A 63,583-nucleotide genomic window follows, 5' to 3' on the forward strand; every position below is an offset into this window, starting at 1 on the left:
CCGTGGTCTTGAAGTTTTGTTTCCTAACGTTTAGCCAGCACCTGTGACCCAGCACCTGTGACCGGCATCTTCAGAGTGCAGGAGCACAGACAGGAGCAGTTCTCTCTGCCCAGGGGGATGTGACCCTTCTGTGGGTATTTATAGAGATCTGGGGGGGGGGAAGGAAGGGGGGGAGATTGGGGGTGTGTGGGTGGGGTTGGGTTACTGAGTGGCTGCTTGTTTTGGTGTCAGCATCTGTGTGTATCTTCCTGGGGATTAGGCAGGTTTTTTTCTTCTATTGAATTGTTAATGAGGGGCTGCTGGGGGTGATTAGCAAGTTCATTGCTTGTGAACAGAGAGAACTGCTCCTGTCTGTACTCCTGCACTCTGAAGATGCCGGTCACAGGTGCTGGCGAAACATTAGGAAACAAAACTTCAAGACCACGGCCACACAGCCCGGAAGACTCACACCAGCCATCGGGACAGTTTCCTCACTTGGTTTCAGCCAGGCCCAGGGCAGTACTCCAGGGGAACCCAAAGCAAAATGGGGCTAGGCTCCTCTGCTTTAAAGCTTGTCTGAGGAGGAATCTTCCCACTCCCTGACTGGTTTATTTCATTTTCATTTATTTACAAAAAGGCATAAGCTTTTCCTTTTAATAAAGTGTGTTAGAAAAAGTGCTACCAGACCCCTCCTGATTTTTTGCTACCAGCTAGGTAGCAAAGGCCTTTATTTCTGGGCATCTGAAGCTCTTGGGCTCAGATTTCCTCCCATTCACTCTACAAGCAAAATAAATGCAAGGCCCGTATTATGAATTGATTTGGAGTTGGGCGGTGTCTAAGTCACCTTATTTGTTTCTGAAATTCTGGAATGGTTCAATAACTCTTTCTATACTCTATCCATCAATTCACGTCACCTAACGGAATTTGTCCCTCTGATTGTAGCCACTCAGAACGTTCCACAATTTTCCCCAAACCTTTTATTTAGTTCTTTCATTATCACCATCCACTGGAGTATATCCACAACAGCATAGATGATATCAGTTTGTACTTTCTGATACATGTTTTAGTCCTTTCATAATTAAACCTACACCTTCACTTCCATGCATGTTTTCATCAGTGTCACTCCACCAGATCTTCAGATCTAGTACATCCTTTGTTTCTCTGAGTTTCCAGAGATACAACGTATCACTGGCCTTCCCTTCATTTCATGTTACTTCATGCTCTCTGCCACATACAAAGATGCAACCTCCCATATGCCACGGGAGCTAACAGACCCTCCACTGCCCACTGTGGCTTTGGTCAGCCAAGGCTTTTGCATCATGGTTTTTAGTAAAATAAAAGTTACCCATGCATCATTTCCCACCAGCAGTAAGGAAACAATGTTTCAGCACGCTTCAGCCAGGCTGCCCCAAGTGCAACCAAAGCCCATTTTCACCTTAAGCATTCTCGTGCTACTCCAGGCAAGCTAGGATCAACACGCTCAAAACCACCTGGGACAGCAACATATCAAGAATCTGGCGATTGGGAGCAGGAGCACCAGGCGCTGTAGCATCTCAGCTACAGAAGGTAGCTTGGGACCAGTCCCTCACTCTCTGCCCAGCTTACCTCAAAAGGTTGTTTTTGTGGGGGGAAAATAGGAGTGAGCGTTACCTATGCTGTCTTGAGCTCCTCTGCAAAGAGGGAACATAAATCTAACCAATCAATATAGATGCCACCTAGCACTAACCCTCAGAAGGCCCAGCTTCAATCGAATTGGTGAAATTCACTTCCTCTACCAAAAGCCTCTATGCAGGGGAGATCTCCTGGATTCTAAAATTCAATTATTTGAAGCTGAAATTGCAGAAAATTGATTCAAGACTCCAGATCCTTCTTCAGGTAAAACGTTAGAAAAACTAGAGGGAAGGACAGAAAAAAGGCTGACAGTGTTTTTCAAGTCAACTTGCTTATTCGTGGTTTACTGAACAAACCATGTGTGGCTGGCCCACACTATACACTGGGCTGTAAAGCGCAGGCGCAATTCACAAACAAGTTAATCATCCCCTATCAAGCAAGCCAAATGTTGGCTTAGCGTTGGTGCTGAATCCGGCTTATTGTCTCTAAAGAAGAGCCGGGAGCCTAGCCTGCTCCCGTCGCGGCGCCCGCGGTTATTCAGAGAAGGCCGCTCCGCAAACGACCGAGCGCAGAGCTTCCGACGGGCTTCTGCCTTCCATTCCAACGGAGCGAGGTGTCTCCGGGTGGTGACGGAACCAAGATGTTTGGCTCCTCTCCTGTTCACCCCGGAGGTCGCGGCGGGCGGGTTGCGCGGCGCTTTGCACGCTTTCCTGTAAAGCTCCCGGCTGCTTTCCAAGCCAGAACAAGAGCCCTTTTTTTCGCCCGCTGCCCCTCCCCCGTACTTAAGGGGCGCCCCCTCCCGTCTCGCGCAGCCAGAGACCATTCGCGAGGCTCCCGCTCCGGCCACAGGCAGCCGAGGGAGAGCGGTGCGCTCGAGGCGGCGGCGGCGGCGGCAACTACTCTTCCCATCTTTCCCCGCGCGCGCCCCCTCCCCACTGGCTGAAGACGGGGGCCAGGCCTGGTCAGCTGGGTGGGCGGCCGGGGAAGGGGGGCGCGGGGCGGGCGGGCAGGACCGGCCTGGCCCTCGAACGGTCCGTCGGGCGAAGGAGGCGGCGGCGGCGAGCGGTAAGGGAAGTGCCCTCTGCCCTCCGCGGAGACCCGGCCATCGGGTCCCCACCCCACCCCGGCGTCCATGCCTCCTTCCCCTAAGAGCTGGATTGGCGGATGTCCAGCCTCCCCTGGTGAATGGCTGTCTGCCGCCGAGCCAAGGAGAAGTTATTGCCGCTCCCCCCGCCGCCGATGCGGGACCCTCTGCTGGCGGGGGCGGGCTTCCCCCTCACGGCCAAAGAGCGACCAAGGCGGTGGCGCTGCAAGCCTGTCCCCTGCCCCTGGCAGGGCAATGGCGCGGATGGCAGCGGGAAGGCTTGCGCTGTCCGCCGACGGGGCGTTCACCCCGCGGGGGCCCGCTGGCTGCTCGTGGCGGCGGTGGGGGGGGGCATCCGCCGAGCGACGGCGGTCCAGTCGGGCGGGCTCGGCCTTCCTCCTCTTCTCAGGGGCAGCTGGCCTGGAGCGTGGGCCCGGCGCCGCATGGATCGCCCGTCTGAGGGCCGGGCCGGGCCGGGGCACGTGCGTGGGAAGAGGGAGCTGCCCCGATCCAGGCGCCGCAGGAGCGCCTTGGCTGCTCCGCTCCTCGGTCTGCGCGGCTTTAAGGTTCGCTGCTGGGCCGCCGACGGTGGTGCGTCAGACGCGAGTGGGGGAGAGGCGGGCCGGGAAAGGCCGGCCAGAAGCGGAACCAGGGAAACCGGGGGCGTTTGCTGCGTCGCGGTTGCGGCCGCTGCGAGAAACGGAGGGCTTCGCGGAGCTTCAGGTTCCCGGTGGTCGGAGCGAAGAAGCAAGTTCTGGAGGAGCTTGTCTGTATTGTCAGCACTGGAGGATGCCAATAACACCCCCATCTCAGCCAGCTAGAAAAAATGTTACCTCTCCGTTAGAAATACACCTGTATGTGTGAATGTAGTTTGCTGCTCAAAGTTCTTGGAGAAAGTCTCAGCGTCCGGCGCTCTTTGAATGGCTGCTTGCTAAAGGTTTGTGGAGTAAAAGTAAATTGAGAGGCATGAAAAGTGGCTTCAAAGAGGCTGAAGCCCCCAGACCTGGAGGGAATTTTTTTTCTCCTGAATATAGACATTTTTTAACATTCAGAACAATCTAATAATAAAAATAAGAAAATAAACATTTTTAGGTGCACAACATGTTTCACCTCTGTTTTTCTCCAGTGATGACAATAAACATAAAATGTTAAATGGGATATGGACCCAGAAAAAAACATTAGCATATTAACAAAGCAATTCTCCTGGAACTCTAGATAATAGAGCTTAATCTTCAAGTTATATTGTGCCTAAGGGCTGTTCTTTAAATTTTAACACAAGAGCTAAGCCAGAAATGCCACAGATGAATGAAATTCTGATCAGAAGATGATACAGTTAAAGGCTTAGAAATAAATACATTGGCACTATGTACGTTTCTGTGGCTCTCTAATACTTAGAAGGCAAAAGGAACAGAATTCTGTGGGAAGAATTGAAACAGTGTTCTCCTGATTATCAGCTGATTTAGTTTCTGATCTTCCAGCATGAAATAAACTTTTGAGTTATTCTTAGCTTAAGCTACTGGTAGTGTTGTTACAAAAAGATGGAGGTAGCCTTCTGTATACTTTACAGAATTTCTTAAAGGATAGGAAGGATATAAATGGTTACCAATAGGATGGATAGATCGGACAATGCAGGTGTTGGCAAAGGCTGGTTTTAAAAAGAGATTTGATAAATTCATCAAGGACAGATCTAGCAAGCGTGGAGAGTTAATCAGCAAACAAACTTAATAAATTATTTTTATTATGATGGAGAGAGGGGAGCAGCAAAATACTCATCCCAGGTGAAGGAGTGCAGAAGAGGGGATGTCTCCACCTCTTGGTTATGAGGCATCCAGTAGTAACTTGAAATACAAAATGCTGGACCTTGGCCTGATCCTGCCCAGAGGGGATAAGCAGCAGTAGGAGAATGGGTTTCTTCTGCAGAGAAGTTAGCAGCAGGGTGGAGAAATGGAGGCAGATGGCAGCCAGAGGGCTGTGCCTTTCACTAAACATGCTTGGTCTTCAGGGGATGGGAAAGAGATTGTGAGAGGAGGCTCTGCAAGCACCATGCTAAAAATAAGGTAATTTTTGTGTTAGCTACTCAGTTATTGTGAGCAGAGCAGCATAGAAACATCAGTAATAATAAATTATTTATTAGCCTCAAGCTGTAATGTAAAGATACAAATGAATGAATCTTTGATGCCAGATAGTTCAGTTCTTACAAAGGCAAGAAGACATTTCATTAAAGGCTATGCATTCAGGTGTGTGAAATTGATTTATTTATTCTAAAACATTTGTTACTAGTTGGAAAGATATAAAAAGGCAGGGCAAAGGTGCATTTCAGAATAGCAAGAATGTAGTACAGAAATACTGGAATTCCAGTGTAAGGATTATACAATGAGCATTTGGGCATATTTATACTTTTTGGAGGAAGGAGATAGGAAGACGGTCACTGCACAATTTAACTCTTTCCCTAAACCTACAGGAGCCAAGTGCTATGAAACTATGGGAAATTTCCATTCCAGATCTTTCTGGCTAACCATTGTTCAAAGAAAACAGTGACTAAAGAGAAATACAACATGGGCTGGTGGTAAAGTGGGGCAGTGACATCTGGATGCTCTCTGAAGTTACAATAATGAGCCTTTGCCAGGATGTGTTAGAAGGCTCATTTGGAAGCATCACAAGAAAAATGTATAGCTGAACCTTAAAAATTGATCTCTAAAGGCTTATTTAAAACAATCTGTAAGATTGATGACTTATAACAGCTTGAGTTTTCTTTTAGAAAAGGTCATAAAATCATGGAATGTAGGGATTGGAAGGGATCTTGGAGATCACGTGGTCCAACTCCCTGCCCAGTGCAGAAACGAACAATCTTGATGTTCAGGAAAAAGGGATGAGAACATCTGGAGAATGCCAGGAAGTTTGAGACATGCCTGGAAAAGGAACTGAACATTGAATAAAGGAGATAACTGATGGCAAGTAGCCAAGAGAAATGGTCAGGTCTCAGGCATGCAGGGACTAAGAACCTTGAGAATGACCGGTGGAGCCAGGTGGAGAAGTCTTTCAGCCCAGGAATATTTTTGAAGTACCAGAATGTATTTGTTCTACTCACCAAACCCACTCAATGGTATCCATTGCCAAGTTTTCTTAATCTCAATAATCTAACAGTGGCATGTGGTTTTGTTGCTGTCCAAAATATTATACAAGAGGTGGAAGCACTGGAATACCTCATCCCAAGAACAAGGCAGGTCTCTAAACCAGTGCATCTATGCCAAAGTTTGAAATATACAGGAACAAGTAATTGTGTCAATATAAGGGATGCTCTCCCAAGGTGCTCCAAACAATCTGTAGAACTACAGAAAATAGGAAAGGAAACCTTAGCAGTGATGTTTGCATGTGAACAAAATGGAGAAAAACTATTTAAGCAATTGCTCGTGCAATACCTTCTAAATCCCAAAGGTGGTTACTAGGTACAGATGCCTTCATGTTGAGCTGGACTCTTGATGACTGCATGGGCACGAAGTGTGTACGAGTATGGAAATGGTTTGATATTGCCTTCTTCCAGGGTTTTGTTTAATTTGTAGAATCTTTAATTTCTGGAATTCTCTGGTGGACATCCATCCAAGTACTAACCAGACCAAACTCTGCTTCACTACAGAATGCAAACAAGGTTAGCTAGGCGCAAAAATATATCTGCATATATTGATCAGTTCAACCATGAACAATAGCGATTTCATCCTGGGTGCCTATAGACACATTTGGAGGAAACTGGTATTAACTCATAAAGATTCTATTGGCTGAGCCTTAGGACTAAAAGGGAAGGAATCTCAGTGGGAAAGGGTGGAGTTCTTTTAAACATTCTTATACCACAATGCTGAGCACCAAAGGTCATCTGGAAATTGAACAGTAGACTTAGGAAGCTGATCACTGTCTAGGCAGGGTTTGATGTAATCACGTAAACCTAATATGAAACTTTCAAAGAAAACAACTGTTTTGCTGCTGTTTTGCTGTTTTTTCTGATCCTTCAGAAAGGTCTTGGCAGAGGCTGAGAATGAACTGAGTTGGAACCCAAAGAGAGAGTGGATCCAGCACATTTTGACAAGGAAACACTGAGCTATATCTGGGGGCTGGGCCATTCATGAGTAACCAGGTCTCTTCCAGAAGCTTAGAAATCTCAGCTTTTTTTCTGCAGGAGACTCACATAATGAAAGGGGAGGCTCTCTTTTTGGTGGAGAAATATTTGATAGATTGTCACCTGGAGTAACTCAGTTCTGAAGAACTAAGTCTAGAACAAAAGCCTTAGTAGCCATTTTTGAGTTGAGTTGTGTAAGAACTACACAGATACTTCACTGTCCTCTTGGCAACATTTGTGATGTTTGCTACTAGCAATTTTATAAAGGTGTATTCCAGCTGAACTGATTTCTACTATTAAAAACCAGTTTGCAGGTATGTTTTATGCAGTTCTTGGTGGCATATCTTGCTTTCTTAAATCTTAAGTCAATTTCCTCAGGTCCTGTTCAAATTTGGTGCGGCTGAACTTGGAGAAGGGGCAGGATTATTTGAGCCTGGAGGTCTAGCTATTTCTGTTTTTTGAGCCACTGTTCCATTCTCAAGAGCTTACAGAATTATACCTGCTTGGTGGATGTGGCAAAAGAGATGATGATGTAATGAGGCTCAGCCAAAATAAAGCAAGAGCCTGAAGACTGACCAACTAGCAGGAAAGGAAACACTTTGGAGTTCAACAGTAGAAGTTGGTGGCCTGTGGCCAGCCTTCAGCTGAGTTTGTTACCTGTGCGGTCTCAGTTTCCAAACCAAAAGCCTCAGCTGCAAGTAGAGATCAAGAGGAGGAGGGGGAGATTGGGAATTGCAGCAGGCCAGGGAGTAACCTCCTCTCATTGAGAGTCTTTATTATTATCCTAAACATAATAAAGAGAGGGGGTGGGTGCTGCATTGCTCAAGCAAGGGGGGGGGGCTGGGGATAAAGGGGTGAGGAAATAAGTGCAGCTTCCTAGAGAGCAGGCAACCCTAGCTCATCCCAGAGTCTTGGTGGGGAGCCTTTGCTTGCATTCCTTTCAGAGGAAGACTGAGAGAATCTCTCATCTGCTGACATGTTTTCTGTTCTACTCTCTAAAGCACAGCCTTCCTTTTACTGGAATCTCTGCTCATTTTCTAAAATCAAGGAGAAATGAGGGAAGGACTGGGTAGTATTGGCCCTAGAGAATTCTGCTGTGACTTGAAGCAAGGACTGAAAAGCATTCTGTGGCATTTTTGAAGGGCTGATGATTTGTGATGTTGTCTTGAACATCTGGAGGAGACGCAACTTCAGAAAACACTTGCATGGTCAGACAACCAACCAAGACTCTGACTGACCCATCTTTTTTTTCCCTGCTTCTCTTCTAGGAGGTGTCTTTGGATGATTCCAGCTGGAGACCTTGGGCTATAGCTAGGTCCCTCCCATCCCATCCCTCCTCTCCTCTCCTCCCCTTCCCTCCCCTCCCCTCCCCCTCTTAAGGGTCCCCTTCCTGTACTCACTAATGACTGCGTGGATCATCCTTCCCATCAGCCTCTCTGCCTTCTCAATCACTGGAATATGGATCGTGTAAGAGCTGTTGTGATTTATGGCTGGGTCATGCATGAAAAGTGGAGCTTGCACGCTTGTGTCCTCCTATAGAGAAGCACAAGGTTCTTTTGCTACTCCCTGGGCTCCAAATGTTGCTGCAGAATTGTGTCAGCAATTCTCTTGGGCAACCTGCTGGCAGAGTTACATGCCCAAAGGTTACTTAGCAAATGTGTTGCCAAGTCATGGCCTGAATATGCTGTAATTCATGAAGGAACATGATCGTTGTGTAGCTCTCTGCATTTTGAATAGAGGCTGGAATTGAATGTGCTGGAGACCACAAGGGACCTAAAGCCAGATCATGTCCACGTCCCCTATGCAAAGGGCAGTTTGTGGCTACTTCCTCCTCCTGCCCCAGCTCACTTCAAGGTCTGGGTTAGCCAGAGCTTCACTTGCGAGGCCGCTGCTTCCATGGTTTTGTAGGCCAGCAGCAAGGAGGCCCTTGATCTTTCAGTGCCAGGTTGGGTCTAACATGGCTCACCTGGCCACATCATGGCTACATTTATCATGATGCTCTTGGGAGGATACAAATACAGTACATACTTAGAACTTACTGGCTCTCTGGCTCGAGGTCCCACACGAACAGGGCAGGCTGATCGCAAAAGGTGGTGTCGCTTGTTGCTGAACTGCAACTTTAATCTTAGTACGTGCTGCTCCTCAGGATGATTTGATTGATACGTCTAAGCCATGAGGCTTCTTCCTTGTAGCACAAACAGAGCGAGGGGTGTGGGGAGGAATAGCAGCAAGTTTGCAGTGACCAGGGGATGGCTGCACAATAGCGCCTTGTCTTTTTTCCAGAAAGAGCCCCAGACAGGGTGTGTTCTTGCCTTACCCAGCTTTTGCCACCGAGAAGACCTTTCCATCCGGCCTCAGGAAGGGGAGGAGGGAAAGACCCTTTGCAGACAGCATGGAAGTGCCTCCTCCACCAGAGCCTGCAAAGGAAGCTTTGCACTGTGCCTCCACTTGGAAGAATAGGGGGGTTATGTTTATTACAACTATTGCTCAATTGCCTTTTTGTTCCTCCAAAGCAATTTACTATTTAACATCACACAGAGCAAAATTACATTTGAAGGAGGAGAAGTTCTGGCCCCAAAGCAAAGTGTTTCCTGCAGCAACTGCAGCTTTGTTGAAAAGCGGGGGGGGGGGGGGGCCTTTTCTAAGCAACGTTGACATGGTGATTTTGATAACTAAACTGAGCAGCTCCCCAGTTGTTTATTCAGACTCAGTATAATGGTCAAGATTTATCCGTGTTGTTGGCCTGGCCCACCCCCACATTAGAGAGTGGTATGGTGCCAGAGCTGGTTGCTGGGCACACCAGTGTTTTGCTGACCTGGCCTTTGGGCCAGGAAGGCATGGAGGAGATTTCAGTTCAGGAGAAAGGACTGTGGCGGCTATCAGCCAGCCCTTGCCTCTGGACAGGCTACTCTGTCCAAAAGGTTCTCCAGGGGGAAATGCCCACCCCCTTTGGGGAGGCAGGTGAGACTTCCTGGCAAATGACAGCTTTAAACAGCCCAGGTGGGATGATTGTTTTTTAGTCGACTTTTGCATTTTGTTTATTGGTTGTGTTGTCTGGTTGTTTTTAATTATGTGAGCTGCCCAGAGTCACAAATGTAAGATGGGCAGCTATACAAATTGAACAAATAAACAAACTGGGGTTCAGGGGAAATAGCTAAAAACCAGTACTTACCCCAATACCTGGGTTTCCAAAGGGAGATATGGAGCACCCCAAAATCAACACCCTCAGACCATTCCAAAGTTTACTACCAATTGTGTATTTCCACCGTGTCTGGACATTGTATCCTTGTAGTTTGGGCAGGTGATTTTATCATTGGTGCTTGTAAACCAACTAGATTTCTAGATGGTTACCATAACTTTGAGCACACAAACATATGTATGGGTCTCATTCAACTTACCAGTTTTCAGGCATCCACAGAAAATTGGTGAAACAAAATGATGTAAGACTTAAGGACGGGTTTGCAGTGCTTACAGCAACAGGTTTTTAAGCTTTTCCTCTGGATCCCAGTTTCAAATGTCAGTACCCTTTTTATTACAGCCCCCCAAAACTTTAGTGTTCATCTTGGGCAGAAACCCAAATTTGGAGCTTTTTATTGCTATATTCTCAAAGGCAAGCTAAGCTTAAGCGCAGAGGTTGGCTGTGTGGGAAGGCAGGCAAAGGTCAGATTCTTATCTGGCCTCCTGAGGGCTGCTTTGAAAGAATTGTCCTAACTTCAGTATTATTCCCAGCTGGGCCAGTTCTCTGAGCAAACAGCAGGAACCCGTTGAGACTTAAATTTCTAGTTTTTTGGTTTGCTGGAAATTTTGTACAGCTTGTTTTTCAGGGATGGAAGTTTCCGGTCTCAGGGTAGTGTACTGGATCTTGACAATATATCCTTAGTGGGCCAGGAATTCCCCGTCTTGTCTGAAGGGTGTCACACCCTTTTTCAGTAAATGAGAGGTTGAAAGGCCCATAGGGAAAGATCAGTGAGCAATCCCTAGATGGGGAGGTGAATGAGATCCATGCCCTCATCACGGTCCTGTTCGCCTGTAATCTTCTGTCTCGCTAAACTGGCCCTTGGAAGGTGAAACTGGTTTCTTCTAAATACTTTGTGGGCCTGAGGATGAGACCCACTTGGGAGTTCTGGCTCTGACTAGGCTGAAGGAGGCCTCTGCCTGGAAATCTGCATCCTCGACCATTTCAGTGGAATTTAAAGACACAGTTTGTTCAACTGATTTGCTATTGTTGTTGCTTTGATTGGTTGAGAACTTTGAGCAATCAGCTGGAGAGCCAAGGGAGGGAGGCTAATATGGACTTCCTTAAATATTAGGGATCTGCTTGTTTTCAGACTTACTCAATTCTTGCTGTCTTAACACCCATTTTGTTCCATTTTGCTTCTTCTAGGTATGCCATGGCAGTAGTGAACCACCACGTGTGCCCTGTTGAGAACTGGTGAGTTGTGCTGGAAAGCAGGAGGACATCCTGTTAGTGGGATAGTGGAGGTCATTGTGTTTCTTCTTCCTGGAGCCTCTTATAATACCACTTACTCTCTCCAAATGGCTGCAGGTCATACAACGAGTCTTGTTCTGCTGATTCTACCAAACATGGCTACCCCAAAAGCTGCTGCACCTTGGAAGATATCCCTTTGATCAGGTGAGCTTTGCGTTGCAGAGAATGAGCCAACGGCTGCATTTGCCGTTCTAGATGTGGCGTCATAAAACAGTGCCAGGCAGTTCCAAACTGGGCAGCTTCAAAGCAAATGGGTAGAATGACTTGCTGGTTTCTAACCTGTGCTAATCCTCTTCTCTTTTCCTCTAGTAAATGTGGCACTTACCCTCCTGAGAGCTGTCTCTTCAGCCTTATTGGAAACATTGGAGCTTTCTTGGGTAAGTATTTGTTTCCCTCTCTTTTCCCAATTTCATAACCATGTTGAGAAGTTGGTGGCAGGATGCCAGTCCCAGGGTTGGCCATCTGGACTCAATCAACAGCTGCCTGAGATATGATCCCAGGCAGCAGGACTTTCCAGAGCAGGTGTTTAGCTTTCAAGATCAGTCCTCCTTTTAAAATAGGAGGTAATCAAAAGCGGCAGAGAGAGAGAGGCTGGTTAATAATGTACAGAATTAATTTTCATTTAATATACAGGAAACTTCTGATCTGCTCTAAGCATCTAAACAGGTCTCAATATCCTTCAAGCTAAACTTTTAAAATTCAACATCCATATAATCCAAACTCCCTTTGAGTGTGCCATGTGGAAGAAAGCCACGATAGAAATATTTTAAATAAATCAGTGAAGTAGTCTATAGAAAGAGATAGAGCATTCTTTCCTCCAGAAATTCTGCTAACTGAGCTTTTTTGCAAAATTTGGATCTTCACATCATGGAGGTTTGCCTTCCTCCATCCCGCCCTGGACCCCTGGCATTTGGGGTTCCAACAAGTATCACCTGTGTACATCAGAGAATAACAGATCCACCTAGAGGAAGGGTTGGAAGGGATCAAAGTCCATCCTGCTGCCCAGTGTAGGAATCCACCACTGGGGCACCCAGACAGATAGCCATCCAGCCTCTGCTTAACAGCTCCAGCATAGGAATGTCTGCCAACTCCCCTGGCAGCCTGTTCCATCGCTGAACCACATTTATGGTTAGGAAATTTCTCTCTTGCCCAACTGAAATCTCATTCCATGTATTTTAACCCATGGCTTCTGCCCTGTCTTCTACATGGCACTGTCCAGTTACTTACTTACTTACATTATTGGATTTGTAAGGCCACTTAATTGTCAAACAATTCAAGGTGGCGTACAGGACAAATGAAAAACACAGTATAATAATAAAAGATTAATCAAATAGCAAACAGCCCATGATGGGAAGAAAGAAAATTAAATTGTCTTCTCATACTAGTGGGTTAACTGGACCTGCTGGACGAGTCAGGCCTTTGCAACTTCCTGAAAGACACCGGTGTCAGGACTATGCAGGCAGCGGGGCTCTAGGGGGCAGGAACAGCAGATATCTTCTCTTCTTCAGGCAAAGCATTCCAAGCACCTCTTTCCTGGCCTGTTACCATCTTTGTTGCTGTCCTCTGGGAACACTACTGTTTGTCAAAGTCTTTGCCAAAATGCAGTGTTCAGAACTGGACACAATATGCTGGATGTGTCTGACAATGACTTCTCTTAATTTTGACACTGTATTCTGTTGATGCAGCCTACAATTGCATTTGCTCTTTTTGCAGCTGCATCACACTCTTGGCTCATGTTCAGCTTGTGATCCATCAAGATACCCAGATCCTTTTGACACATATAGCAGTCCAGTATGGTCTCCCCCATACTGGATTCATATTTTTCATGTTCTTCCTCAAATGCAGGATTTTGTATTTGTTCCTTTTGAAATTCATCTTGCTGATTTATAATCTTATACTGTATACTGATTAAATTTATATTTCCCCCTTGGGCATACATAATGGTCCTTCCCTCTATTTTCCCCACAGCAACTGGTTCAAAGTCACCCAGTGAGCTCCCATGTCTGAGGGTGAATTAGGCCTTGGTCTCCCCAGTGCTAGTCCAGCAGCTTAACTGCTACACCGGGTGGAAGGTCTCCTGGTGTGGATCCTCCTGAATCTTCATCTGGTCCTTGAATGTGTTTGCTCTTTCTTCCTAACTTTGTGTTGTCTGTTAATTTGTTAATCAGTACACCCCTCCAGTCTGATGTAAAGTCATTAACATCCAGTTTCAGTATGATTGTTTGAGCAACCCTTTATCTTCCTAATGGTGACATAGTCCAGCCCATGTTTGGCCACTTCCTACTAGAATTGGATGGGAGGCTTTACCGAAGACAAGGTACTGTATGTCCACCACATTCACATGACCATCTAAACTGGTGTATTGACTTGGCATGGTTCCTTCTTGAGAAATCCATGTTGGCTCTTGCCAAGCAATATATTCTTGTCCAAAGGCTCACAAACTTACCAGTTCCAGAAATCTGCCAGATATAAGCATCAAGCAGAGAGGCCCATGGTTGCCAGGGGCCGCTTCCCCCCCTTTCGGAAGATAGGAACGCTCCAGTCTTCTGGGGCTCTGAAATGATCCCTACAAGCTTCATCAAGATTCCTGCAGAGCCCAGTCCTGTCCCTCCCTCCTGACCATTTCTTTGCTTCACTTGAGTTGCCACTTTCTCCATTTGTCAGTTCTGTTTGATCACAGATCCCCTTTGGGGAGAAGACCAAAGCAAAGTAGGAATTGAGAAGCTCTGCCCAGTTTCTATTACCTGTTAATTGTCCATGTTCTCCTAGCTCAGGTCCACCACTTTTGAGACTGACATGGTCCCAAACGCCCTTCTCATTGCTCTTAAAGTCCCTCTAAAAGCCTGAGTTCCCTTTGTGCTTTAGCCTCTCTGAATGTCTCCCGATATTAGTTATTTGCTAATATTCTTCCTTGATTACACCCACCTTCCATTTCCTATACATGTTGCTGCCAACTCATAGCTCAAACACCCTCTTTGTGCATCCACATGCTTTTCTAAGCTCACCCCTCCCTCTCCCCCTCGCCCCCCATTTTTCTTTTCATTGGAATGTTGTGCTCACTGGAATTCATGGTCATAAAACTTAGGGTGTTATGTTTTTGCATGTCCTAGTTTGTGTTGATAAACCAGCCAGCTGGGTTCACACAACGTATTAAGGCTTAACATAGTTTGCTTAGTTTTGACTGTGCCCTGTTGTGCACGCATCTGTGGGGTTCTGTCCTTGCGAAGGTCACCCCCTGAGGTTCGGGAACTTGTTCTCTTCTGCTTTGCACGCTGAGCTTGACTTGCCTGCTCTCTCGTCTCCCTCCTAGTGGCAGTCGTCTGCTTCCTGCGCTACGGGCAACTCCTAGAGCAGAGCCAAGCATCCAGGGTGAACACGGCAGCCCTTGTCACGGGTTGCACCAACGCAGCTGGCCTTGTTGTGGTCGGGAATTTTCAGGTGGGTTGAGAGAAGGGGTTGAGTGGCAGATTTTTTCCCACACTTCAACAAAAGCAGGTAAATCATTCAGCTGGAATCAGGCAATAAATGCCACTGTAACGCTGCATTTGCTTTAAAAACCCGAGCCAGTCTGGCCCACCTCCCAAGGAAGGCCTTTGTAAATGCGGGGCTGCAAGGAAGATGCACTCTAGGAGGGGGCAGAGAACTCCTCTCTGGCCAGGCCATTCAGCGTTGCGAGGGTGGGAGCGGATATCTCCGTCACAGTTAAACCTGTGGCTGCATTTGTCACGCTAACCTGTCTCCATGACAGCTCTCCACATTGCAGGATATTTGTGTTCCCCGAGAGGCAACTGCTGCTTTCCGGTGGCGGGGGGTGGGGGGGAGGAGTTGAAGCTGTGGGGATGACAGCCTCCCACAAAGCACACTGTGGCAGTGTGTGTTGCGTTCCATTAGGGTGGGAGAGTGGATCAGGGTTCTGCCTCAGTGGCTTAATTGGAGCCAGATGTGTCCTGGGCAGGAAGCCCCCACTTTAACTGTAAGGGGGAGCCCTTTGCTTAGTTGCCCAGCTTGGCGCTGAGGCAGATCTTGCTCGTAGAAACCCAAGAGGAACCATTCTTTTTGGGCTTGCCACTGCCTTCAGGTGGATTATGCCAAGTCTCTTCACTACATTGGAGCTGGAGTTGCCTTCCCAGCGGGTCTGCTTTTCGTCTGCCTCCAGTGCTTCCTCTCCTATCACATTGCTGTCTCTTCCCTGGACTTCTGGATGGCACATCTACGTGTTTTCCTCACCACTGTGGCCTTCATCTCCCTTGTCCTCAGTATCCTTTTCTGGCAACGTGCTGGTTGGGGAGAGGCTGTGATGGGCGAGGGGCTTCGGAGAGTGCTCTCCTGCGTCGCAGAACTCTGCTTGCCGAGGGTCTCCCTGAGGCCGAGAGTCCCCTTGTCCTGTTTCTCCTCCAACTGACATCATGTATCTGCCCACCTCTTTAGCTCCTGTGCTTTCTCAGAAGCTTGTAGGCACAAATCTCCCCCATGCAGAAGAACCATGTGCTGTAAGATCCCTGGCCAAGCCCAGATTTCATTCCCACATAGAAGAGGCGCTGTTTCTGCTCTCTGAGCCACCCTGGGAACAGCACTGCCATCAGCTTCCCTGCCTGGGCACCCTGCATCCTCTGGGTGAGGGCGTCTTCTTCCCTGACCTTCCCTTGACTCTGCTACAGGTGGCATCTTCTTTATCCATGAGAGCTTCCTCCTACAGCACCTGGCTGCCATCTGTGAATGGGTCTTTGTCATTGACATCCTCGTTTTCTATGGAACCTTCACCTACGAGTTTGGTGCCGTCTCCAACGAGACCCTAGTGGCTGCTCTGCAGCACTCAAATGGCAGAGGCTGCAAGTCGCCAGGCAGCAGCAGCACCTCCACCCACCTGAACTGCCACCCAGAGAGCATTGCCATGATATGAGGGTGCCAGGAGAGAGGGCAGGTTCATCCCATCCTTTCTGCTACTGTGGCAGGCTGTCTTTGTTTCCCTGAAGGGGAAGAGGGCGTCAGCTCCGTCCTGACAATTTTTATACCAAGATTGTTTTTTAAAGAATATATTGCTGCCCACTCCCAGCCCCTCTGAGAAATGGTCCATCTTCCAAACATACAGTGGATCTCTTTGCCCAGCCTTGTGGCACTTTGCCTACCAGAGTCTGATCTCCTGATCGCTTGCCACCCTTCAGGGAGCGCCTCAGAGCCAAAAGGGTCCTCTGGCCAGCTTCAGATATTTGGGGTACCCAAGAACCCAGGCTCCTCTGGCAAAACTTGTGCCTCATGGCCACCCCTTTTTTTGGGGGGGGGAAGAGTGTTTCTTAAGCTGCAGAAGGAAATATATTATGGGGGAAGCCCCCTGTGCTAGTGGAAACATTCCTCATCTTTTTCCATGCCTTTTAAGAAAATAAATCTGAAGTGGTGGTAGGATTTGGAACTGGGCAAGGGAGAGAGTACCCCCACCCACTAAACGTTTTCATTCCTAATATACAGAGTTTTCATCTCTTCAGCCCTGGATAAAATGGTTTGGTATTTTTTAGAACTTTTTTATATCTTTATCTATATAAAATATGTATAAAAAGTTATCAGAGAAGGATTCCTGTGTGGTGCACAAGGGTGTTTTTTGTGTTAAGGATCTGTTTTGCTAAGCTGGGGGAACTTTTCCCTCGAAGCACTTCCCCAGGGCAGCAGAAGGCAAGGTGAGGTTTACCCCAAGGACCCCCCTTTGCCTTCCAGGTTCTCTGTTACCCACATCAAAGCTTGGCTCAACATCTGGTTAGCACATGGACATAACATCCCACTTGTTTCCACTCATACTTTTGCTGAGGAAAATGTTCCATCTTGGTGTCCTGGATTAACTGCAGGGTTCCTCCTGCCACCCATATCTACTTCAGAGTTGTGTGACAGAATAGTTCCTTGTTCTGCAAAGTTAAGGTGTTGATGCTATGATACAAGGGGGTCTGTAAGCTTGATAAAAATGCTACAACTTGCTGCTCCATATGACCCAGCCATAACGGTGGAGTCAGGCATCTCCAGACAAGGTGGTCACAGAAGCCAATTGTTTACTTTCATGTCAAGATAACTTGTCCTCCATCCTCTGAAGGAGATAAGTTGAAGGACTGTGCCAGTTGGCAGTTGGTCTCCCAAAAAATGCCTGGTTAATTAAATAGCCGAATCAGCATCTCTGCAATCCAGCTTAACAGAGGGAGGTCTTGGTTGGGGTTCTTCCATTTGACTTGGGCAGAGAAGGGATCTTGGCCAGAGGCTGCTAGAAGCCAGTGCCCTTCCTGGCCCTGGGGTTGTGAATGGCAGGCTGGCCTCATCTCGTCCCACTGGGACTTGTGGTCCTACATATTTTACACACATGAACCAGACACCCCAACCTTCTCCCACCCTGGAACAAAGTGTGAGGCAAAGTGATCATAAGCTGAGGTGGCCCTTCACAGCAGCTCTGCCTCCACAGCAACTTTCTAACCATACTTTGCCTCCTCTCCCCCACATCTGGCTAAGCTGGTGCAACTTTCAGTGAAAAGCAGCTGCAGAATAATTTCCAATGTGCAGCTAGTTCTATGCTGGACTTTTGCAAGTTGTAGGAATTAGCGTGGCAGGATGTGATATGAGAAGAAAAGGGAAAAAGTGGAGATAAACAACACTAATTTCCTTGCGTATGGCCTACTGGGAGGCAGTTTCCCCTCATCTCTGCCCCAGCAATTCCAGACAACCTCAGCATCAGAAAACAGGCATGTGTAATCTTTATTTATTTATTAGGTATTCAATAATACCTCTGAGCTGTGTGTGTTTGGGGACTGGCTTAGGGAAAGAAAAAGCACTTAGAATGTTTGCATGTTTACTCCTGAGGAGAAGGGGCAGAGGGTGTCCCTTCCAAGTGCTGCTTTTCTTGCCCCCCAAAGCTGCATCTGTCCCTTGCCACTGCAGAAGTCCCTGTTGTTTGCACCAGACAACGATGGCAACACTGCGGGGTCATGTGTACATCATGCCATGTAGATATTCCAGTCGTTGTGCTTGCTGCTGCCTCCGAACCTTGAAGATTAAAATAGAGGCGTTCGTCCTGTGAACCCCAAATCTCAGCACATCACCCCTCCCTAGACTTTGCGGTTTCTCATGCCACAGCACGGGGATAAGATGCCAAAATTATGAAGGCAGGAGCAACATGGTGCCTTGTGGAACAGTTGCTTTGCTTACAGGTTCCTGCCGAACCAGAATGGAAAGCAATGCAAAAGGGAGTAACCACATATATCCGTAGTCACAATGTAACACAATCACTCCTGACGCTTCCTCCTCATTTCCATGTTCTGATCTAAATGGCTCTGTCAGATCTGCCTGAAAAGGTTTTATAAATACCATAACCAAATGTGAAGTGAGGGCCTGCAACACACGGTGCAGCACGGCATCTTTCTATCCAGCGTTCCCAGCAGCAGATTACATTGTCCACCTTGCCTTTGCTCCTGTAACCCATCGGCCGGCTGTGGTCCCTGCTTGCTGGTGAGTTTCTGGATGCATGTGGGCTTCCCAGTCTTGGGGAGGGTTGAAGGAAGCCTGCTCTGGGCCCCAGGTGAACTCAGGGTCCTTCCAACCCAGGTAGAGCTGCTTAGCAGCTGGCTGCTGCTGTTTCAACCCAGCACCAGTGCCTTCCACACTCACCTTGTCCTCCTTGTACTCTTCATATTGCTCATCATCTGTGGGCAGCTCATGGCGGCACAGTGGGCATGAATTTGTCTGGACAGGAGAAAAGTGTGAGCACCTGTGTCTGGGGAGAGGCCGGGGAAACAGCTTCCCATCTCCCTCCCTGCTTCTCACCTTTCCAAGCCAGGGAAGGATACAGCCTGTGTGGAAAAGATGCTGGCAGGGCATCTTCCTCACCCCCTCCTGTTCCTCGAATTCCAGCAGGCATACAGGACACTTCAGCCCCTTATCTGGGCACCAGGCAGATCAGAGGGACAGAGAAACAACACAGCATCTACACCACCGCAAGCCTATGCTTTCAAATTCTGAGCTCAAAAATCTCCCCCAAATTGATCCCCAAGAAAACTCAGACCCTATCTTTGCAAACTCTCTCCATCTTACTTTGATGGGTGGGTTGGCCTTTTGACATTTTGTCAAAGGGGATTTGAGGGGGACTTGAAGGGGAGGGAGGCCAGGAAAATGCTGAAAGCAGGCCCCCTGGACAGCAAGCCCCCTGGATAACAAGGACCTTCACAGTCAAGGGGGTTTTGACCCGGTTCCTTGTTTTCAAGTGAGCAGCATCGCGCCACTGGGCTCCCCTTCTAATCACAAAGACCACCGCTGATCAAATGCCGAAGAACTGGAGCAGAAGGTGCTGCGCCCCGGCATCGAAGGGCAAGCGCAGGAGCTGGTCCTGTATCCCATCCAGCTCTCCTCCTACCCCCCCAGACCCCAATTCCGTCCGGCTCGCCAGCTTCGGCTCGCAGAAGTACAGCCCCACCCCCGATCCAGACTCCTAAGGCGCTGGCAGGCCTTCATCCCTCCCCCCAACCATAGGGAAAGCCAGCCCCTCTCCCACCTGCTTGCAGGGCGGTGACCCGAACCTCGGGAAGGCTCTCGACAGCCCGTCTGGCGGCTGGCGGGGGAAGCCGGTGGTCCCAGTCGCCCCCCCGCAGGGAGCCCACGTCGATCTCCAGGCCGTTGAAGAGAGACCTGGAGGCACGGGAAACCGACCCGTGAGACCGGCGCCTCCTTCCCGCCGCGGAAGCCCCGGGACAGGCGTCGGGAAGAGCCCGCCCGGCCCGGCCGGGCCGGGGCAAGCGGCCTGCAGCTCGGCGTACTTGGCGCCGCGTCACGACCGGGCCCGGACTCGGCTGGGCTGGCGCCGCCCGCGCGTGGCCGCGCGCCCCTCCCCCGAGCCCCCTCCCCCACCTGGCCAGCTCCAGCAGGGCGCGCCGAGGCAAGTCCCCCCGGGGCGCGGGGCCCGGCTCACAGTCGTGCTCCTCGAAGTACGACGCCATCGCCGGCGGAAGCGGGGCAGCCCCGCCCCGCCCCCTCATTGGGCGGGACGGGGCGGGGCGGGGCGCGGAAGGCCGGCCGGGGGCGGTTCGCCCGGCCGCTTGGGGCGGCCCGGGGCTGGCTGGGGCGGTGGCCGGGTCGCGCGCCCGGGCGCGGGGCGGGAGAGGCGGGGAGCCGCGCTCCTCTCCCCGCTTGCTCGGGGGAGCAGGGGCGGGTGGGCGGCCGGCCCCGAGGCGGAGGAGCGCCCCCGGGCGCCGCGTCCGTCCCCGCTGCGCTCGCGGGGCGCCCGAGGGGTCCCGTTTTCCGCCGGCTCCGCGCAGGCGGGCCGAGATTAACCCCCGTCAAGCTTAAGGGGCCGCGCGGAAGCAGCCGTCGCCGACCCGATCGGGCGCCGCGCTCGCGGTTCAGCAGAGTCTCCCGGGCCGGGCAGGGCCGAGGGAGGCTGGCCGGCGCAGCTTCGGCCGCGGGCGCAAACGTAAGACAAGCGGAGGGCTGGAAGCGGCCGGCCGAGGACCGCGCGCGCTCGTCGTACAGAAGAAAGCGGGCGAGTCCGCGGGTCGCAGAAGAGCGGCGCCTTGTTTATTTAGCCCCCCTCCGTTCAGGGATCGCGCTCCGGGCCGCTGAAACGAGAGCTGCAGCCGGCGGGGCTCCGGCGTTGAGAGCGCAGACGCGGGGAACGCCGGTTGCCGGCGGCGTCCCCGGCGGGACCGGCGCGCGTTTGGGCCGACCGGGTGGACGGCGCCCGCCCCGAGGCTTTGGCTCCGGAGAAGACGTCCCACAGCTGCACCTCATTGCTCAGACCTGCCTTTTCTTCCCGCTCTGCTGCCCACGTGGCTGCCGAAGCAAGAGGCCCCAAGCATCCAGGGATGTCGCACTGTCCCGGGGTGGGCAGGTTTGGGCCCCAAGATAGGCACAGCTCCCCATCTTCTGAACCGCCTGGGCTGAAAAATCAGTGGCAGTTCCCACCATTTTAAGGTGGAAAGGGCAAAACAAACCCTAAGAGGCTTAATAGTTTTTAAAAACCTCTCAGCACTTCCTAACCGGGGGGCGGGGGAGTGTGCAACAGGTTCACCCACTGTCTCCTCCACAAGTTGGTGCAGCCAAGAACCCCCCAGCCCAGATTACAGATTGCAAAGGTCAGTTGTCGTAGGGTACACCTTCCATGAAGGTGCAGACAACAGCAGGTTCCCCTTCACCAAGCACAGCTGGAGATGCAAGGCCTGGGTCTTAGGCCTTGGCTCAGATTGCTGTAGCCTCTCAAGATTGAATGAGAGCATTGGTGCACACTGCCTTGCAACTGGGAATAACATCTCTCTTGTACACATCACTCTTCAGGAACAATGGAACAGGAAGTACATATGCAAGCAGGCTGGACTCTGTCTCAATCCACCAAAGCACCGGGTCCCTGAGGTGGGGGACAATTCTCTTTCTCTTCTTCCTATTCCATAGCATTTAAAAAGAGTGCTTTGAAGAAGAGGCATTGAGGTCCTGGGCATCAAGAGGGCTGCACCCTTTGCTTCCTTTCTCTGTGGGCTTGCATGCCACTATGAGAGATGAAGTGGTCAAGGCTACTGCCAGGTCCTGCCAAAGCCCCAAATAACCTCTTGAATGCCCCGAACCCCTGGAAGGTTGGTGTTGGGGAGATGATTCCAGAGTGAACTTGATCAGCCGCTCAGTCACCACCAGCGCTGGTCTTTGCTGGTGCCACCTGGCTCCCAGATCCAGAGAGAGTGAAGGAGAGGACAATGGCTAGGATGATGAGCAGGATAGCCACCACAGCCACAGCCAGCAGGATGATCTTGAATTTCATGTTATCCCAGCGTTTCTTCTGGGCCAGTGTCTTTGCTGTCTTGGTAAAGGCAGAACTCTAAAAGAAAACCAGTCAGAGGCAGTTGCAGTCTCACTCTGGTGAATATGGGCATTTGACTCAGAAGATCTCTCAGTGGCTTCCATGGAAATTTGTTTATTTAATTTATTTATTTATTCAATTTATATAGCCACCCATCTCAGACCAGTGACTCTGGGCAGCTAACAATAATAAAAATCAAACACTTAAAACAATACAGAAAATTAAATATAAATATAAATACAGCCAAGAGATCTTAAAAAACCGTTGGTATCAGCACAACCATGAAACGGAGCCCTTCACACACTCGGGCCCCAGGCCCAGGCACAAAACCAGGTCTTCAAGGCCTTCCAAAAAGCCAAAAGGGTCAGGGTCATCCTAATCTCAGGAGGGAGGATGTTCCAGAGGGCAGGTGCCACAGCGGAAAAGGCACATCTGGTCCCCGCCAGCCGACATTACTTGGCTGACGGGACCCAGAGCATGCCCATCCTGCCAGACCGGATTGGACAGGTAGAAACAACTGGGGAAAGGCGGTCCCTCAGGCAACCCGGTCCCAAGCCATGAAGGGCTTTAAAGGTGACAACCAGCACCTTGAATTGCACCCGGAAACACACCGGCAACCAGTGCAGCTCCCAAAGCAGTGGTGTTACATGTGCCAAGTAGCCGACACTATTTACAACCTGGGCAGCTCCATTCTGTACCAGCTGAAGCTTCTGAATGCTCTTCAAGGGCAGCCCCATGTAAAGTGCATTGCAATAGTCCAAACGGGAGGTCACACGGGCATGAGTGACAGTGACTACAGCCTCCCAGTCCAGGAATGGGCGCAACTGGTGCAATTACTGATCAAGGCCCCGTGCTATGAAGGTTAGCCATCAGGCCTTCCCCACAACAGAGCCAATGCTTGAAAAGAGTTGAGGCCCAGGCAAGGTTGCACACCAGTTTCTCCCCTGGAATGGCTGGCTTTGGAATGAGTTGAGAGGCCACTGGAAAAGGGAACACTCTCCAGGCAGAGAGGGGGCTTCCGTCAAAAGATCCGGGCCCTGTGGGCTGCCCTAGGATGGGACTCTGGCTTTCTGAGGCCAACCTAAGAATACATGGCACCAATTCCACGTTTGCAGGAGAGCTGGCAGGGTGAGAGAAATGTTCAGCCCAACTGCTGTTCCCTGCAAATGCCTACCTGAAAGTTATTTTCAGCCTGCTGGCATTGCTTCTGATTTCAAAGCCTGGCTGAGAGAAACTAGACTGAAGCACTCCGTGAGGCTTCTAGCAACACCTTCCCTAGTGATAAGAGGGAAGTGGACAGAAGCTGATATAGCCAACAGCCCTGTCAATACTGGTGTGGCTTTGAAAGGGCATGTTTGATCCATTAAGGTGCTACATGTGAAACGCACACAGGGACTGCCAAATAACGCCTAAGAGCTGCTCGTGGTTGAGGGTGGGGGGGAGCCCTCCTCCCTGCAGAATTCATGGCTTCTTCCCCTGAGAAAGAAATGAGTTAGGAAAGCAAAGAAGGGGAAATTCATCATGGAAACTCAGGTTCTTAGGTAATCAGAGTGGTTTGGCACCTCTTGGAGGGGATGCAAAATCTATTTTACTAAAGACTGAGGGCCACTGAGTGGGAGTAAGACCCTACTGCTATACATTATTATGCTAGCTGATTCTGATTAATGTTATGATGACTTCGTCAGAAGTTGCTTTATGACTTGGAGCCACAGGTTCTAATCACTGAAAGGGCAGGCAGGCAGGCAAAACAAGGCAAATGCCATCAGTTTGTTGGCACTGTTTATGCTAAATCATAAGTCAGTTCATTTTTTGTGAAGCGTGTGAATGGCCTCAGATTAAAGGTTACCAGTATTTGTTTCACAGAATTGATTTCTGATGAAATTGTGTAAACCAGAGCAGTAAAAGGAAGCTTTCCAGTTCCCAGGCAGGCAGGCAAGATATAGCCATCCTCCCTAACGTTGCCCTAGATACAACCAGGCAGCCTCCTTCCTCAGCAGGTCCAGAGAACACTACTTCTGTCCTTGGGCCTGGCCCCACTGAAATCCCAACTGGCAGGAAGGCCCGGCTGGTTGTTCAGATGCCCTTGCAAAGCTCTGGACAAAGAGCTTGCCAGTCATCCTGGGGATTCAGCGTGCCTCACCCATTCCCCACATCACCTTCCATACCTGTTTACGAAGCTCATCAGCCCGCTCGTCCAGGTCACTAAGCTTGCCCTCACGGTCCAACACCTTGGTGAAGTTGTCTAGCATGATCTCTGTCACCTCCTCAGCCTCCTGCTGGCATCGCTTCAGGTGGTTCTCACCCTGCAGAAGGGGATAGGTTGGTCACAGTAGGTGGGACCAGTGGGGCTGGTGGGGGGGAGGCACTCCCTCAGCTTGGTCCAAGGAGCCATCCCTTCCTTTGGACTGAAACCCAGACTGTGTCAATTGCCTACATTCAGAAACACCACAAAACTTCCCTTTCCTGTCCCTAAAGTAGTTTCCACTGATTGGCATCTTGCTTTACCAAACCAAAATGTAGCACTGCTGATGAGTTTATTTGTCCTGCAAAGCCAGGAAGAAGCTGGGATGGGGTGGGGGGAGAGAGAGGCCATTTTTCAGGATATCAAAGCCTCTGGGAAAGCATGAAAAATATATACTAACTGCACAGTTTCACCATTTATTTATTTGTTTAATCATATAATTCACTCCAGTCCTGTCAGACTCTGGGCAGCCAACAACTGAGAAAATAGATTATGCCAACAAGATAGGTAAGAATAGAACAAGCACAATATCCTGTGATGGCAGTCAGAATCTGCTTGGGCTATAGCTGTGATGTAATTAGATCAACTGGCAAAATGCAAGGAGGGTTGGAGCCACTCCGGAGGGACAGGGATCCCCAGCAGGAGTGCCACCCTAGAAAAGGCCTGCACTTTCCTCCACACCCTGCATGTCTTGTGGGGAGGGCACATTCATCCATCCTTCTCTGGGTGTCCAGACCAGACAGGCAGATCCAGTTGCATCTCCACTGTGTAGAGCTTCCAAGGTAACAATCAGGACTTTGAATTAGATCTGGTAATGAGTGTAGCGACTTTAAAATGGGTGTTCCTCTGCACTGGCAGGCTGCCCCATCAGCAATCAGGTTGCCATATTTGGTACCGACTGCAGCTTCCAAGTCATCTCCAAGGGCAACCCCTGCGAGAGTGTATTATAGCAATCTAGACAAGTCATGGTTGGGGCATGAGTTACTGTTTTCTGGGCATGTTATAAATCAGGGGTTCCCAAAGTACGGCCTTCCTGCTGCTGAATTAGTGACCTCCAAGCTCAGGGAGGTTTCAAACCAGCAATCGCAGCCAATCCAACCCCCGCGTGGGGCTTTCCAAGGCTGCTTATTCTTGCCAGGGAAAGAACCTGGGCTGGCCGCCAGAGAACCCAGGGCTGATTCCGTGACTGAGCCTGCTCTGGAGGGAACGTTCCACAATGGATAGAAGCTGAAGTCCCTGGATGGAAAAGCTCAGGAAAGAGAGGGCCTCCTGCATCACTGAGACCTTCAACATTCCCACAAACAGAACTGAACCTTGTAGCCTCTTTCAGGCTCTTTCAGGCTACAGATTCAGCATTTACTGTGGGCATAAACCTTCACAGCTGCTTTAAAGAGTCACAGTCATGGACTACGTTCATGCTCTTGTGTGCTCAAAAGCAACTTTTTGGAATTAAATACAAAGCACTGCACACCATTCAACAGGGCACCTATTTTTTTAAAAAATATATTTAACATGATTTGTATGTTGCTCACTTGGCCAGACTTGGGTTGCCAATTTGCCTGCAGCTGCTTCCTTTGGCACCCACCAGGCCCCTTGCCATCTAGCCCCAAGGATCATCTTCATTTCAAAAAATGCATCTGGACCCCAAATGGGCACCACAGAAATCTTAGAAAATAGAAATGATGGGCACTGATGCTTCCAACCTGCCTAGAAAAAGACAGGCAAGCATCCTGGGGCAGGAGAAGCTAGAGTGTTGTGGTAAAACAAAGGTGAAATCCACTCCAAGCCCAGTCTACCTCCTGGTGATTTCATGGAAGCCTCCCTGTAATTTTCATGGATCTCAGTACAGAAGTAGTTCTCCATTGCCTTTTTCCAGAGGGCTTGTTTTCCCACTCCAATGTACAGCCCTCATATCCATAAAATCATACGGCTGGAAGGGAAATTTAGAAGTCTTCTAGTCCAACCCCCTGCCAAGAGCAGGAATCCACAGACCATCCCAGACAAATGGCTGTCCAACCTTTGCTTGAAAACCACACTAGGGTCCACCCCACAACTCCAGAAAGCAAGCTGTTCCACTGCTTAATAGCTGTCACCATCAGGAAATTCCTTATTTCAAGTTTGCTTTCTGTTAAACTATGGAGAATAAATCTACACCCTCTGCCCTGTGATAGGCCTTCATACTTTGGAAGATGGCTCTCATGTCTTCCCTTAGCCTTCTCTCTTTTAAGGCTAAATATACCGACTTCCTTTAACCACCCTTTGTAGGAACTCTTACCACCCTTGTCACTCTTCTCTGCCCTCTCTCCAGTTCCTCAGCATCCTTCTCATATTACGGTGACCAGAACTGGACACAGTATTCCAGGTGTGGTCTGCCTGGTGCAGCATCCAGCAGAATAATCACTTCCTGTGATCTTGATACTATCCCTGTTTTTTGCAGCCCCAAACTGCACTGGCTCCTTTGGCAGCTGCAGCACACTGCTGGCTCATGATTAATTCCCTGGAAGTCTGCCACCCCAGAATTAAGCAGGCCAGATCCTACTCAGCTTTTGAATGCAGACAGGTGGTCCAGTACTGCCACATACTGAAATAAAGTAAAATATCCTTCAGGTCAAGCTCAGTTCCTGGTGTACTTTTTCCAAGAGCCCAGCAATGACTCGCCCTTGTTTTAATTTCCCTGACCGGCCTACTGGCCCAGTACTTCTGGGAGTATCCCTCTGGTAAGAGGGTTGTCTCAAGTTCTGTGGCAGCCATTTTGCATCTGCCGCCCTCTGCCTTTGGCTCTCAAGGGGCCCACTGGCCAAAATGGTCTTCCAACCAAGCCCTACAAGATGATGGCTGCTCAGTGGAACAAGAATGAAGGCAATCGCAAGTGAAGCTCTATAGGTTTCTGTTCTGGATGAGTATTCTAAGAAATTATTACTGGCTTGGTCGATCTGTTTGATATTTTTGCCCACTGGAGATATTTTAGACTGAGAAATGCTTTATACAGCAAGTCTGGCTAAATAAGGTTACAGGGTTGGGCTACTAACAATGGATTTTTTATTGTATTCAGGGTAGTAACTGGACTTATTCACAGAGTCAGTAGATTTTTCATTTATGATCCTATTTTGCATCATTACACAGTTTCACCATAGCATCCAGAAAATGAACTTGTTCGGTGAACTGACATGGATTCATATTGATGGTTCCAGGCAGACATTCGTCAGGGTTTCTGGAGTCAAGGTAAGAAAAAACTCTTTCATGGGTTTCAAGTGGAGATGAGCTTTTGGGAAGAGGTGTAGATGAGGAAGCCAGGTAGATATTAGCATACACTGGATATATGGTTCTACCATCTGTTTCTCCCAAATTGATGTGAGTAAAAAATGGCAGAGCTTGGTGGACCAGTCATGCTATAGCTGTATCAGGATTTGTGTTTTCCTTTAGGAACCTGAAACCCCAACCTGAGGACCACCATGTTGCATGAAGTAGGTCAGGACACTGGCTTCCATGTGCCTGGAAGAGCAACTTCTCCGGTGCCTCTGCATTCTTCCCCCTCCCGTTGGGTTGGCTCTGTGCCCCCAATGCCACTCTTTTACACCAGCACAAAGTGGGACACATTTGCTGGTGTACCTCTGCTATAGGACCTGGCTTGCTAACATCTCTCTTTTCTTCTGCCATTAGTTAAAAAAGACAAAAGAGGTTTTGCTTTTGCTACCATTCATAATGCTTTCTTGTACGCTTACTTCAAATTAACAATTTTAAAATCCGCATATTTATTGGTGTTTTGTAATCCCATCTTGTGCTGCATAGCAGAGAATACATTTTCAAAATGCCTTACAGTGCGTGCAAGAATCCTTGCAGGAAACTTTTCAAATGTTCCCATTGGGGAAAAAGCGTCCTTGCCCTGAAGGAAGCATCAACTCAGGCCTTTTGTAAACAGGAGGGGAGAGGAAAGCCTTTGGGAGATCCTGTCCCAACACGCCAGGAAGCCAGCTGGCGGTGACTGAAATGCTGCGTTTCCTGTGGGCAGGAGGGATTATCCTGAAGCCAACCAAGATGCCTCAATTTCTTTTAGATTATTTGGACCAATGAAGCAACTGAGCAACAGGAAAGCAGCAGACCCCAGAAAGGTGCAACTCAGAGCTCAAATTCTGAAAACAGGTATTAGTGGGAGTTTCAACAAGTGAGGGGCAGGCAAATGCCAGGGAGCCTCCAGAAGCTGCTCTCTTCACTCCTTGCCTCAAGGTGCTCCCTTATCTGGAAATGAGCAGAGGCTGTTTCCACAGTGATCCAGCTCTTCCAGACTGTGACCAAGCAGTGGATACTTAAAGCTGGTATCACAGTTCCGTGGACTCCTACAATGGAAGGAATGGAAAGCATCTCGGAGATCATCTAATCCAACCCCCTGCCCAGTGCAGGAATCTACTGCGATGGCCATCCAGCCTCTCTTTAAAGGGAGAGTCCATCCTTTTCTCTCCCGCCCTTGAATGGCTCTTACTATTCTCTTACCTAATCTCCTCCAGAGACCAGGATGATGGGTCCAGGTGTGCTTCAGAAACAGCAATCTGGAGTTGCTGTTTGGAAGGCTTTTTCCACTGCCACTGCAGGCACAGTGGGGACTCAGCAAAAGCCAACCCAGAGCAAGGGCAGCCGCAGATCTCTTGACTCTATCACTAAGAAAACCCTGGGGGGAACCACATCAGCTAGTGGCCTTGACCTTTAGCACTAACACACTCTGAACACATTCAAACAAACTGAACAATTGCCTCCTCTCCCTCTACCAAGCTGAGCTCCCACTGCAGCTGAGTAAATAGTGGTGCCTGGGGCCCACAGCTGCCTTGGATTAAGATTGCAGCATTTTGGAGCAGGGCCTGGACCACCATAGTTTTCTTGCACGCGGGGCAGGAAGATTTGGCAACCTGGTGCCCACCAGATGTCTTACACTACAACTTTCATATGAGTCCCCTAATGTGACTAATTCAAAAGCACGAGGTTGCCTCTTGTTCTTGATCTGTTATCACTTCTAGTTGCAAGGAAATTGGGGGTGTGCAGTGGGAAGAAAAGAGAATAAGTTTTACTTAAATTCATTTTAAATTAATTATAGTTGATATATATTTTAACATTTCTTTCTTTGACCTCCTTAACCATAACAATTCAGCAGCCACTTGGGCAGGCCAGTGTGTGGCTTCAAGCTGAACACCCTGCAGGAGAGAGATGTGTCTGAAAAGGGGCTGAGCTCTGTATTCTGCCACTGCTTATTTTCCTCCCCCAACATCTTCTCCTGCTGGGAGAATCAGTGTGAGTGAGAGAGGAGGAGAATCTCACAGAGATGATGTAGGCATCTTTGTAGCAGAGGAAGTAAAAACCCACATCCTTCCTCAAAAGGGCTAACGGCTGCATTGGACCTGGCACCATAAGCCAGATCACACTGGTGTCAGCTTGGTCTCTAGGGCAAGGGTGATTCAAAGGCAGGATGCCACAATAGAACGAGCTGTCTCCCAAATGTTATTAATTAATTAATTATACTGATCCCTATACATGCCCATCTTGCCATTAAGACTGGGTGGCGAATACAAAATTCTCCTAGCCATGGGACACTAGGAAGGCCTCATCCCCCAGACTGAGCAAGTACATACTGAGAAAAGTGCTCTCTGAATTACAGGGTTTCTAACCCTTGAAAGGCATTGTGAAAACCTGGGAATCTGACCAGCACAGAGGCAGCAAGTGCAGTTTCCTGAGGACCAGTGAGATGTGGCCTTTGAAGGGTGTTTCCAGCAGTGTTCTGCACTAGCAGTATTTCTGCACTTCGGCCAAGGATAAACCTGGGCAGAGGGGCCTGCAGCGCAGGGTGAGTTGCATCCTCCCTGTCCAGGAAGTTTGCAGCCTCAGCTGGCTGAGAGCTCCCAAAGCCAGGGAGGCCACCTGCGCTTCAAAAGGCAGAGAGGAATCCAGAAGTAGACGCCGGTTTTCTGCTGCTCCCCACAGAAAAAACCTCCAGAGGCAGAACTGGGCTGCAGCCTGATACGTGGGGTTTCACCTGCAGCCGGAGGGCATGCCGAAATGGCCCCTCCGAACCGTCCAGGAGGAGGACGGTGGGGGAGGGGCAGCGGGGGTTCCTCCGCGAAGCAGCAGTCTGCTAGCCCAGGAGCCAGCAGCACGACCGGCGGAGCCGAAAACCGAGGCCCAAGGAGCTGACCTCCCAGGGAACGGCCTCCCCCGAGGGTCAGCGGGGCAGATCTCGCCCCGGCAGAGGAAGAGTCAGAACAGGTGGCCCGGGTTTAGCCTGGCCGGAGGCCAAGAAACAACCGGCGAGGCTGCAAACAGGTTCTCCGCCTGACCGCCTCTGCCTAACCCTAAACGTCCCCCACCCCACCCCCCGCGACCGACCACTTCAAACCCCTTCGCCTGGAACAACTGGGACGCTCCCAAGGACGCCCGCGCGCCCCGGTCGACCCCAGCCAGCGAACTGGCGACTCAGAAGTCACCGGCCGAGACGCGCCTCTTGAGAGAACCCAAGGGAGCGGGCGCGGAGGAACGAGATTCTGGTCCGCTCGACCCGTCCCAGAAGCCTGCGAGCCGTGCCGGAGCTGCCTGACCGCCGAGCGCGCCCGGGATCCGAACAGGGCGCGCGGCCAGCCGTCGGAGTCGCCCGGCGCCCCTGTACGCGAAAGCTTCGCGGGAAAGAAAACCCATGCTTACCATGGCCGGCGCTGGGAGCTCCAGGCAGCGGGGATCGGACCGGACGGCGCCTCCAAATGGAGGTGGGCCCCCTGGAAGCAGCCAGAGGACCGTCCTCTGGCCGCCCACGGGTCGAGTGTAGGCGGGACCCGCCGCCTTCCCGAGCGCTCGCCGCCCCTGCGCGTCCCTCCAGGGACCTCGGGGGAGGGACGCTTCAGTTGCATCGAGGCGGGGTTGAGGGTTGCCTTCCCTGCACGTTCCGGGCGGCAGCAGCCCTCGCGAAGCCGCGAGCCCCGGAGCCAGAGCCCCGCGCAGCGGCAGAAACTTGTGCAGGGAGCGCGTCCGCAGGATAGCTTCGTTCTTGGCGCAAATCCCCTCGCGGCCCGAGTAGCTCTGGGTGGAAGCCGGCACTGGTCACCTCCCCCGCTTCGGGGCTGCTGGGGATGCCGAGCAAGAAAGAGACAGCGCCCGAGTGGTTCTGCGCGCTCCGGGGCCGAGGCGGGTGACCGGCGGAGCCTTTCGGCTTCTGTCGCGCAGGCCCCTCCGGTTCGTCGTACGTCTCTGCTCAGGAAAGATGATCCAAACCGGCCGAAGAGGCCCTCTTTTCCCAGGCAGCCGCCCGCTGCTTCCCCGTTCTGGTAACTTCCTGACTAGCGGGGGCGGCCAAGCGAGGGAGAAGTTTTCCTCTGCCGCCTTCAACTCCTGGGAGTCTTTTCCCGCTTGGATAAAAGGAAGCGAGAGTTCTCTGCGGGTGGGGGCAGCGGAATATCTTCACAGGGGATTTCCCTCCTCTCTTCCTCCAATCCAGGTTAGGAAGGCCAGGGCCTAAGCCTTTCCAAAGGGCGCCAGGGAACCAAGGCCCCAGAAGCTCTTCTAACGGGAATAGATGCCATGAAGTTAAAATATAGACTCTCTCCATAGAAAAACCCAGATTTTGGATAAGGTACATATATTAATTACAGTTCAGGAATGGTTTCTGGTTGGAATTGAATTCTTTGTCAGATTTATTTTTCAGGTGCAAAGTCATTCTGGACATTGAAGCATACTCCATCTTCCAACCTATTCTTCCAAAGAGGAGGTCAAATAGCCTTTCCAGTAAGAAAGATACAGTACCCTTGCACCAGAGACCTGGGTGGCTCCAGGCCAAAATTTTTCAGAGTAGCAGCTTCCCCTTCTGAGCCATTCCTTGTGTGAGAAGGCAGGGAGAAGTGAGGGCCTCAAATGAACCATGTTTGCTAGGAGAGAGCGCTGTGCACCATGGGGCAGCCTTGGGGGGGACGGCAGGAGGGAGGAAAGACTGTGGGCAGAAGGCACGTTCGCACCAGAGTGAAGAGGGATGGCAGGGGGCGGCTGTTGGGTCAAGTGGGTATTGCAATGTGTATGGCGCTGATTGGATTCGGAAAGTGGAATGTCTGCAGTTTTGCGGTTAATTAGCGGCACTCCTGGGCGGCAAAAAAGGTGAGATTGTGAGCCAAGCCCTCTTAGGAGGGGGAGGACAGATAGGGGGTATAAAAACCTGTCAGACCTTGTTTCGGGGTTCCTCCATTGCTGCGGGAGGGACCCACCTTTGCAAACGTGCCCAATAAAAAAACTTCTGTCTACTGGACAACCGAACCCGTGTCTGTCGTTTTCTGACACTTGGAACTTTGGGCTAGAAGCAACCCAGCCAGCCTCCCTTAAGGCTCCCAAAGGCTCCTCCCAAGCAGACCCTTATGGAGGGCAGCCCTCAACCCTGCCCAGATCCAACTGAAGTTGCACCACCCTATTTTATGAAAACTGCTCCAGCAACAGTAGTCAGCTAGGCTTTCTCTTTGGGGTGAAATTCTCTTCCCCAGGGAGCCTGTATGAACTTTGAATATGTTAAATGTCCCACCATAGCCTAGTGGCTTTCAACACTGTTCTTGTACTTCTCAGAATCTACTGGTGGGACCTTCCTATGGACCCAAAAGGAAGAGATTGTCAGACAAATATTTGGGAAATTCTGTAGTAATCCATGAAGATGCCTGCCTCAGTCAAGCTGACAGTCTTTTCTAGTCCTCCAAGTGATGTGTTTGGGCTGGGGGGGCGGTGCTGGATAACTAGAGGGGCAGGCAGGCAGGATAGATTTTTTTCCCATAGGTAGCTCTTCAGTGTCATCCCTTGCCAGTCATATCTCAATTCTACCTGGTCCTCCTCACCAGCTGACACACAAGTGTGCCCGATACAGGGTTCCTTTGCTGCAGGCAGATGTAAGCCAGAGCAAGCCAAGCGTCTCTGTTGCCTGTCTGCACCTGCCCCTGTAGATCTTGGGAGGAGGGGGAGGGGGAGGTCATCCAGATACCACCTTCAGGCATTAGCCACAACTCTTTTTGGGGAATCGAACCCGACTGAGGATGGCTTTGAAATCACCAGAGATTGTTTACCATGTAGTGTCCTTCTGTAGCAAAAGCTCCCCTCACTCGGGCTCTGAAAATAATTGTTTCTTTTCTCCAGCCACTTACCAGGAGCTGGCCTACAGCTGAATTAGAACTGGCACGCATACTCAGTGGGCCCAGTGCCCGAACGCATTCCAGACAAGGGGCCAGGAGGAACTGCTGGGCACTTCTAAGAACAGAGCAGTCAAGGCAAGAAATCTGCTGTTTGGACTGGCTGATGCTCAAAATGCTTCTTAGGAGTGTCCAAGATACAGAGAACCTTTCTTCAAGGATAGCCAAAATCTCTTAGGAAAATGACTGAACACTGACAAAGCTAAACTAGGCATTATACCCTCACCAGGAAACTTTCTGTAACTCAGTCCACAAGGACTATATCTGTCTCTTAGGAGATACTGATGCTGTCTATATATCATCCAATCTGTGTCCCAAAAATACTACCCCGCCCCTCGCATGCGCTGATTAGGACAAGACATCAAGCAGAATCTCCTTGCTGCAGCCATCCATTGTAATACAGCAAGGACTGAGTTATGCAAAAGAGTCTGCTAAGGAAGGAGTCCCATCCAATGGTTTTTCAATGTTTGTCCCAGGAACAAGCACTTGGGTTTGAAGACTTCTTGGTGTGTCATTCCCTGTGACCTAACAAGGGGCAGTAGGAGCACAAGCTCTCCTTTCCCAAGTCGGGCTGGGCTCTTTTTCACATGCTTCAGAATGCGTCTTGCCTTGGGGGAGCTCCCTCTTATCTCCAAAAAGCAGAATTGGATTGTATGCAGAACCCAAAATTTGCTTTTTGGGAAGCCAGACTGGGGGATCCTTGCACTTAGGGAATTGATCACAGGGTCAGACCTGCTCTACAGTTGCTGACCTCTGTAGTGTTAGCAAGTGAGTGGATGGCTTTCACAGATCAGCCTCTGTGAGCATAGAGTCTTGAGCTGCCAGAAACTATCTAAGTAAGGTCTTCAGACTGATTTTGATTCCTGGTGATTCCTTGGAGACAATCATGTAGTCTTGCAGTAGAGAATTGGTGTGCTATTGTTTTCTGGGATATTTTTCAGATTTCTTAGATTACCCTACAAGTACAAAGGAAACCCAACCCTGCTTAGCTCCCAAGCTTAGACTAAGTCAGCCAGGTGTTGTCACTGGCTAAGGTACATAATACTATACATTATTTGTGTGTGTATATGTATATGTGTGCGTCTATATATGTATGTATGCAGGTATGGAGGGAGAGACAGACAAATTTACTTGGGAGCTGGTTGTCAACTTTGCAAAATTTGTTACAAAGGAATAAAGTAGTGTTTGGTCTTTGTTTCTAGATTTTTATTTACTTTAGTATACAAAAAAAGAGAAAGCAAAAATGCTAAAACTAGCAAGCAAAGAAAAAAAGACAAAAACATCAGAAATATAAAAAACAGCATTCTCTTGACCACATGGAGTAATACTGGTCACTCTTTGCATTATGTTGATAGTCAGTTTGTGAACACATACTCTCAATCCAACATTTTAAATCTGGGGTGGCACTGTTTTCCCACAATGGAATAATTTTGTTTGCTACACCTCACGCTCAATAAATCCAAAGTCGTTCATATAGTGATAAATTGCTATTTTTTAATATTTAATATGTTTATATCTCTAATCCCATTCTTCTTCCCAAAATGATATTAACAAATGTATGGGACATTAGTGGGACAAACTCATTTGCTATGTGTAAGTGGCCCAATCATCATTTTGCATTTGCAGCATAGTGAAGTTGTTGATCTTATTACTAAAATTTATATGCTGCCCAACTCTGAGTGGGCACAAATAAAAAGATTAAAAGCAAGAGAACAAATACAACAATAAACCAAAATGAAGATTAAAGATGCCTGGCTGCAGCTAGTATTGCCCCATCTAGTCAGATTTCAGGTTACTTGGATCCATTTTGTTTACAGTTGATATTTTCCAATCACTGTAATTTTTCTTCTCTTAATGTGGCTAAGTTTTGTTTTATTGTCTGTAAAGTATGTCCTACTTTGACCACTCCATTATTATTGTGATTTACTGTGGTTTTTATTTGCACAATTTGTTTTCATTTTTCTTATGTTGTTTTGAGCTGGTCAATGGCTGTAATAACATTCTATCAAGTGCATAAAAGGAATTATGTTCCACTTTATTTTTATGTAGTCCTGGTGTGGGTTTTGTTGCATATAGAGTATATCCAAAAGTTTTACCTAGATGTTTTGATCATCTCTTTACTCTAGTGGTGGATCAGGTAAGTATGGCTGGAGATTTTATTCAGTTTTTAGATCTTTTGTTAGACTGCAACGATATCCCAGTAGATAGAAAGCATTACAGGCCTATCTGTTGGAGTTTAATTTGGTGGATATATCACATTTTAAAATCAATCACAATACTTTTTTCCAACTCCACAATCAGGCTTTTTGGAAGTATAAAATTTGAAAATAGAAGAAACAATTTTTCTGTAAGTCAAGGAAAAAGAAAAAAAGTAACTAAGACAAATATTTAAAGAACTTTAAAAAAGAATATTGAAAACTCACAAAAAATAAAAGAACATTTAATACCATAAATAAAACAATTGAAATACTGGAAAATAATAAAATAAAAACACTTAGCGGTACCTATACAGGAAAAAAAAACAAAAGTGTTCAGTTGTGAGTGGAAAAATAGGGTGAGGTTAGTTATTTATAATCCCTTAATTGCAACTCCGTGGTCATTTCCCAATGCTGAGTTCGAATGTACTCAACTCTCATTATGCAGAACACGAAGCCATTGTAAAATAGGCTGCCTGCCAGTTCCCATCTTGCTTCTGTTGCAACTCCAGCCAAATGAAGCTGACCAGATTTGGAAGTAGGTCAGTGATTGGTTTTTCCCACTAGTTTTACTACCATCCCTTTCAGTGGATCATCAGATAACATCCGCTAACTGGGGCACTGTACCATGAACAGTGAGTCTGATGTTATTCCCCAGTTTCAGGCTTCATCTTGGCTTCTCTAGGCTGGTTTATCTTCCTCTTCTTTCACATCCCATTTGGGAATCTCTCAGGTGACCCTCAATCATAAACATGCATCTACATTTTTTAACTAACTGACCATACATGGTTTCTAATTTGGAACAGTTTAGTTCTGATTAATCTGTGGGATACACAAAGATTAGTCCTGGGCCTTATATTCTCCAACATTTTCATTAATAATTTAGTTGAAGAGATGGAGGAATGTTTATAAATTTTCAGGTGTCACCAATTTGGGTGGGATAACTAATATCCTAGGAAGCCAGAAACAGCCTGTAAAGCAATCTTGATAGGTTAGAGAAATGGTTGAAAGTAATAGAATGAAATTTAACAGAGACAGGTACAATGTTCTTTAATTAAGAAACACTAATCAAATGCACAGGTACAGGATAAGGGCTACCTGGCTAGATAAATGTACTTGTTAACATAGTCCTGGAACAGTGGTTGATTGCTAACTGAATATTAGTTCCTTAATGGGAAATGGCCCCACGAATTTTGGACCCAGCTTCTTAGATGCCTGGTGGATCTTCAAATTTTTTGTTGATAAATACACTTTGTCCCCTATCTCCCATTGCCACTCGGGTAGCTGTTTGCGGTCTGTGTACTTTTTATATTCTGCTCTGGCTCCCTCTAGCACCACCTGGGTCGCCCGCCATGTGTCACCAATCTGGGTGAGCCATTTGTCTAGGGAGTCTATCTGGGATGGTGGCTGGGGTAGCTCCAGCATGGCTACAAATTCCTGCCCTGTCGCCACTTTAAACAAGGTGAAGCCGGTGCTTTGGTGCATCGCATTATTGTAGGCTATCTCCACGAATGGCAGCAGCTCCACCCAATCGTCCTACTGGTAGCCCATGTAGCATCTTAAGTATTGTTCTAGCCCGGCGTTAATGTGTTCAGTGGCCCTGTCCATCTCCAGATGTGCCCCTGAGGACAGCACTTGGTGGGTCCCCACCCATTTCAAGAACTCCCTCCAAAACTTCAGAATGAAGTTCCTGCCCCTGTCGCTCACAACCCGCTGGGGGGCGCCATGCAGCCAGTCACCTGCTGTATGAACAGCTGTGCCAGCTTCTCCACTGTGGGGATCTGTCTGCACGCCACAAAGTGCGCTTGCTTGGAGAAGAGGTCTGTGACCACCCAGATGGCTGTCTTGCCCCTGCTCTCTGGTAGTTCTATGATGAAGTCCATGGCAATCTCTTGCCATTGGGCTCCCGGCGTTGCCATTGGCTGGAGAAGTCCCCAGGGCTTCCTGTGATGGACTGGAATGGAGGAAGGGGGGTGAAAACGGTGCTCTCATCTCCAGAGGGTTAGGGTTAGCAACTCTCTGGAGATAAGTGGATAGAAAGCTGGCGCATCCCTAAACATTCCAGAAGATAGTAGAGACTTGTGCCTGGGAACTGCTGGTCAGTCTGAGAAGATTTCTGTAAACAGGTGCTGGCAAATAAACCTTGCTGATTGAACCTGCATGGTCTCCAGGAGTTCTTTGGGCTAGGCCTGACAATCTCAGACTGTGTTGAGTTTAGAATTCTGTTCTCGTGAGACTGCTAAGTCAACAGTGTAGTTCATGTTCCCCTTGTTTTGGGGTCTGCTATGGACTCCATTATGGGACTTGAGGTAATGAAGCGATTTTCGCAAATTTGTTCTTTCAATCACTCTGGAGGCAAAGAGTGGTTCCTGAAACCACGTGCTGCTCCTGATTCCCCTAGCTCGGTAGATCTCAGGTTTAGCCCAAAGAACTCCAACAGACAATGTAAATTCAGTTCTGCTGTATTTATTAGCTACAACCTCTAGAAAAAATCTCCCCAGACTGAACCCTAGCTCCCAAGCCAGACAGTCACAACACTGTGAATTCCTCAGGGAGGTCCCAGCCTTATCCTCTTGGCCTTCCCACCCTCTTGCAGTGAACGAAGAACACGCTTATCTCCCTGAGCCTGACCTTCATAATTCCATTCGATCACAGTAGAACTCAAATCACCAGCCCTTTTTCAAATCTGGTGTTTGCCTGAGCTGCAAACCTTAGTTGTCAAAGCTGAATTCGGCATTCACTATAACAGGCCTGATAGCGATTGGTAACAAGAGGCCTGTGTATGAAGTTCCTTGAAAGTAGGGAAATGTGTCTGATTGCATAGAGATGACAGTTCTGATCTCTCATAAGACTGCTAAGTAAACATCGTACTTCACGTTCCCCTTGTTTCTACAACTGCTATGGACTCCATTATGGGACTTAAGGTAATGAAGCAATTTTCTCAAATTTGTTCTTTCAATCACTCTCCAGGCAAGGAGTGATTCCTGAAACAACGTGATTTTCCTGATTCCCCTAGCTCAGTAGAACTCAAATCACAAGCACATTTTCAAATGAGCTGTTTCTCTGAGCCGGGAAACTCAGTTATGAAACTGGAATCTCGCCATCATTATAACAGGGATTAGAGTGTTGGTGGAATCAGGCGTCTATGTCATGTTACGTGGAAGTAGATTAGTGTCCAAGACTGCGTTTGCATGATAATTCTGATGTCTTGACAACTTGCAAACGTAATCCTGTAGTTCCCTTTTCCCTACTTTGATTTCTGTAGTAGACACCATTTGAGCATGTGCGGTAATAGGCCGTATCTTCCAAATTTCTCCTGGGCATCACTATTAAGGCAAGCAGAGATTCATGAAACCATGATGTTTCTCTGATTCTACTACCTAGGGAGAACATGTATCATCACCTCTTTTTCAAATCTGGTGTTTGTCTGAGCCGGGAACCTCAGTTGTGAGACGGCAGTTTCTCCATTGCTAGAATAGGACATTTGAGCAATTGCGAAAATAGGCCCTTTCTTCCAAAATTCTTCTTGGGATCACTCTTCAGGCAAGGAGAGATTCATGAAACCACGATGTTTTTCTCATACTACTACCTCGCGAGAACATGAATCATCAGCCCTTTTTCAAATCTGGTGTATGTCTGAACCGGGAATCTGAGTTGTGAAAGGGCCCTTTCGACATTTCTAGAATAGGCCATTTGAGGAATTCGGTAATAGGCCGTTACTTTCAAATATTCTCTTGGGATCACTATGCAGGAAAGGAGAGATTGATGAAAGCATGATCTTTTTCTGATTCTACTTCCTCAGGAGAACATGAATGATCACCCCTTTTTCAAATCTGGTGTTTGTCTGAGCCGGGAACCTCAGTTGTGAAAGGGCAGTTTCGCCATTGCTAGAATAGGCCATTTGAGCAATTGCGGTAATAGGCCGTTTCTTCCAAATTACTTCTTGGGATCACTCTTCAGGCAAGGAGAGATTCATGAAACCACGATGTTTTTCTGATTCTACTACCTCGGGAGAACATGAATCATCAGCTCTTTTTCAAATCTGGTGTTTGTCTGAGCCGGGAACCTCAGTTGTGAAAGGACTGTTTCGCCATTGCTAGAATAGGCCATTTCAGCAATTGCGGTAATAGGCCGTTTCTTCCAATTTACTTCTTGGGATCACTCTTCAGGGAAGGAGAGATTCATGAAACCACGATGTTTTTCTGATTCTACTACCTCGGGAGAACATGAATCATCAGCTCTTTTTCAAATCTGGTGTTTGTCTGAGCCGGGAACCTCAGTTGTGAAAGGGCAGTTTCGCCATTGCTAGAATAGGCCATTTGAGCAATTGCGGTAATAGGCCGTTTCTTCCAGATTACTTCTTGGGATCACTCTTCAAGCAAGGAGAGATTCATGAAACCACGATGTTTTTCTGATTCTACTACCTCGGGAGAACATGAATCATCAGCTCTTTTTCAAATCTGGTGTTTGTCTGAGCCGGGAACCTGAGTTGTGAAAGGGCAGTTTTGCCATTGCAAGAATAGGCCATTTGAGCAATTGCGGTAATAGGCCGTTTCTTCCAAATTACTTCTTGGGATCACTCTTCAGGCAAGGAGAGATTCATGAAACCACGATGTTTTTCTGATTCTACTACCTCGGGAGAACATGAATCATCAGCTCTTTTTCAAATCTGGTGTTTGTCTGAGCCGGGAACCTCAGTTGTGAAAGGGCAGTTTTGCCATTGCAAGAATAGGCCATTTGAGCAATTGCGGTAATAGGCCGTTTCTTCTATTTTACTTCTTGGGATCACTCTTCAGGCAAGGAGAGATTCATGAAACCACGATGTTTTTCTGATTCTACTACCTCGGGAGAACATGAATCATCAGCTCTTTTCAAATCTGGTGTTTGTCTGAGCCGGGAACCTGAGTTGTGAAAGGGCAGTTTTGCCATTGCAAGAATAGGCCATTTGAGCAATTGCGGTAATAGGCCGTTTCTTCTATTTTACTTCTTGGGATCACTCTTCAGGCAAGGAGAGATTCATGAAACCACGATGTTTTTCTGATTCTACTACCTCGGGAGAACATGAATCATCAGCTCTTTTTCAAATCTGGTGTTTGTCTGAGCCGGGAACCTGAGTTGTGAAAGGGCAGTTTTGCCATTGCAAGAATAGGCCATTTGAGCAATTGCGGTAATAGGCCGTTTCTTCTATTTTACTTCTTGGGATCACTCTTCAGGCAAGGAGAGATTCATGAAACCACGATGTTTTTCTGATTCTACTACCTCAGGAGAACATGAATCATCAGCTCTTTTTCAAATCTGGTGTTTGTCTGAGCCGGGAACCTGAGTTGTGAAAGGGCAGTTTTGCCATTGCAAGAATAGGCCATTTGAGCAATTGCGGTAATAGGCCGTTTCTTCTATTTTACTTCTTGGGATCACTCTTCAGGCAAGGAGAGATTCATGAAACCACGATGTTTTTCTGATTCTACTACCTCGGGAGAACATGAATCATCAGCTCTTTTTCAAATCTGGTGTTTGTCTGAGCCGGGAACCTGAGTTGTGAAAGGGCAGTTTTGCCATTGCAAGAATAGGCCATTTGAGCAATTGCGGTAATAGGCCGTTTCTTCTATTTTACTTCTTGGGATCACTCTTCAGGCAAGGAGAGATTCATGAAACCACGATGTTTTTCTGATTCTACTACCTCAGGAGAACATGAATCATCAGCTCTTTTTCAAATCTGGTGTTTGTCTGAGCCGGGAACCTGAGTTGTGAAAGGGCAGTTTTGCCATTGCAAGAATAGGCCATTTGAGCAATTGCGGTAATAGGCCGTTTCTTCTATTTTACTTCTTGGGATCACTCTTCAGGCAAGGAGAGATTCATGAAACCACGATGTTTTTCTGATTCTACTACCTCGGGAGAACATGAATCATCAGCTCTTTTTCAAATCTGGTGTTTGTCTGAGCCGGGAACCTGAGTTGTGAAAGGGCAGTTTTGCCATTGCAAGAATAGGCCATTTGAGCAATTGCGGTAATAGGCCGTTTCTTCTATTTTACTTCTTGGGATCACTCTTCAGGCAAGGAGAGATTCATGAAACCACGATGTTTTTCTGATTCTACTACCTCGGGAGAACATGAATCATCAGCTCTTTTTCAAATCTGGTGTTTGTCTGAGCCGGGAACCTGAGTTGTGAAAGGGCAGTTTTGCCATTGCAAGAATAGGCCATTTGAGCAATTGCGGTAATAGGCCGTTTCTTCTATTTTACTTCTTGGGATCACTCTTCAGGCAAGGAGAGATTCATGAAACCACGATGTTTTTCTGATTCTACTACCTCGGGAGAACATGAATCATCAGCTCTTTTCAAATCTGGTGTTTGTCTGAGCCGGGAACCTGAGTTGTGAAAGGGCAGTTTTGCCATTGCAAGAATAGGCCATTTGAGCAATTGCGGTAATAGGCCGTTTCTTCTATTTTACTTCTTGGGATCACTCTTCAGGCAAGGAGAGATTCATGAAACCACGATGTTTTTCTGATTCTACTACCTCGGGAGAACATGAATCATCAGCTCTTTTCAAATCTGGTGTTTGTCTGAGCCGGGAACCTGAGTTGTGAAAGGGCAGTTTTGCCATTGCAAGAATAGGCCATTTGAGCAATTGCGGTAATAGGCCGTTTCTTCCAAATTACTTCTTGGGATCACTCTTCAGGCAAGGAGAGATTCATGAAACCACGATGTTTTTCTGATTCTACTACCTCGGGAGAACATGAATCATCAGCTCTTTTTCAAATCTGGTGTTTGTCTGAGCCGGGAACCTGAGTTGTGAAAGGGCAGTTTTGCCATTGCAAGAATAGGCCATTTGAGCAATTGCGGTAATAGGCCGTTTCTTCTATTTTACTTCTTGGGATCACTCTTCAGGCAAGGAGAGATTCATGAAACCACGATGTTTTTCTGGTTCTACTACCTCGGGAGAACATGAATCATCAGCTCATATTCAAATCTGGTGTTTGTCTGAGCCGGGAACCTGAGTTGTGAAAGGGCAGTTTTGCCATTGCAAGAATAGGCCATTTGAGCAATTGCGGTAATAGGCCGTTTCTTCTATTTTACTTCTTGGGATCACTCTTCAGGCAAGGAGAGATTCATGAAACCACGATGTTTTTCTGATTCTACTACCTCGGGAGAACATGAATCATCAGCTCTTTTTCAAATCTGGTGTTTGTCTGAGCCAGGAACCTGAGTTGTGAAAGGGCAGTTTTGCCATTGCAAGAATAGGCCATTTGAGCAATTGCGGTAATAGGCCGTTTCTTCTATTTTACTTCTTGGGATCACTCTTCAGGCAAGGAGAGATTCATGAAACCACGATGTTTTTCTGATTCTACTACCTCGGGAGAACATGAATCATCAGCTCTTTTTCAAATCTGGTGTTTGTCTGAGCCGGGAACCTGAGTTGTGAAAGGGCAGTTTTGCCATTGCAAGAATAGGCCATTTGAGCAATTGCGGTAATAGGCCGTTTCTTCTATTTTACTTCTTGGGATCACTCTTCAGGCAAGGAGAGATTCATGAAACCACGATGTTTTTCTGATTCTACTACCTCGGGAGAACATGAATCATCAGCTCTTTTTCAAATCTGGTGTTTGTCTGAGCCGGGAACCTGAGTTGTGAAAGGGCAGTTTTGCCATTGCAAGAATAGGCCATTTGAGCAATTGCGGTAATAGGCCGTTTCTTCCAAATTACTTCTTGGGATCACTCTTCAGGCAAGGAGAGATTCATGAAACCACGATGTTTTTCTGATTCTACTACCTCGGGAGAACATGAATCATCAGCTCTTTTTCAAATCTGGTGTTTGTCTGAGCCGGGAACCTGAGTTGTGAAAGGGCAGTTTTGCCATTGCAAGAATAGGCCATTTGAGCAATTGCGGTAATAGGCCGTTTCTTCCAAATTACTTCTTGGGATCACTCTTCAGGCAAGGAGAGATTCATGAAACCACGATGTTTTTCTGATTCTACTACCTCGGGAGAACATGAATCATCAGCTCTTTTTCAAATCTGGTGTTTGTCTGAGCCGGGAACCTGAGTTGTGAAAGGGCAGTTTTGCCATTGCAAGAATAGGCCATTTGAGCAATTGCGGTAATAGGCCGTTTCTTCTATTTTACTTCTTGGGATCACTCTTCAGGCAAGGAGAGATTCATGAAACCACGATGTTTTTCTGATTCTACTACCTCGGGAGAACATGAATCATCAGCTCTTTTTCAAATCTGGTGTTTGTCTGAGCCGGGAACCTGAGTTGTGAAAGGGCAGTTTTGCCATTGCAAGAATAGGCCATTTGAGCAATTGCGGTAATAGGCCGTTTCTTCTATTTTACTTCTTGGGATCACTCTTCAGGCAAGGAGAGATTCATGAAACCACGATGTTTTTCTGATTCTACTACCTCGGGAGAACATGAATCATCAGCTCTTTTTCAAATCTGGTGTTTGTCTGAGCCGGGAACCTGAGTTGTGAAAGGGCAGTTTTGCCATTGCAAGAATAGGCCATTGGAGCAATTGCGGTAATAGGCCGTTTCTTCTATTTTACTTCTTGGGATCACTCTTCAGGCAAGGAGAGATTCATGAAACCACGATGTTTTTCTGATTCTACTACCTCGGGAGAACATGAATCATCAGCTCTTTTTCAAATCTGGTGTTTGTCTGAGCCGGGAACCTGAGTTGTGAAAGGGCAGTTTTGCCATTGCAAGAATAGGCCATTTGAGCAATTGCGGTAATAGGCCGTTTCTTCTATTTTACTTCTTGGGATCACTCTTCAGGCAAGGAGAGATTCATGAAACCACGATGTTTTTCTGATTCTACTACCTCGGGAGAACATGAATCATCAGCTCTTTTTCAAATCTGGTGTTTGTCTGAGCCGGGAACCTGAGTTGTGAAAGGGCAGTTTTGCCATTGCAAGAATAGGCCATTTGAGCAATTGCGGTAATAGGCCGTTTCTTCTATTTTACTTCTTGGGATCACTCTTCAGGCAAGGAGAGATTCATGAAACCACGATGTTTTTCTGATTCTACTACCTCGGGAGAACATGAATCATCAGCTCTTTTTCAAATCTGGTGTTTGTCTGAGCCGGGAACCTGAGTTGTGAAAGGGCAGTTTTGCCATTGCAAGAATAGGCCATTTGAGCAATTGCGGTAATAGGCCGTTTCTTCTATTTTACTTCTTGGGATCACTCTTCAGGCAAGGAGAGATTCATGAAACCACGATGTTTTTCTGATTCTACTACCTCGGGAGAACATGAATCATCAGCTCTTTTTCAAATCTGGTGTTTGTCTGAGCCGGGAACCTGAGTTGTGAAAGGGCAGTTTTGCCATTGCAAGAATAGGCCATTGGAGCAATTGCGGTAATAGGCCGTTTCTTCCAAATTACTTCTTGGGATCACTCTTCAGGCAAGGAGAGATTCATGAAACCACGATGTTTTTCTGATTCTACTACCTCGGGAGAACATGAATCATCAGCTCTTTTTCAAATCTGGTGTTTGTCTGAGCCGGGAACCTGAGTTGTGAAAGGGCAGTTTTGCCATTGCAAGAATAGGCCATTTGAGCAATTGCGGTAATAGGCCGTTTCTTCCAAATTACTTCTTGGGATCACTCTTCAGGCAAGGAGAGATTCATGAAACCACGATGTTTTTCTGATTCTACTACCTCGGGAGAACATGAATCATCAGCTCTTTTTCAAATCTGGTGTTTGTCTGAGCCGGGAACCTGAGTTGTGAAAGGGCAGTTTTGCCATTGCAAGAATAGGCCATTTGAGCAATTGCGGTAATAGGCCGTTTCTTCTATTTTACTTCTTGGGATCACTCTTCAGGCAAGGAGAGATTCATGAAACCACGATGTTTTTCTGATTCTACTACCTCGGGAGAACATGAATCATCAGCTCTTTTTCAAATCTGGTGTTTGTCTGAGCCGGGAACCTGAGTTGTGAAAGGGCAGTTTTGCCATTGCAAGAATAGGCCATTTGAGCAATTGCGGTAATAGGCCGTTTCTTCTATTTTACTTCTTGGGATCACTCTTCAGGCAAGGAGAGATTCATGAAACCACGATGTTTTTCTGATTCTACTACCTCGGGAGAACATGAATCATCAGCTCTTTTCAAATCTGGTGTTTGTCTGAGCCGGGAACCTGAGTTGTGAAAGGGCAGTTTTGCCATTGCAAGAATAGGCCATTTGAGCAATTGCGGTAATAGGCCGTTTCTTCTATTTTACTTCTTGGGATCACTCTTCAGGCAAGGAGAGATTCATGAAACCACGATGTTTTTCTGATTCTACTACCTCGGGAGAACATGAATCATCAGCTCTTTTTCAAATCTGGTGTTTGTCTGAGCCGGGAACCTGAGTTGTGAAAGGGCAGTTTTGCCATTGCAAGAATAGGCCATTGGAGCAATTGCGGTAATAGGCCGTTTCTTCCAAATTACTTCTTGGGATCACTCTTCAGGCAAGGAGAGATTCATGAAACCACGATGTTTTTCTGATTCTACTACCTCGGGAGAACATGAATCATCAGCTCTTTTTCAAATCTGGTGTTTGTCTGAGCCGGGAACCTGAGTTGTGAAAGGGCAGTTTTCCCATTGTAAGAATAGGCCATTTGAGCAATTGCGGTAATAGGCCGTTTCTTCTATTTTACTTCTTGGGATCACTCTTCAGGCAAGGAGAGATTCATGAAACCACGATGTTTTTCTGATTCTACTACCTCGGGAGAACATGAATCATCAGCTCTTTTTCAAATCTGGTGTTTGTCTGAGCCGGGAACCTGAGTTGTGAAAGGGCAGTTTTGCCATTGCAAGAATAGGCCATTGGAGCAATTGCGGTAATAGGCCGTTTCTTCCAAATTACTTCTTGGGATCACTCTTCAGGCAAGGAGAGATTCATGAAACCACGATGTTTTTCTGATTCTACTACCTCGGGAGAACATGAATCATCAGCTCTTTTTCAAATCTGGTGTTTGTCTGAGCCGGGAACCTGAGTTGTGAAAGGGCAGTTTTGCCATTGCAAGAATAGGCCATTTGAGCAATTGCGGTAATAGGCCGTTTCTTCTATTTTACTTCTTGGGATCACTCTTCAGGCAAGGAGAGATTCATGAAACCACGATGTTTTTCTGATTCTACTACCTCGGGAGAACATGAATCATCAGCTCTTTTCAAATCTGGTGTTTGTCTGAGCCGGGAACCTGAGTTGTGAAAGGGCAGTTTTGCCATTGCAAGAATAGGCCATTTGAGCAATTGCGGTAATAGGCCGTTTCTTCTATTTTACTTCTTGGGATCACTCTTCAGGCAAGGAGAGATTCATGAAACCACGATGTTTTTCTGATTCTACTACCTCGGGAGAACATGAATCATCAGCTCTTTTCAAATCTGGTGTTTGTCTGAGCCGGGAACCTGAGTTGTGAAAGGGCAGTTTTGCCATTGCAAGAATAGGCCATTTGAGCAATTGCGGTAATAGGCCGTTTCTTCTATTTTACTTCTTGGGATCACTCTTCAGGCAAGGAGAGATTCATGAAACCACGATGTTTTTCTGATTCTACTACCTCGGGAGAACATGAATCATCAGCTCTTTTTCAAATCTGGTGTTTGTCTGAGCCGGGAACCTGAGTTGTGAAAGGGCAGTTTTGCCATTGCAAGAATAGGCCATTTGAGCAATTGCGGTAATAGGCCGTTTCTTCTATTTTACTTCTTGGGATCACTCTTCAGGCAAGGAGAGATTCATGAAACCACGATGTTTTTCTGATTCTACTACCTCGGGAGAACATGAATCATCAGCTCTTTTTCAAATCTGGTGTTTGTCTGAGCCGGGAACCTGAGTTGTGAAAGGGCAGTTTTGCCATTGCAAGAATAGGCCATTTGAGCAATTGCGGTAATAGGCCGTTTCTTCTATTTTACTTCTTGGGATCACTCTTCAGGCAAGGAGAGATTCATGAAACCACGATGTTTTTCTGATTCTACTACCTCGGGAGAACATGAATCATCAGCTCTTTTTCAAATCTGGTGTTTGTCTGAGCCGGGAACCTGAGTTGTGAAAGGGCAGTTTTGCCATTGCAAGAATAGGCCATTTGAGCAATTGCGGTAATAGGCCGTTTCTTCTATTTTACTTCTTGGGATCACTCTTCAGGCAAGGAGAGATTCATGAAACCACGATGTTTTTCTGATTCTACTACCTCGGGAGAACATGAATCATCAGCTCTTTTTCAAATCTGGTGTTTGTCTGAGCCGGGAACCTGAGTTGTGAAAGGGCACTTTTGCCATTGCAAGAATAGGCCATTTGAGCAATTGCGGTAATAGGCCGTTTCTTCTAATTTACTTCTTGGGATCACTCTTCAGGCAAGGAGAGATTCATGAAACCACGATGTTTTTCTGATTCTACTACCTCGGGAGAACATGAATCATCAGCTCTTTTTCAAATCTGGTGTTTGTCTGAGCCGGGAACCTGAGTTGTGAAAGGGCAGTTTTGCCATTGCAAGAATAGGCCATTTGAGCAATTGCGGTAATAGGCCGTTTCTTCTATTTTACTTCTTGGGATCACTCTTCAGGCAAGGAGAGATTCATGAAACCACGATGTTTTTCTGATTCTACTACCTCGGGAGAACATGAATCATCAGCTCTTTTTCAAATCTGGTGTTTGTCTGAGCCGGGAACCTGAGTTGTGAAAGGGCAGTTTTGCCATTGCAAGAATAGGCCATTTGAGCAATTGCGGTAATAGGCCGTTTCTTCTATTTTACTTCTTGGGATCACTCTTCAGGCAAGGAGAGATTCATGAAACCACGATGTTTTTCTGATTCTACTACCTCGGGAGAACATGAATCATCAGCTCTTTTTCAAATCTGGTGTTTGTCTGAGCCGGGAACCTGAGTTGTGAAAGGGCAGTTTTGCCATTGCAAGAATAGGCCATTTGAGCAATTGCGGTAATAGGCCGTTTCTTCTATTTTACTTCTTGGGATCACTCTTCAGGCAAGGAGAGATTCATGAAACCACGATGTTTTTCTGATTCTACTACCTCGGGAGAACATGAATCATCAGCTCTTTTTCAAATCTGGTGTTTGTCTGAGCCGGGAACCTGAGTTGTGAAAGGGCAGTTTTGCCATTGCAAGAATAGGCCATTGGAGCAATTGCGGTAATAGGCCGTTTCTTCCAAATTACTTCTTGGGATCACTCTTCAGGCAAGGAGAGATTCATGAAACCACGATGTTTTTCTGATTCTACTACCTCGGGAGAACATGAATCATCAGCTCTTTTTCAAATCTGGTGTTTGTCTGAGCCGGGAACCTGAGTTGTGAAAGGGCAGTTTTGCCATTGCAAGAATAGGCCATTTGAGCAATTGCGGTAATAGGCCGTTTCTTCTATTTTACTTCTTGGGATCACTCTTCAGGCAAGGAGAGATTCATGAAACCACGATGTTTTTCTGATTCTACTACCTCGGGAGAACATGAATCATCAGCTCTTTTTCAAATCTGGTGTTTGTCTGAGCCGGGAACCTGAGTTGTGAAAGGGCAGTTTTGCCATTGCAAGAATAGGCCATTTGAGCAATTGCGGTAATAGGCCGTTTCTTCCAAATTACTTCTTGGGATCACTCTTCAGGCAAGGAGAGATTCATGAAACCACGATGTTTTTCTGATTCTACTACCTCGGGAGAACATGAATCATCAGCTCTTGTTCAAATCTGGTGTTTGTCTGAGCCGGGAACCTGAGTTGTGAAAGGGCAGTTTTGCCATTGCAAGAATAGGCCTTTGGAGCAATTGCGGTAATAGGCCGTTTCTTCCAAATTACTTCTTGGGATCACTCTTCAGGCAAGGAGAGATTCATGAAACCACGATGTTTTTCTGATTCTACTACCTCGGGAGAACATGAATCATCAGCTCTTTTCAAATCTGGTGTTTGTCTGAGCCGGGAACCTGAGTTGTGAAAGGGCAGTTTTGCCATTGCAAGAATAGGCCATTTGAGCAATTGCGGTAATAGGCCGTTTCTTCTATTTTACTTCTTGGGATCACTCTTCAGGCAAGGAGAGATTCATGAAACCACGATGTTTTTCTGATTCTACTACCTCGGGAGAACATGAATCATCAGCTCTTTTTCAAATCTGGTGTTTGTCTGAGCCGGGAACCTGAGTTGTGAAAGGGCAGTTTTGCCATTGCAAGAATAGGCCATTGGAGCAATTGCGGTAATAGGCCGTTTCTTCCAAATTACTTCTTGGGATCACTCTTCAGGCAAGGAGAGATTCATGAAACCACGATGTTTTTCTGATTCTACTACCTCGGGAGAACATGAATCATCAGCTCTTTTCAAATCTGGTGTTTGTCTGAGCCGGGAACCTGAGTTGTGAAAGGGCAGTTTTGCCATTGCAAGAATAGGCCATTTGAGCAATTGCGGTAATAGGCCGTTTCTTCCAAATTACTTCTTGGGATCACTCTTCAGGCAAGGAGAGATTCATGAAACCACGATGTTTTTCTGATTCTACTACCTCGGGAGAACATGAATCATCAGCTCTTGTTCAAATCTGGTGTTTGTCTGAGCCGGGAACCTGAGTTGTGAAAGGGCAGTTTTGCCATTGCAAGAATAGGCCATTGGAGCAATTGCGGTAATAGGCCGTTTCTTCTATTTTACTTCTTGGGATCACTCTTCAGGCAAGGAGAGATTCATGAAACCACGATGTTTTTCTGATTCTACTACCTCGGGAGAACATGAATCATCAGCTCTTTTTCAAATCTGGTGTTTGTCTGAGCCGGGAACCTCAGTTGTGAAAGGGCAGTTTTGCCATTGCAAGAATAGGCCATTTGAGCAATTGCGGTAATAGGCCGTTTCTTCTATTTTACTTCTTGGGATCACTCTTCAGGCAAGGAGAGATTCATGAAACCACGATGTTTTTCTGATTCTACTACCTCGGGAGAACATGAATCATCAGCTCTTTTTCAAATCTGGTGTTTGTCTGAGCCGGGAACCTGAGTTGTGAAAGGGCAGTTTTGCCATTGCAAGAATAGGCCATTTGAGCAATTGCGGTAATAGGCCGTTTCTTCTATTTTACTTCTTGGGATCACTCTTCAGGCAAGGAGAGATTCATGAAACCACGATGTTTTTCTGATTCTACTACCTCGGGAGAACATGAATCATCAGCTCTTGTTCAAATCTGGTGTTTGTCTGAGCCGGGAACCTCAGTTGTGAAAGGGCAGTTTTGCCATTGCTAGAATAGGCCATTTGAGCAATTGCGGTAATAGGCCGTTTCTTCTATTTTACTTCTTGGGATCACTCTTCAGGCAAGGAGAGATTCATGAAACCACGATGTTTTTCTGATTCTACTACCTCGGGAGAACATGAATCATCAGCTCTTTTTCAAATCTGGTGTTTGTCTGAGCCGGGAACCTGAGTTGTGAAAGGGCAGTTTTGCCATTGCAAGAATAGGCCATTGGAGCAATTGCGGTAATAGGCCGTTTCTTCCAAATTACTTCTTGGGATCACTCTTCAGGCAAGGAGAGATTCATGAAACCACGATGTTTTTCTGATTCTACTACCTCGGGAGAACATGAATCATCAGCTCTTGTTCAAATCTGGTGTTTGTCTGAGCCGGGAACCTGAGTTGTGAAAGGGCAGTTTTGCCATTGCAAGAATAGGCCATTTGAGCAATTGCGGTAATAGGCCGTTTCTTCCAAATTACTTCTTGGGATCACTCTTCAGGCAAGGAGAGATTCATGAAACCACGATGTTTTTCTGATTCTACTACCTCGGGAGAACATGAATCATCAGCTCTTTTTCAAATCTGGTGTTTGTCTGAGCCGGGAACCTCAGTTGTGAAAGGGCAGTTTTGCCATTGCAAGAATAGGCCATTTGAGCAATTGCGGTAATAGGCCGTTTCTTCTATTTTACTTCTTGGGATCACTCTTCAGGCAAGGAGAGATTCATGAAACCACGATGTTTTTCTGATTCTACTACCTCGGGAGAACATGAATCATCAGCTCTTTTTCAAATCTGGTGTTTGTCTGAGCCGGGAACCTGAGTTGTGAAAGGGCAGTTTTGCCATTGCAAGAATAGGCCATTTGAGCAATTGCGGTAATAGGCCGTTTCTTCTATTTTACTTCTTGGGATCACTCTTCAGGCAAGGAGAGATTCATGAAACCACGATGTTTTTCTGATTCTACTACCTCGGGAGAACATGAATCATCAGCTCTTTTTCAAATCTGGTGTTTGTCTGAGCCGGGAACCTGAGTTGTGAAAGGGCAGTTTTGCCATTGCAAGAATAGGCCATTTGAGCAATTGCGGTAATAGGCCGTTTCTTCTATTTTACTTCTTGGGATCACTCTTCAGGCAAGGAGAGATTCATGAAACCACGATGTTTTTCTGATTCTACTACCTCGGGAGAACATGAATCATCAGCTCTTGTTCAAATCTGGTGTTTGTCTGAGCCGGGAACCTGAGTTGTGAAAGGGCAGTTTTGCCATTGCAAGAATAGGCCATTGGAGCAATTGCGGTAATAGGCCGTTTCTTCCAAATTACTTCTTGGGATCACTCTTCAGGCAAGGAGAGATTCATGAAACCACGATGTTTTTCTGATTCTACTACCTCGGGAGAACATGAATCATCAGCTCTTTTTCAAATCTGGTGTTTGTCTGAGCCGGGAACCTCAGTTGTGAAAGGGCAGTTTTGCCATTGCAAGAATAGGCCATTTGAGCAATTGCGGTAATAGGCCGTTTCTTCTATTTTACTTCTTGGGATCACTCTTCAGGCAAGGAGAGATTCATGAAACCACGATGTTTTTCTGATTCTACTACCTCGGGAGAACATGAATCATCAGCTCTTTTTCAAATCTGGTGTTTGTCTGAGCCGGGAACCTGAGTTGTGAAAGGGCAGTTTTGCCATTGCAAGAATAGGCCATTTGAGCAATTGCGGTAATAGGCCGTTTCTTCCAAATTACTTCTTGGGATCACTCTTCAGGCAAGGAGAGATTCATGAAACCACGATGTTTTTCTGATTCTACTACCTCGGGAGAACATGAATCATCAGCTCTTGTTCAAATCTGGTGTTTGTCTGAGCCGGGAACCTGAGTTGTGAAAGGGCAGTTTTGCCATTGCAAGAATAGGCCATTGGAGCAATTGCGGTAATAGGCCGTTTCTTCCAAATTACTTCTTGGGATCACTCTTCAGGCAAGGAGAGATTCATGAAACCACGATGTTTTTCTGATTCTACTACCTCGGGAGAACATGAATCATCAGCTCTTTTTCAAATCTGGTGTTTGTCTGAGCCGGGAACCTGAGTTGTGAAAGGGCAGTTTTGCCATTGCAAGAATAGGCCATTTGAGCAATTGCGGTAATAGGCCGTTTCTTCTATTTTACTTCTTGGGATCACTCTTCAGGCAAGGAGAGATTCATGAAACCACGATGTTTTTCTGATTCTACTACCTCGGGAGAACATGAATCATCAGCTCTTTTTCAAATCTGGTGTTTGTCTGAGCCGGGAACCTGAGTTGTGAAAGGGCAGTTTTGCCATTGCAAGAATAGGCCATTTGAGCAATTGCGGTAATAGGCCGTTTCTTCCAAATTACTTCTTGGGATCACTCTTCAGGCAAGGAGAGATTCATGAAACCACGATGTTTTTCTGATTCTACTACCTCGGGAGAACATGAATCATCAGCTCTTTTTCAAATCTGGTGTTTGTCTGAGCCGGGAACCTCAGTTGTGAAAGGGCAGTTTTGCCATTGCTAGAATAGGCCATTTGAGCAATTGCGGTAATAGGCCGTTTCTTCCAAATTACTTCTTGGGATCACTCTTCAGGCAAGGAGAGATTCATGAAACCACGATGTTTTTCTGATTCTACTACCTCGGGAGAACATGAATCATCAGCTCTTGTTCAAATCTGGTGTTTGTCTGAGCCAGGAACCTGAGTTGTGAAAGGGCAGTTTCGCCATTGCAAGAATAGGCCATTGGAGCAATTGCGGTAATAGGCCGTTTCTTCTATTTTACTTCTTGGGATCACTCTTCAGGCAAGGAGAGATTCATGAAACCACGATGTTTTTCTGATTCTACTACCTCGGGAGAACATGAATCATCAGCTCTTTTCAAATCTGGTGTTTGTCTGAGCCGGGAACCTCAGTTGTGAAAGGGCAGTTTTGCCATTGCAAGAATAGGCCATTTGAGCAATTGCAGTAATAGGCCGTTTCTTCTATTTTACTTCTTGGGATCACTCTTCAGGCAAGGAGAGATTCATGAAACCACGATGTTTTTCTGATTCTACTACCTCGGGAGAACATGAATCATCAGCTCTTTTTCAAATCTGGTGTTTGTCTGAGCCGGGAACCTGAGTTGTGAAAGGGCAGTTTTGCCATTGCAAGAATAGGCCATTTGAGCAATTGCGGTAATAGGCCGTTTCTTCTATTTTACTTCTTGGGATCACTCTTCAGGCAAGGAGAGATTCATGAAACCACGATGTTTTTCTGATTCTACTACCTCGGGAGAACATGAATCATCAGCTCTTGTTCAAATCTGGTGTTTGTCTGAGCCAGGAAACTCAGTTGTGGAAGGGCAGTTTTGCCATTGCTAGAATAGGCCATTTGAGCAATTGCGGTAATAGGCCGTTTCTTCTATTTTACTTCTTGGGATCACTCTTCAGGCAAGGAGAGATTCATGAAACCACGATGTTTTTCTGATTCTACTACCTCGGGAGAACATGAATCATCAGCTCTTTTTCAAATCTGGTGTTTGTCTGAGCCGGGAACCTGAGTTGTGAAAGGGCAGTTTTGCCATTGCAAGAATAGGCCATTGGAGCAATTGCGGTAATAGGCCGTTTCTTCCAAATTACTTCTTGGGATCACTCTTCAGGCAAGGAGAGATTCATGAAACCACGATGTTTTTCTGATTCTACTACCTCGGGAGAACATGAATCATCAGCTCTTGTTCAAATCTGGTGTTTGTCTGAGCCGGGAACCTGAGTTGTGAAAGGGCAGTTTCGCCATTGCAAGAATAGGCCATTTGAGCAATTGCGGTAATAGGCCGTTTCTTCCAAATTACTTCTTGGGATCACTCTTCAGGCAAGGAGAGATTCATGAAACCACGATGTTTTTCTGATTCTACTACCTCGGGAGAACATGAATCATCAGCTCTTTTTCAAATCTGGTGTTTGTCTGAGCCGGGAACCTCAGTTGTGAAAGGGCAGTTTTGCCATTGCAAGAATAGGCCATTTGAGCAATTGCGGTAATAGGCCGTTTCTTCTATTTTACTTCTTGGGATCACTCTTCAGGCAAGGAGAGATTCATGAAACCACGATGTTTTTCTGATTCTACTACCTCGGGAGAACATGAATCATCAGCTCTTTTTCAAATCTGGTGTTTGTCTGAGCCGGGAACCTCAGTTGTGAAAGGGCAGTTTTGCCATTGCAAGAATAGGCCATTTGAGCAATTGCGGTAATAGGCCGTTTCTTCTATTTTACTTCTTGGGATCACTCTTCAGGCAAGGAGAGATTCATGAAACCACGATGTTTTTCTGATTCTACTACCTCGGGAGAACATGAATCATCAGCTCTTTTTCAAATCTGGTGTTTGTCTGAGCCGGGAACCTGAGTTGTGAAAGGGCAGTTTTGCCATTGCAAGAATAGGCCATTTGAGCAATTGCGGTAATAGGCCGTTTCTTCTATTTTACTTCTTGGGATCACTCTTCAGGCAAGGAGAGATTCATGAAACCACGATGTTTTTCTGATTCTACTACCTCGGGAGAACATGAATCATCAGCTCTTTTTCAAATCTGGTGTTTGTCTGAGCCGGGAACCTGAGTTGTGAAAGGGCAGTTTTGCCATTGCAAGAATAGGCCATTTGAGCAATTGCGGTAATAGGCCGTTTCTTCCAAATTACTTCTTGGGATCACTCTTCAGGCAAGGAGAGATTCATGAAACCACGATGTTTTTCTGATTCTACTACCTCGGGAGAACATGAATCATCAGCTCTTGTTCAAATCTGGTGTTTGTCTGAGCCAGGAAACTCAGTTGTGGAAGGGCAGTTTCGCAATTGCTAGAATAGGCCATTTGAGCAATTGCGGTAATAGGCCGTTTCTTCTATTTTACTTCTTGGGATCACTCTTCAGGCAAGGAGAGATTCATGAAACCACGATGTTTTTCTGATTCTACTACCTCGGGAGAACATGAATCATCAGCTCTTTTTCAAATCTGGTGTTTGTCTGAGCCGGGAACCTGAGTTGTGAAAGGGCAGTTTTGCCATTGCAAGAATAGGCCATTGGAGCAATTGCGGTAATAGGCCGTTTCTTCCAAATTACTTCTTGGGATCACTCTTCAGGCAAGGAGAGATTCATGAAACCACGATGTTTTTCTGATTCTACTACCTCGGGAGAACATGAATCATCAGCTCTTGTTCAAATCTGGTGTTTGTCTGAGCCGGGAACCTGAGTTGTGAAAGGGCAGTTTTGCCATTGCAAGAATAGGCCATTTGAGCAATTGCGGTAATAGGCCGTTTCTTCTATTTTACTTCTTGGGATCACTCTTCAGGCAAGGAGAGATTCATGAAACCACGATGTTTTTCTGATTCTACTACCTCGGGAGAACATGAATCATCAGCTCTTTTTCAAATCTGGTGTTTGTCTGAGCCGGGAACCTGAGTTGTGAAAGGGCAGTTTTGCCATTGCAAGAATAGGCCATTTGAGCAATTGCGGTAATAGGCCGTTTCTTCCAAATTACTTCTTGGGATCACTCTTCAGGCAAGGAGAGATTCATGAAACCACGATGTTTTTCTGATTCTACTACCTCGGGAGAACATGAATCATCAGCTCTTTTCAAATCTGGTGTTTGTCTGAGCCGGGAACCTGAGTTGTGAAAGGGCAGTTTTGCCATTGCAAGAATAGGCCATTTGAGCAATTGCGGTAATAGGCCGTTTCTTCTATTTTACTTCTTGGGATCACTCTTCAGGCAAGGAGAGATTCATGAAACCACGATGTTTTTCTGATTCTACTACCTCGGGAGAACATGAATCATCAGCTCTTTTTCAAATCTGGTGTTTGTCTGAGCCGGGAACCTGAGTTGTGAAAGGGCAGTTTTGCCATTGCAAGAATAGGCCATTTTTAGCAATTGCGGTAATAGGCCGTTTCTTCCAAATTACTTCTTGGGATCACTCTTCAGGCAAGGAGAGATTCATGAAACCACGATGTTTTTCTGATTCTACTACCTCGGGAGAACATGAATCATCAGCTCTTGTTCAAATCTGGTGTTTGTCTGAGCCGGGAACCTGAGTTGTGAAAGGGCAGTTTCGCCATTGCAAGAATAGGCCATTGGAGCAATTGCGGTAATAGGCCGTTTCTTCCAAATTACTTCTTGGGATCACTCTTCAGGCAAGGAGAGATTCATGAAACCACGATGTTTTTCTGATTCTACTACCTCGGGAGAACATGAATCATCACCTCTTTTTCAAATCTGGTGTTTGTCTGAGCCGGGAACCTGAGTTGTGAAAGGGCAGTTTTGCCATTGCAAGAATAGGCCATTTGAGCAATTGCGGTAATAGGCCGTTTCTTCTATTTTACTTCTTGGGATCACTCTTCAGGCAAGGAGAGATTCATGAAACCACGATGTTTTTCTGATTCTACTACCTCGGGAGAACATGAATCATCAGCTCTTGTTCAAATCTGGTGTTTGTCTGAGCCGGGAAACTCAGTTGTGGAAGGGCACTTTCGCGATTGCTAGAATAGGCCATTTGAGCAATTGCGGTAATAGGCCGTTTCTTCTAATTTACTTCTTGGGATCACTCTTCAGGCAAGGAGAGATTCATGAAACCACGATGTTTTTCTGATTCTACTACCTCGGGAGAACATGAATCATCAGCTCTTGTTCAAATCTGGTGTTTGTCTGAGCCGGGAACCTGAGTTGTGAAAGGGCAGTTTTGCCATTACAAGAATAGGCCATTGGAGCAATTGCGGTCATAGGCCGTTTCTTCTCAACTACTTCTTGGGTTCACTCTTCAGGCAAGGAGAGATTCATGAAACCACGATGTTTTTCTGATTCTACTACCTCGGGAGAACATGAATCATCAGCTCTTGTTCAAATCTGGTGTTTGTCTGAGCCAGGAAACTCAGTTGTGGAAGGGCAGTTTCGCAATTGCTAGAATAGGCCATTTGAGCAATTGCGGTAATAGGCCGTTTCTTCTATTTTACTTCTTGGGATCACTCTTCAGGCAAGGAGAGATTCATGAAACCACGATGTTTTTCTGATTCTACTACCTCGGGAGAACATGAATCATCAGCTCTTTTTCAAATCTGGTGTTTGTCTGAGCCGGGAACCTCAGTTGTGAAAGGGCAGTTTTGCCATTGCAAGAATAGGCCATTTGAGCAATTGCGGTAATAGGCCGTTTCTTCCAAATTACTTCTTGGGATCACTCTTCAGGCAAGGAGAGATTCATGAAACCACGATGTTTTTCTGATTCTACTACCTCGGGAGAACATGAATCATCAGCTCTTTTTTCAAATCTGGTGTTTGTCTGAGCCGGGAACCTGAGTTGTGAAAGGGCAGTTTTGCCATTGCAAGAATAGGCCATTTGAGCAATTGCGGTAATAGGCCGTTTCTTCCAAATTACTTCTTGGGATCACTCTTCAGGCAAGGAGAGATTCATGAAACCACGATGTTTTTCTGATTCTACTACCTCGGGAGAACATGAATCATCAGCTCTTTTTCAAATCTGGTGTTTGTCTGAGCCGGGAACCTGAGTTGTGAAAGGGCAGTTTTGCCATTGCAAGAATAGGCCATTTGAGCAATTGCGGTAATAGGCCGTTTCTTCTATTTTACTTCTTGGGATCACTCTTCAGGCAAGGAGAGATTCATGAAACCACGATGTTTTTCTGATTCTACTACCTCGGGAGAACATGAATCATCAGCTCTTTTTCAAATCTGGTGTTTGTCTGAGCCGGGAACCTGAGTTGTGAAAGGGCAGTTTTGCCATTGCAAGAATAGGCCATTGGAGCAATTGCGGTAATAGGCCGTTTCTTCCAAATTACTTCTTGGGATCACTCTTCAGGCAAGGAGAGATTCATGAAACCACGATGTTTTTCTGATTCTACTACCTCGGGAGAACATGAATCATCAGCTCTTGTTCAAATCTGGTGTTTGTCTGAGCCGGGAACCTGAGTTGTGAAAGGGCAGTTTTGCCATTGCAAGAATAGGCCATTTGAGCAATTGCGGTAATAGGCCGTTTCTTCTATTTTACTTCTTGGGATCACTCTTCAGGCAAGGAGAGATTCATGAAACCACGATGTTTTTCTGATTCTACTACCTCGGGAGAACATGAATCATCAGCTCTTTTTCAAATCTGGTGTTTGTCTGAGCCGGGAACCTGAGTTGTGAAAGGGCAGTTTTGCCATTGCAAGAATAGGCCATTTGAGCAATTGCGGTAATAGGCCGTTTCTTCTATTTTACTTCTTGGGATCACTCTTCAGGCAAGGAGAGATTCATGAAACCACGATGTTTTTCTGATTCTACTACCTCGGGAGAACATGAATCATCAGCTCTTTTTCAAATCTGGTGTTTGTCTGAGCCGGGAACCTGAGTTGTGAAAGGGCAGTTTTGCCATTGCAAGAATAGGCCATTGGAGCAATTGCGGTAATAGGCCGTTTCTTCCAAATTACTTCTTGGGATCACTCTTCAGGCAAGGAGAGATTCATGAAACCACGATGTTTTTCTGATTCTACTACCTCGGGAGAACATGAATCATCAGCTCTTTTTCAAATCTGGTGTTTGTCTGAGCCGGGAACCTCAGTTGTGAAAGGGCAGTTTTGCCATTGCAAGAATAGGCCATTTGAGCAATTGCGGTAATAGGCCGTTTCTTCCAAATTACTTCTTGGGATCACTCTTCAGGCAAGGAGAGATTCATGAAACCACGATGTTTTTCTGATTCTACTACCTCGGGAGAACATGAATCATCAGCTCTTGTTCAAATCTGGTGTTTGTCTGAGCCAGGAACCTGAGTTGTGAAAGGGCAGTTTTGCCATTGCAAGAATAGGCCATTGGAGCAATTGCGGTAATAGGCCGTTTCTTCTATTTTACTTCTTGGGATCACTCTTCAGGCAAGGAGAGATTCATGAAACCACGATGTTTTTCTGATTCTACTACCTCGGGAGAACATGAATCATCAGCTCTTTTTCAAATCTGGTGTTTGTCTGAGCCGGGAACCTCAGTTGTGAAAGGGCAGTTTTGCCATTGCAAGAATAGGCCATTTGAGCAATTGCGGTAATAGGCCGTTTCTTCTATTTTACTTCTTGGGATCACTCTTCAGGCAAGGAGAGATTCATGAAACCACGATGTTTTTCTGATTCTACTACCTCGGGAGAACATGAATCATCAGCCCTTTTCAAATCTGGTGTTTGTCTGAGCCGGGAACCTGAGTTGTGAAAGGGCAGTTTTGCCATTGCAAGAATAGGCCATTTGAGCAATTGCGGTAATAGGCCGTTTCTTCTATTTTACTTCTTGGGATCACTCTTCAGGCAAGGAGAGATTCATGAAACCACGATGTTTTTCTGATTCTACTACCTCGGGAGAACATGAATCATCAGCTCTTGTTCAAATCTGGTGTTTGTCTGAGCCGGGAACCTCAGTTGTGAAAGGGCAGTTTTGCCATTGCAAGAATAGGCCATTTGAGCAATTGCGGTAATAGGCCGTTTCTTCTATTTTACTTCTTGGGATCACTCTTCAGGCAAGGAGAGATTCATGAAACCACGATGTTTTTCTGATTCTACTACCTCGGGAGAACATGAATCATCAGCTCTTTTTCAAATCTGGTGTTTGTCTGAGCCGGGAACCTGAGTTGTGAAAGGGCAGTTTTGCCATTGCAAGAATAGGCCATTGGAGCAATTGCGGTAATAGGCCGTTTCTTCCAAATTACTTCTTGGGATCACTCTTCAGGCAAGGAGAGATTCATGAAACCACGATGTTTTTCTGATTCTACTACCTCGGGAGAACATGAATCATCAGCTCTTGTTCAAATCTGGTGTTTGTCTGAGCCGGGAACCTGAGTTGTGAAAGGGCAGTTTCGCCATTGCAAGAATAGGCCATTTGAGCAATTGCGGTAATAGGCCGTTTCTTCCAAATTACTTCTTGGGATCACTCTTCAGGCAAGGAGAGATTCATGAAACCACGATGTTTTTCTGATTCTACTACCTCGGGAGAACATGAATCATCAGCTCTTTTCAAATCTGGTGTTTGTCTGAGCCGGGAACCTCAGTTGTGAAAGGGCAGTTTTGCCATTGCAAGAATAGGCCATTTGAGCAATTGCGGTAATAGGCCGTTTCTTCTATTTTACTTCTTGGGATCACTCTTCAGGCAAGGAGAGATTCATGAAACCACGATGTTTTTCTGATTCTACTACCTCGGGAGAACATGAATCATCAGCTCTTTTTCAAATCTGGTGTTTGTCTGAGCCGGGAACCTCAGTTGTGAAAGGGCAGTTTTGCCATTGCAAGAATAGGCCATTTGAGCAATTGCGGTAATAGGCCGTTTCTTCTATTTTACTTCTTGGGATCACTCTTCAGGCAAGGAGAGATTCATGAAACCACGATGTTTTTCTGATTCTACTACCTCGGGAGAACATGAATCATCAGCTCTTTTTCAAATCTGGTGTTTGTCTGAGCCGGGAACCTGAGTTGTGAAAGGGCAGTTTTGCCATTGCAAGAATAGGCCATTTGAGCAATTGCGGTAATAGGCCGTTTCTTCTATTTTACTTCTTGGGATCACTCTTCAGGCAAGGAGAGATTCATGAAACCACGATGTTTTTCTGATTCTACTACCTCGGGAGAACATGAATCATCAGCTCTTGTTCAAATCTGGTGTTTGTCTGAGCCGGGAACCTGAGTTGTGAAAGGGCAGTTTTGCCATTGCAAGAATAGGCCATTGGAGCAATTGCGGTAATAGGCCGTTTCTTCCAAATTACTTCTTGGGATCACTCTTCAGGCAAGGAGAGATTCATGAAACCACGATGTTTTTCTGATTCTACTACCTCGGGAGAACATGAATCATCAGCTCTTTTTCAAATCTGGTGTTTGTCTGAGCCGGGAACCTCAGTTGTGAAAGGGCAGTTTTGCCATTGCAAGAATAGGCCATTTGAGCAATTGCGGTAATAGGCCGTTTCTTCTATTTTACTTCTTGGGATCACTCTTCAGGCAAGGAGAGATTCATGAAACCACGATGTTTTTCTGATTCTACTACCTCGGGAGAACATGAATCATCAGCTCTTTTTCAAATCTGGTGTTTGTCTGAGCCGGGAACCTGAGTTGTGAAAGGGCAGTTTTGCCATTGCAAGAATAGGCCATTGGAGCAATTGCGGTAATAGGCCGTTTCTTCCAAATTACTTCTTGGGATCACTCTTCAGGCAAGGAGAGATTCATGAAACCACGATGTTTTTCTGATTCTACTACCTCGGGAGAACATGAATCATCAGCTCTTGTTCAAATCTGGTGTTTGTCTGAGCCGGGAACCTGAGTTGTGAAAGGGCAGTTTTGCCATTGCAAGAATAGGCCATTGGAGCAATTGCGGTAATAGGCCGTTTCTTCCAAATTACTTCTTGGGATCACTCTTCAGGCAAGGAGAGATTCATGAAACCACGATGTTTTTCTGATTCTACTACCTCGGGAGAACATGAATCATCAGCTCTTTTTCAAATCTGGTGTTTGTCTGAGCCGGGAACCTGAGTTGTGAAAGGGCAGTTTTGCCATTGCAAGAATAGGCCATTTGAGCAATTGCGGTAATAGGCCGTTTCTTCTATTTTACTTCTTGGGATCACTCTTCAGGCAAGGAGAGATTCATGAAACCACGATGTTTTTCTGATTCTACTACCTCGGGAGAACATGAATCATCAGCTCTTTTTCAAATCTGGTGTTTGTCTGAGCCGGGAACCTGAGTTGTGAAAGGGCAGTTTCGCCATTGCAAGAATAGGCCATTTGAGCAATTGCGGTAATAGGCCGTTTCTTCCAAATTACTTCTTGGGATCACTCTTCAGGCAAGGAGAGATTCATGAAACCACGATGTTTTTCTGATTCTACTACCTCGGGAGAACATGAATCATCAGCTCTTTTTCAAATCTGGTGTTTGTCTGAGCCGGGAACCTCAGTTGTGAAAGGGCAGTTTCGCCATTGCAAGAATAGGCCATTTGAGCAATTGCGGTAATAGGCCGTTTCTTCTATTTTACTTCTTGGGATCACTCTTCAGGCAAGGAGAGATTCATGAAACCACGATGTTTTTCTGATTCTACTACCTCGGGAGAACATGAATCATCAGCTCTTGTTCAAATCTGGTGTTTGTCTGAGCCGGGAACCTGAGTTGTGAAAGGGCAGTTTTGCCATTGCAAGAATAGGCCATTGGAGCAATTGCGGTAATAGGCCGTTTCTTCTATTTTACTTCTTGGGATCACTCTTCAGGCAAGGAGAGATTCATGAAACCACGATGTTTTTCTGATTCTACTACCTCGGGAGAACATGAATCATCAGCTCTTTTTCAAATCTGGTGTTTGTCTGAGCCGGGAACCTCAGTTGTGAAAGGGCAGTTTTGCCATTGCAAGAATAGGCCATTTGAGCAATTGCGGTAATAGGCCGTTTCTTCTATTTTACTTCTTGGGATCACTCTTCAGGCAAGGAGAGATTCATGAAACCACGATGTTTTTCTGATTCTACTACCTCGGGAGAACATGAATCATCAGCTCTTTTCAAATCTGGTGTTTGTCTGAGCCGGGAACCTGAGTTGTGAAAGGGCAGTTTTGCCATTGCAAGAATAGGCCATTTGAGCAATTGCGGTAATAGGCCGTTTCTTCTATTTTACTTCTTGGGATCACTCTTCAGGCAAGGAGAGATTCATGAAACCACGATGTTTTTCTGATTCTACTACCTCGGGAGAACATGAATCATCAGCTCTTTGTCAAATCTGGTGTTTGTCTGAGCCAGGAACCTCAGTTGTGG

At 46.8% G+C, this 63,583-nt stretch overlaps 3 protein-coding genes across 6 annotated transcripts; 1 reads left to right on the forward strand and 2 right to left on the reverse strand.

The window, feature by feature from the left end:
• The first annotated feature begins 2,528 nt into the window (after positions 1 to 2,528).
• On the forward strand, positions 2,529 to 16,837 carry TMEM150A (transmembrane protein 150A). 3 transcript variants are annotated; one of them, XM_088152143.1, is made up of 8 exons: positions 2,529 to 2,655; positions 8,051 to 8,249; positions 11,167 to 11,214; positions 11,329 to 11,415; positions 11,581 to 11,648; positions 14,582 to 14,709; positions 15,350 to 15,527; positions 15,930 to 16,837. In XM_088152143.1, the coding sequence occupies exons 2-8, from the start codon at positions 8,185 to 8,187 to the stop codon at positions 16,169 to 16,171; spliced, it is 816 nt and encodes a 271-aa protein (XP_088008269.1). In that variant the 5' UTR covers positions 2,529 to 2,655; positions 8,051 to 8,184; the 3' UTR covers positions 16,172 to 16,837. The 3 variants fall into 3 exon arrangements, with proteins under 3 accessions (XP_088008269.1, XP_007434603.1, XP_025026490.1); XM_007434541.4 differs by lacking the exon at positions 2,529 to 2,655 and adding an exon at positions 2,676 to 3,611; XM_025170722.2 differs by lacking the exon at positions 2,529 to 2,655 and having other exon boundaries at positions 7,646 to 8,249.
• A 1,151-nt stretch (positions 16,838 to 17,988) lies between these two features.
• Positions 17,989 to 20,225, reverse strand: RNF181 (ring finger protein 181). Of its 2 annotated transcripts, XM_088152145.1 has the most exons (5): positions 20,137 to 20,225; positions 19,784 to 19,917; positions 19,060 to 19,175; positions 18,904 to 18,978; positions 17,989 to 18,282 (listed from the first exon to the last, which is right to left on the reverse strand). In XM_088152145.1, exons 1-5 carry the CDS (start codon positions 20,223 to 20,225, stop codon positions 18,223 to 18,225), a joined length of 474 nt encoding a protein of 157 aa, XP_088008271.1. In that variant the 3' UTR covers positions 17,989 to 18,222. The 2 variants fall into 2 exon arrangements, with proteins under 2 accessions (XP_088008271.1, XP_088008270.1); XM_088152144.1 differs by having other exon boundaries at positions 18,904 to 19,175.
• A 555-nt stretch (positions 20,226 to 20,780) lies between these two features.
• Positions 20,781 to 31,381, reverse strand: VAMP5 (vesicle associated membrane protein 5; the record flags this gene model as incomplete). The annotated part of the gene is made up of 3 exons (XM_088151906.1): positions 20,781 to 22,090; positions 24,238 to 24,375; positions 30,993 to 31,381. Coding segments are annotated over 3 exons (722 nt in total), but the record flags the coding sequence as incomplete, so codon positions are not given.
• Between the last annotated feature and the right edge of the window lie 32,202 nt (positions 31,382 to 63,583).

This window comes from Python bivittatus, unplaced genomic scaffold (genome assembly GCF_059951505.1).
Source record: "Python bivittatus isolate LINGU-HERP-01145 unplaced genomic scaffold, Pbiv_v1 ctg000680_np1212, whole genome shotgun sequence".
Classification (NCBI taxonomy): Eukaryota; Metazoa; Chordata; class Lepidosauria; order Squamata; family Pythonidae; genus Python; species Python bivittatus.

What these genes read in the sequence shown, in the direction of transcription:
- RNF181 (XM_088152144.1), bottom strand. Translation starts at nt 20,225, where the DNA reads ATGGCGTCGTACTTCGAGGAGCACGACTGTGAGCCGGGCCCCGCGCCC. An exon ending in GCCCTGCTGGAGCTGGCCAG is followed by an intron (nt 19,918 to 20,136) that starts GTGGGGGAGGGG and finishes CCGTGCCTCCAG; the next exon opens with GTCTCTCTTCAACGGCCTGG. An exon ending in AAGAGTACAAGGAGGACAAG is followed by an intron (nt 18,283 to 18,903) that starts GTGAGTGTGGAA and finishes TTAATCTTCAAG; the next exon opens with GTTCGGAGGCAGCAGCAAGC.
- TMEM150A (XM_088152143.1), top strand. Translation starts at nt 8,185, where the DNA reads ATGACTGCGTGGATCATCCTTCCCATCAGCCTCTCTGCCTTCTCAATC. An exon ending in GTGTGCCCTGTTGAGAACTG is followed by an intron (nt 11,215 to 11,328) that starts GTGAGTTGTGCT and finishes AAATGGCTGCAG; the next exon opens with GTCATACAACGAGTCTTGTT. An exon ending in AAACATTGGAGCTTTCTTGG is followed by an intron (nt 11,649 to 14,581) that starts GTAAGTATTTGT and finishes TCTCCCTCCTAG; the next exon opens with TGGCAGTCGTCTGCTTCCTG.